This window comes from Frieseomelitta varia, unplaced genomic scaffold (assembly GCF_011392965.1).
Source record: "Frieseomelitta varia isolate USP_RPSP 00005682 unplaced genomic scaffold, Fvar_1.2 scaffold_621, whole genome shotgun sequence".
Taxonomy (NCBI): domain Eukaryota; kingdom Metazoa; phylum Arthropoda; class Insecta; order Hymenoptera; family Apidae; genus Frieseomelitta; species Frieseomelitta varia.
In genome coordinates, this window is record NW_025110392.1 from 112815 (window position 1) to 184903 (window position 72089).

A 72089-nucleotide genomic window follows, 5' to 3' on the forward strand; every position below is an offset into this window, starting at 1 on the left:
TCCTAAATTAATAATTTTTCGACATACGTGGGTTAGTGCTTTCAAAGAATGTCGAGCTGCGTCAATTAATGAATCAAAAAATATATCAATCCATTTAAAAATTTCAAGATCACCTTGATATCTTCGAAAATATAAAATATCCAAAAATCAAAACATATACATCTAAATGGAATAAAAACGGAATTTCATTTCAAACATTTTTTAAATAAAATCACTAGGAATAAAAAGTTTTATTTAAAGAAAAGACAATTTTAGTTTTGTGCCTTTCAACTTTCTTACACTATATAGCACTATCGTAAAAACTAGCGATTAACGCATACAATTTATTAATATTATCACTATTTTGTTTGTTTACTAGCATTAGCTAAGATTCGAAGATAAAAATTAAACGCGTTTGTTATATTTAATTATAAAAAACAAAAAAACGCTTAGGTAGATATTTTTCTACATGCGAAAAATACATTTATTGAATTGAGAAAGATTTTAATAAGCAAAAGTCAAATACAGTCAATACTTGCATGTAAAAATAACTACTTCGTACAAATAAATTATTAAGTTTGCATAACTGCAAAAATTCGTTTAGACAGTTTTCTTGCGTTTAAATCAACCGAAGATCAATTTGCTTTAATGTTAGTTATATCAACTAATTATAATGTTAATTATATCTAATAATATATGAAACTCTAGGATTACAATTAAAAGTACAACAATAATAATGAAATCTCGAAAAATATGACCTTTACTCAACAATTTTATCAACCATAAAAGTTTCACTCTTGAATAATGCAAGTACTATTCTTGTCCTACATATTCATTTCTATTGCTAATTCTTTCTTGAATACGAAAGTTGAAAGTAACAATTATCCGAGGGATAATTTTATTCCTTGAAAAACAGAATAAGAAATATGAGAAAAGATCAAATTTATACTATCGTTAACGACGATAGATCTAAGAAGCAACAATAAAAAAAAATTAACGAAAATTCGTGGAATTGAGCAAAAAATATCGAGCAAAGGAGAATAGTAACACACGTTCAAGAGGAATCGAGGCTAACATCCTGTTTTAATATATTTCCGGTAAGTTACAGCTATCAAATCACACGAGTTTGTGGTTTCGACGCTCTGCTGCATTTTATTATTACCGCGCTGCCATCATCGATGCGTTGCACAAAAAAACTTTGTATACAAAAGTTGCATGGTTTAAAGGGGTATACTATGTAGTGCATTTTTGTTTTTTATAGGTGGAGACATTTCGGAGATTTGAAGGTCAACTTTGTTTTTTTAAATGGAATACTATATTTTTTTTATATCAAAATATGAAAGAATATTGAATTCTGAGTAAAAAAGTATTGACCTCTATTAGCCCTAAGCCTAATAGCTAACGAATAATTTTACTTTATTTATTGAATATATATATGATATATTTGATTATATATATACACATACTTATGTAGAAAAAGATGTAGAAAAAGAAGATTTACTCGAGAGCGAAATATCTTGCTATGCAATGTCATTCGTGATAAGCTTTGAACAGGATAATTTGCAATGTAATGTTGTTCAAAATATACAGGTGGGCTATTTAAATGAAATTACCGAATAACCACGATCATAATACAACAGTAATGATTTTCTTGTAAGTGGGAAGATTTTGAAGATTTCAAGATCACCTTCACATTTTTAAATGTAATGATATATTTTTATATCCATTAATTAATAATTCGATTTTGTAGAACAATAACGTTTTCTTATTTTTAATCAAAGTTTCATCGCCAGTTAGCATTAAATGTATTAAAAAATGATCTTATTAATCTGAAATATCATCAATCTTTAAAGTTATAAAAAAACCTTGATGTTTGAGTAATTTACGACAGAAAATTTCAGATTTAAGATCGAGTAACTTGAATATCCATATACTAGAGCTCTATTTTGAATTGTTTCATATATCAGGAAATTAAAATTATCTGTTCATAAAAATATTTTTTTTCTATTTTACATTGTTACTCTCTTTCACATTTAGAAACTCAATTTCTCACGAATTCACATTTATTTGAATCGTGAGACGAGATATCTTGTGTTCTAATCAAAAGATATGTGAGATATTTCGTTTAAAACGTAACATGAACGACAAGGAGTTAATTCATATTATTTTCTTTCCTACTGCTGTTTCATTCATAGTATAAACCCTCATGAGGTTTAACAAAACGAAACTTTGGAATGCATCGCCATTCTCTCCTATACCATAAAACAGTTTAGCATTTTCCAACTTTCATATTTTATTTCTTACAACATTCTAGAACTCTGAACTATCCCTCAACAGCAATAATTTTGTGAACATATCGAACGTCGTTTTTATATTGCTTATAGTTCTTCCGAATTGAGCCTGTTTAGATTTCATTTTATTTTGAAGACGTTTTATAAGTTCATAGCTCCTCATAAAATTTATTGCTGCTGCACAGTTGAACCAACTTCATTCGAGGGTATTCTCTTAAAGTAATCATTAGTTTTAGATAATTGTTATTTTCACACTAATATAAGTTCACCATCTTTGTTACCAACTCAGTCGATCAGTGTAATTTAACCATCAACAGAAAAAATAAAATCATCAATTTCTCAACAAGAACAAACAGTCTCAACAGATGATTTTCTTTAATTACGCTTAGTCCTGCACTTCTAATGCCACACTTGCTGTTCGCGAGCTACTCAGGAAGTGTTGAACACTTCAGCGAGCTGCGATCAGGTTACAGCAAGTTCGCTTGTAACAACGGACAGTGTTGGTTGCACATCATGAAAGCGGTACATCAAAGAATCTGTTAACTCTAAGCGTATGTGTGTCGAAAACGCATTGAGAATCTTACTTTGATACTGCAAATACATACTAAGCGAACAAGCCTGAAACTATGCATTAGCGAGCTGCTCGCTAACAACAGTGAGTGTGATGCAGTTTTTGAATGTAGACCCAGCATAATAAAGTCAATATAAGTATAATTTCTTTCTGTGATCAACCTTAATCTCTTGCATTAGTAATTGGTTCACGGAACACAATACAATATACAATAATTCATCTTCATTTTGAACTCGTCGGTGTATCACTGGATAGAAATTATTGAAAAGTAATACATTTATTATTTGTTCTGCCTGAGTTATGTTTCAATATACTTAAAACTGAGAAAAATATTGCAATTTTGGGCCAAATATTCTCGACGTGCGTGATACGTCATTCCAGCGCAAGAGGTTAACCACTTGCGCTGGCAACTGATTGCGAACCATAACGAATGACCAAACCGTATACAATAATTCGTCGCTTTCATTTTGAACTCGTCGGTGTATCACTGGATAGAAATTATTAAAAAGTAATACATTTATTATTTGCTCTGCCTGGGTTATGTTTCAATATACTTAAAACTGAGAAAAATATTTGCAATTTTGGGCCAAATATTTTCGACGTGCGTGATATGTCATTCCAGTGTAAGAGGTTAACACCTGCGCTGGCAACTGATTGCGGACCATAACGAATGACCAAACCGTATACAATAATTCGTCGCTTTTATTTTGAACTCGTCGGTGTATCACTGGACAGAAATTATTGAAAAGTAATATTATTATTTGTTTTACCTGGGTTATATTTCACTATACTTAAAACTGAGAAAAATATTGCAATTTTGGACCAAATATTTTCGACGTGCGTAGCATGTCATTTCAGAGCAAGAGGTTAATACTCTCTTACCTTTCCAAACGAGCGTAAAAAGCTCGCAAAATCAAAACTTTGGAACCTTCGACGATGTTAGTAAATAGAATCACATCACATCGCGATGTTATGTCAAAGAATTGGTTATGTCGCTAATACTTTTATAACAAAAACAACATTAAGGTATGTTAAAATATTCGCAAAGCAATTTGTTGTCGAAAATATGGTACGAGACCGTTTACAAAACAAATGAAAGAAAATTGATCGCGAGTTTCCTTAGTAAAGACTCCTTGCCACAAGAAAAATTATTGTATTTCGCAGGGATAAAAGTTCCGCGGGGGTTGACGGCGCACGAAACAATTTCCCGGCGCAAAAAGTTCAAATATCTGCGTATGACTGGAACAGCGCGGCGCGTAACTTGTTTCACGAAACAACCGAGTAACTTTCTTTCCGGGGAGTCTTAACTCGTAAACTTTATTTTCCCATAGTTCGCCTTGAAACCGTTGTGTTTGACCAAACCTCCGCAGATGGCATCAGTTCTTAATTAAAATGCAAACTTCGTACAAATATCCGTTGAGCAGCAAGCTGTGTTTACTTAACAACCGAAATGGAAAAGGGCCGAACGAACAGAAAGCGCAAGATAGAAAAAAGGAAGATGGCCAGATATAGAAACGCATACTCGGAACAGTTGAATTTTACAGGAAAGAATGATTGTAACCGCTGATTTCGATTTCGAGTTGCGTCACGAGCATAGAACTCCGAGAAAAGGCTAGAGGTTATCATGACCAGCACGACAACAAACTGCGATTATAATAATCCTTTTCTTCGTATGGACAACAGAGCCGTTCTTTCATCTCCGTTCAAGATGCGGCTCTCCTTCGCTTTTCCGATGCTAATGAAACGAGAACAAGCCGAACGAGTCGAAACGATGTGAAAACGCCTGGGAATTTCGGTGCCTGATTTTCGCGATTTCTCTTTAATCATCCTACAACTGTGTAACATTGGAGAAGATAAGGGAGATGTGTATTCAAGCCAAACTCAAATATTAGGTTCCCCAATTAGAGTTTCGACGTTGCAGCTTTCGTGCAAGCGCCGGAAACGACGTCCTCCGCGAACGTTATCGTTGAAAAAATAGAGTTCTTCGGATAATAAAGCGGAATTATAATATAGAATTTCCAAAGTCTCTGTCGAGGTCGAAGAAAAAAAAGAAAAGAAAAATTGAAGAGTAATGATCAAGCTTCTCAACTGACGAGTGGCGTAAGTCCAAAATTAGCAAAGATGAGTTTATTATAGAAATAATAATTATTTCATTTATCAATTTGCTCTGTGTATATTTTGCTTTATGTAAATAAAAAATAAGAGTATATAAATAATGGCACTTGTTACTTTACTGTTATTTTACTATCGAAAGAAATATAGTTTTTTTTTTTTAAATACACTATTATAATTCTTTCGATTTATTTCTTTATAATAAAGCTACATTCTCCACTTAGTTTGTTATAAAGTATTACATCAAAGTCCAATTTTCATAACATTGAAAAAAGGGATTCAATTCACTTGGCAACTAAAGAGGATATAAAAACGGGACAAGTGGAGATTTTAATAAAATTGTACTTGTTGAAGTTTCATATATTGATTCGTACAATTGGTGCATTCAAGATTGATTAATGCAAGAATTAGACAATGTAAACAATAACACGAAACTAACATGTTTAATATATTTGCAACAATTTTTAGATTTATACAACGTGATTTTCAAATTCCCTTCCTTCAGAAATTTACTGTTTGCTTTTAACATGATTTGGGTAGATCCCTCATCAGTAAATAAACTGAAAATCAACGATCTAAAGCATCTGGTGAAGAAATACATATGTATCTATCGCGGATTAGCGGGGATAAATAAATAGTTTATATTGTACGTTGAAGTTCATACAACACAAGTCCATTGATTTTTGTGACTTTTTGTTCACATATTGGAAGTTTACGTTTGGAATAAATAGTTTCAATAAGCAAAAATTTAATTTCATTAAATATTGAAATTTATTTCAAATAAATAGATTTTTACCGTATTTAAGGAAGAATTTATAATAAAGCTTGTGAATTACATTCCTAATTTTATACTTTTATTTTCTAATGAAGATTTAATCCTGCAAATATTTCACTAGTTTCTAAGATTTTATTCGGGCAAAATCCAAAACAATTAGCTGCATTTTTCAAAAATATGAGAAGCATCAGTTTTTATATCTGTTGTCACACTAATGTGGATAAAACGTTGCTAAATTCAAAATATCAGTCATTGTTTAGAAAAACTGTATAATACAATTTTTCTCAATTTCCCATTATTGTCAAAACTTACACGATTTTTCCAGCGAGGCATTAATTGATTAAAAAATGATGCATTTAGATACTTTTCAACGTAATAGCCATTTAGCTGTGTTTCGTTACATATTGCAGTGGTTTATTTTGAATCATTTTCAGTTCACCGTACTATAAATAAAAGTATAAAAACATTAACGCGATTGATTTAAAAGAGCTATATATTTGAATGTTGAATTCAACATATTACAATGATTGTTTAAAAAAACAAATTTATAATTCTTGGTGAAATGGTAAAATCGAATTTCCAAAATCGAGGTGAAAAAGGAAAGAACGAAAAGAAAATTAAAGTCACGTATCTAATGAGTAATTGGAAACTTCGGTGTAAAAAATCGAACAGGTCTACTTTTCAGTACAGTCACGTTTACTGGAATTGGCGCCTTTCAATTTTCCACAAATGTTAAAATTGAAACTTAATCGTACACCAAAGCAGTTAAATTTTTAGGATTCCCTAGGAAGAGAAGATAATAAAACGTTCCGCGTAAAGCTGGGTCATAAATAATTGGTAGCTCGCGAAAAACCGAGCAATTGCGGTGGATTCGCGCGGGATGGGAGAGCGAAGTGTATAAATTATCGCGAGGGATACGCGTAATACGCGATTGAAAAAACGTTCTCCGCGCGACGAGGAATCGTCGAATAGCGTTGCGAGAATCGAATAGGAACGAGCGAAGCCTCGTTATCTCGGGTTCGCAATTAAAAGAATCGCTCCTCTCACCTTCTTTAAAAGTCAATAGCAGAGCAAATCCTGAACCGGCGTATAGAAACCTTTCGATCGGAGAAGCCTCTTTAGACGATAGACGGTTGGCCTTTCACGTTATTCTTCCGCCGCCGTCCTAGCTTTCGCAAATGACAAATTTCTTTGAATATTTGCCAACGGGGGAGAAGAAAAACTGTCCTATTATTATTATTATTATCGTCGTGCGTGGCCATTACGTTACGTGAAAAACGTTTTCGAGCAAACTCGAACGCACCGGAGGAAAACGAAATACGCAACAGGAAGAGAAAAAGGATAGAAGAAGAATCGACAGGGACGATCGAGACGAACAAAACTCTCCTCTCCCGTCTTGAAAAATCTCCCGTTTTCTGCGTGTGTTCGACGCTCGACGAAGTGCCACTCGACGTTCAATTTCACGTGAACACACCGCTGACGAGCGACTCTCTTCGCAGCGATAAACAGATTCCGTCGTAAAATCGCGAGCTCGCGCGGAGCAAGAAGTCTCGAATGGTATGCTGGAAAAGTGGCACGAGCCTTTCTTCCTTCGTCCTGCTTGCTACGACGACTGTTGCGGTGGCGGCGGCGATGGAAATCGGAGTCGAGACGAGTCACGTCTGTTGAGAGATTTTTCTTGCGCGGAAGTTCAGTTTCGGACTGAAGCTAATACCGATGACGACTGCGCTACTGTCACCGGGAGAAAGGAAGCGGCCGGGAGAAAGACGACAGAGAGAAAGAGAACAACGGATCTAAAGTGGCATTGGTGAACGGGAGAAAGAGGAAGGAGCTTGTGTGACTCGACGTTTATGTGGAGCATATATATAACTCGCGATCCAGCCATGTTCAATTAATTTCCATGTTTCGTTTTCTATTGGAAATCTCCGCTTCTGGCAAATCCTTTGTGACTTCTGCAACGTGACTTGTATTCGATAAACCGTTTTTCTCTCCTACGAGGAAAGTTTTGCTCGTAATGATTTAAACCGCTCTACGGCGTTTCCACGAAAAATAAATTATGAGTCAAATCGATCTGTCAAACAGTATAAAACTGAAACCGCCAAACATTCTACCTAGCGTACAACAAAAAACTCAATGCTCGGGAAAATTCTTCTTTTATACACACCTACTTCGTAATTCACCGAACAATCAAACAAAAAGGGAGACCAGAAAAACCAGAAAAAAGCGAGGAGAGAGGGAGAGAAAAAGAAAGGCAGACAGAGAAACACATGATAAAACAGAAAGAAACAAACGAGAACAAAGCAAGACTGCCGGTATCTGCGGGATAGCAATATTTAACACACACACACACATACTCACACAAGAAAGAAAAAAAAGAAAGAAGAGAAGAAGAGGAGGATCGTTTTTGGAAAAGGCGAGAATTGGATAAGGGTCGTTAGATAGGACACCCTGTATACCCGCGTAATACCGCAGAAAGTCTGTATCGTGTACAAAGCCAGGTCTGCGAGGAAGAGGAAGAGAGGATAGATGAAAAGAGAGTGAGGAGGAAAGGAGGAGGGGGAGGGGGGGGGCGGGCAAGCACGAAAGGGTAAGAGGAAGAGGTGAGAAAAAGGGAGAGAAAGAGAGAAACGCTGAGAACGATAGAACAGGATGGATAGCGATGGCGATGTCGATGGAGGAAAAGGGAAAAGAGAGAGCAGACTATGCCCGATAAAAAGCCCTGATTCCCACGAGCGTGGATAGCCTACGATGAAAACCTCTCAGCTCGCCGACCACGGCGCGGCATTAGAACGTCCACGAGTACCATGTCGGATTTTTCGTTCGCAGACACTATAGCCAACAGAACGTAGAACGAGGAAGATAGATACTGGCAATAGTTGCAGTAGCACCACCACCACCAGCGTCAAACATGTACGAACAAGCCGTTCTCACTGCACATATTTACTAGGCTACGATTATGAAAATCACTGACAGTTTCTGCAAGTTTGAGCATTGTTCGGGCAGTCATTGTCTCGCTCGAATATTTTTCCTTATTCTTTAACGCGTCTCGATGACGAAACGGGTGGTAAACGGAACTCGGGGCTTCCCCGTGAAATGACGCGAAACGCCAATTGTTCCACTCGGGACGAAATATTTACGATCGAAGATAGATTAAACGGATAAAAGACAGAGAAAAGAATTGTGTGGTTCACGTTGTATTTGTCTAACATTTTTATCGCCATGCGAATTTATAAGTTTTCTATAGGATAAAATAATAAGATTTAATAAATAATACAGGATAAAATAAAACTTATAAGTTTTCTATATAGGATAAAATATTCAATTTTTATAAAATATTATTTTAAATTATAATAAATAAATTACAATGAAGGCACATTTTTTATTTTAAATAAACGAATAGTCATTCTCCTTTTGTAACAAAATCTTTTGAAATCTACTTTTGTGTACTAAAAGATCATATAAAATATAGTATCCAAATGTTAAATGATATTCCAATGCGTAAAAAAATATATAAATATTATACGTTTGAACGCTATTTTTGAATCTGTCTTATCGAAAAGACGAAAGGAAATAGATGGAAAAAAATTCTGAATCACTTAATATTTGTGTGTAGGTTTTAATATATGTAGGTTTTCTGACATTTTCTTCCGAGGACAAAAATTGTTTCAAACCTTAATTTGTTACTAAATCCCACTGTTCCCGAAAAAACTATTGAAAATATTGTAGTTTATTTGTATACATATCTAGAAATATAAGGAAAAAATATCATTCACCAGTTTTTGATGGTTATCATGGCAATCAATATGTTAAACGAAAAGATATGAAATATTCTATTCGAAATTTTTACATATTTTACAGAAACAACGGGCTTCTCCAAAACTGAAGCTTGAATGTAAACGAAACCAGTTTGCGTGCAAAGTGTAAAAGATACACTTGCTCGAAAATAAAGGATATCATCGCGGACACGCGTTGTACCGTTGCAGACTACAGTTTCAGTCTAGAATTTCTCACTCGAGATGAAAAGTATTCTCAAAGCAAAAGAAGGCACTGGTCTGTCGATCAGATCCAGGTGGAATTAAGGAAACGAAACAAGAGAAGATTGAAAAAAAAAAAAAAATATCATTTCTCTGGAGTTTTATTCCAATTCCTCGAGTGCGTCTGTCGGTAATCACTACGCTGGATTTCTTTTGTAGAGTATTTTCTGCGAGAAAAAAAGAAAAAGAGGAAGATGCCTCTTTCTCTCTCTCTTATTGTCTTTTATATTCCCTCACTATCGTGTTACAATCAATCGCTTTGTCTCGTCGCAGTCTCTTTAAGCTGATGCTCGACTAACAATATATTCGACAGAGGGAACAGAATGCTCTTCCGTGAAATCGATGCACGCCAGTTTCTCGGTCCTAACGCCGGATAAAATAAAAGACGCCTTCGAATTCGAGCGTAGGATAATGCGACAAGGTGTGTGCGCCATCCCTCCGCGCGTTCAATTGAAAGCTTCACACAAGGATGCATATTCAGCGGGTGCGGTGTAAAATTGACACGCTTCGGAATCCCGTGACAACCTGTACCTCGAATTTATAAACGCTTCGGCGGAACGAATGGAGGGAAGGAAATTTGGATTCTATTGTGTTCCAAGGGAGAAATAATTTTCGGGATTTCCAACTTGGGCAAACTGTCGCGGCACTGTATTTCCAATTATCCGCTTTGGAATTTATGGCTCTTACGAGGTACGGACAAAAGGTTCATACAATGTATTTTTTCCCTTCGTACCGCGACAATATTGCGAGAATTTGCTGATGAAATTGGTATTCGCTTGTTAGTTTTATCTTCCTATTGTTCAAGTTTCAAAGCCGCGTGACGAATCGTTTATACGTAATACATGAACGCCGATTTTTTTTTAACGTATTGAACATCAAATTTCTCGCAAAATTTGGAGAAAGTAAATCAGAAATTATCAATATGACGAATATAGAGACTATCGTAAAGAAGGCGACTATTTTTAAATGATTAGATATGAAAAGATTGGTCTGTTACATCAGCGATGGAAACATTCACGAAAGCAACTTTAGAACAAGCACGAATGTATTAATGCTAATTATTTTAACCTCTTGCGCTAGTAACTGGTTGACGAACCATAACGAGTGACCAAACCGTACACAATAATTCGTCTTCTTTTCTATTTCATCGATATATCACTGGACAGAAATTACTAAGAAGTAATAAATTTATTACTTGTTCTGACTGGGTTATGTTTCAATATACTTAAAACTGAGAAAAATATTTGCAATTTTGGGCCAAATATTTTCGACGTGCGTCATTCCAGTGTAAAAGGTTAACCACTTGCGCTGGCAACTGATTGCGGACCATAACGAGTGACCAAACCGTATACAATAATTCGTCGCTTTCTTCTTGAACTCGTCGACATATCACTGGATAGAATTTATTGAAAAGTAATAAATTTATTATTTGTTTTGCCTGGGTTATATTTCAATATACTTAAAACTGAGAAAATATTGTAATTTTGGGTTATATTTCAATATACTTAAAGCTGAGAAAATATTGTAATTTTGGATTATATTTCAATATACTTAAAACTGAAAAAATATTGTAATTTTGGGTTATATTACAATATACTTAAAACTGAGAAAATATTGCAATTTTGAGTTATTTTTCAATATACTTAAAACTGAGAAAATATTGTAACTTTGGGTTATATTTCAATATACTTAAAACTGAGAAAATATTGTAATTTTGGGTTATATTACAATATACTTAAAACTGAGAAAATATTGCAATTTTGAGTTATTTTTCAATATACTTAAAACTGAGAAAATATTGTAACTTTGGGTTATATTTCAATATACTTAAAACTGAGAAAATATTGTAATTTTGGGTTATATTTCAATATACTTAAAACTGAGAAANATATTGTAATTTTGGGTTATATTTCAATATACTTAAAACTGAGAAACTATTGTAATTTTGGGTTATATTTCAATATACTTAAAACTGAGAAACTATTGTAATTTTGGGTTATATTTCAATATATTTAAAACTGAGAAAATATTGTAATTTTGGGTTATATTTCAATATACTTAAAACTGAGGAAATATTGTAATTTTGGGTTATATTACAATATACTTAAAACTGAGAAAATATCTCGACGTGCGTGGCATGTCATTCCAGCGCAAAAGGTTAAGAGCGATATTCTCAATGTAAATAAAAGTAAAAATTTAATTTTTAACAAAAATTGTCCATGAACTTTGTATAAGGTGTAGTACAATTAATTGCAGCCTGTTTTCCAAATTTTATAATCTATCGCGAAGAAAAGAGACAAATTTACGTAGAAACGCGAACGTTTGATGATTCGATGTTACAAGAATTACGAACACAAAATTGCATGGTATCACGCATTGCAAACAGTCACCAGACGCTGTGATCCGACGATGTTCGTTGGATTTTCAATCTCCAGAACCGCGGACCGTTAATACCCGCGTGTATTCCGCGAGCGTGTCTAGCGGTAATTGTCTAATCACTGTTATCCGTCTAATTGCATAGCGATTATGCGTTTCGTGCGCGCTTCGTGAATTCTGAGCGATTTCGCGGATTCGAAAGAAAGTGGGTTAACGTGTTGGTTCGATCCGGGCGCGAGATACCAACGAATCGTTGGAAAGATTGATAGAACTGAATCGTGAGTTTCGATAAGAGGAAAGTTCCGCATACGAGGAACAAGTAGAATGAATAGAAATAGGAATACCGGCGCTTTTATTATCTTTATCATTTCCACTGCTTCTTAGCATACTAAGTAAGGGAGATTACCCAGGGACCTCAATGCATATTTTTTTTTATGCGGTGAACAATAACTGCATGATCTCATATGCTGGAAGTTGATCTTAGAAATAGCTCTCGAACTATTACATAATCACGACGTATACTCCGTTTATTTGTTCTTGCGTACAGTTGTCACATACAGCGACGAGGACTTTCGAATATTAAATTTAAATGTTATCTTCATCGAGGAGTAAATAATAATAATGTTGGCGAAGGTAATATTAATACATAAACGCAGCCAATTTCTTTATTACTTCTTAGCATACTAATTGTGACTGAGGTTAAAGGCCTCAATATGTAATGTATTTTTTTTTCCTTTTATGTAATTAAACATTTTATTATCGCTAACGCTATTATAATATATTGTAATTTTTTAAATCTCACGCGAAATTAAGAAGAAAATACACATATACTTTTTAGTGTATTGTGACACACAACTTATAAGATAGATATTAGATGAGCTGAATATACAGGGAGTCTCGTAACGTGACGACATCAAATAACTCATAAAATATTTGTTGTACGAAAAAATGTTCGGACAGAGGTTGCATGACTTTCAGGGGGACATATTATAATCAGTTTTATGTTATTTTACTTTTTTATCAAGATATGAAGGTCACCTTCAATTTTAAAACGGAATAGTTAATATTTCTCCCCGAATTCGGATAAGGCGTTGGATTCTACATAAAAAAGTATTATACCAAATGGGGTCTAAAATACATAGTTATTGAGATATTACCAAAAATCTCAGTAACTATATATTTTAGACCCTATTGTAATACTTTTTTATGTAAAATTCAACGCCTTATCTGAATTCGGGAAGAAGTATTAACTGTTCGATTTAAAAAAATTGAAGATGAACTTTATATCTTGATAAAAAAGCAAAATAACATAAAAGTTTTTTATGTAAAATTCAACGCTTTATCCGAATAAAATTGCTTTATCCGAATTTATCCTACCCTTTGGGAAGAAATATTAATTATACCATTTAAAAAATTCAAGGTGATCATATCTTGATAAAAAAAGCAAAATAAAACTGACTACAATACTATATATCCCACTGGAAGCCATGCAACTTCATTTTTTCGTACAAATATTTTATGAGTTATTTGATGTCGTCACGTTACGAGACTCACTGTATATTCTTTTTCTATTGAAAATACTCACTTGATTCTTTTACGCTCCGATAAATAAAACACTTTTAGAAATTCGTCGTCGCAGCCAATGAAATAATTTTCTCGATACGATATATGAAAAGTTTCGTCTTACTCGATCAAAAAATTATAATCCCGTTACCACACCAATGTTATTAGATTCTTCGGAAAAGATACCCTAAAATTTGGTTCTATTGGTCGATAAAATCGAAATCAGATCTCGTATCGGTGAAACGACAAAAATCTGGTCAAGATCGATCCTCCTCCGATCCAAGGAGCCAAGTGTGTTCGACCACCTTAGCCGATGTTAAGGATTAAAGGTTCGATGGAAAGCAATCAATCGTAACGCAATGGGCAAGCAAGTACGAAAGAAACGGGGATAGAGGGAATGAGAGAGAGGGAGACAGAGAGAGAGAGGACGCGGCTGGCCGTCCAAGTTCCTCCATGGAAAGAAATCCGGTGCCGTGATTACCGGGCAGACACGATCGAGGAATTGGAATCACGCTTGAACACGGTAGGGCCGTTCTTTCTAATCCGCGACGAGACAAGAACCGGTCGATAAACGCGCTATATATCAGAGGCCTCGAGTGCGCCGACGGGATGAGAAAGCTGAAAGGGCTGCCGGTAGAAAAAAGAAAAAAGGAAAAAAAAAAGAAGGAAAGAAAGAAAGAAAGAAAAAACGAGCCGGGGAAAATCTGCAGGCGTTTGCCCTATTTAACCCTTTCGACAGAAATTTTTTCATATTTCGCACTACCGTCGTCCTATCTTTGCACGAAACGCATAGAATTCGAAGAGATCAACGGAAGCGGATTGGAGATGGAGGCTGGAAAGCTGGAACATCTGAAATTCGAATTGGAAAAAGGATCGAGCGCGAGCCGAGTCGAGTAGACTCTCGGTGTGTGTCGCTTCGTCATCCGTGCGGTACTCTTCCGGTAACTAGATTATCGGAGCAAGGTTCAAGAGGAATTTCATTCGGCGGAAGGAGAATAGCCCGACGTTGTGGTACTCGAAGAAATTGCCTATGCTCGATTCCGAGTACCTGGTTCAAAACGTTTTTCAATGTTTTATTCAGGTATCGGGCGATCGCGTGAAATCGTCGATTTGGAATTTGATATTTTGTCGAGGTACAAACGGGCTCCAATGAAATTCGATGCATTTGCATTTACATAAACTGCTTGGTAACTCCGGCGAGTATTAAATAACAATGAACACGCATGTGGGTGTTCGAATATATTCACATGCATTGATCAAGAAATTAAATTCAACTTTTTTACACGAACTTAACGTGTCCTTCGTTTGTTTTCTCTTTTGTCAAAACATTTTAACGAAATTTTAAATAATAATGGCAAAATTGTATCAACTATAGTCAGTCACGAAAGTCTACATACTTCTATTAAATGTCAAACATATAAAACAAAAAAAGGACGGTTTTAATCATTTCATGTATTTTATTAGCTAAACTTAGTTTCTTATATTTGTACGAAAGAATGTATAAACAAATCGAAAACATAAGATATTTTATGAAATATATAAATATTTATAATTTATAAATATTCCGTATACTACGAACCTTTATATTTAAATAAACCAAGATCTCTTCTAATAATAATTATAATTAGACTGTAAATGTTTATGTAAATTTAAATGTTTATCATTGAGATATAATGTTATATAATACTGTACTTTTGACATTTTGTATGTTTTTATATAGTACATATGTAACTATAAATCTATAATTATTGCAACTTTAAATTTGCCGCAAATGCATAAAAATCCGCAGTCCAATTTAAGTAATAATAAGAATACATTATGCAGATTTTAATGTATCGATGGTAATTGTATAATAGAATAAATTACTTGATTTTTCTTTTAGCAAATAAATCCTTCTGATTTATTTATTAGAAAAGTATAAAACACATCGTCATTTTTTCAGTACAACTAATAAATATTTTTCCCCAAATATTTGAAATTTCACGAATCTCGCTCAAAAGTCTCAAGACACTTCTTATTTTTAATATTCAGCGTTTATCGTTGATAATCACATTTTATAATATAATTAGTAATATATTCTTTGTTGCATAAACTACCATTTTATTGTATAATTTATTGAGGTAAATGTAATATTTGACCGGGGATGTATGTAAATTTCCCGCAGACTAATTGTAGAATCTCCTACAACAGCATCGAAAACTACAAACCTCTCTCAGAAAGCAGAACACTCTCTTAAATTTCACGGGAAACAAATGCATGGAAACAGCGTGGTCCGTTTCGATTTAAACATCAATCGGTTCGGTGGGGGAGGGGGGAGAAGGAAGGAAAAAAAGACGGATAGCAGAGATAGACTATAGTGAATGAACGGAACGGATTAAACGAGCCGAGAAATCAGGTGAAAGGTTGAGATACAAATGGATGCGTCTGAGAACAGCAGCCGGCAAGGCTGAAAGAGCCCAGGGCTCGTGACTGCTCTCGTGTTTTCACGAGAAAAAAAGATGCGAAACGGTTTATTCTCAGCTGGCGCGTATTTTCTTTTGGATCGAGACGCAGTAGCGTTCCTCCAGAGAGGATGCATTATTTCTCATTGCGACGATGCGGATCGATAATGTTCGTCTCGTTTATACAGAAGGCCCTGTGTGGCAGACACTCGTTCCGTGAACATTGTGATGCAACGCGTTGTGACTGATTGTCCTTCGTTCAACTGAAAAGCCTTTGTCACCGTACACGCTCTTTGCTGAATGCATCAGCTTCCGGAGACGTGCAATCTCAGGCGCGGTAAACCGAAAACGAAAGAGTAATCGACGCGCCCGTTCAATTTATACGTTCTGCTACAATTTCTGCTACTCGTTCCATAAATTATGATAATATATCATTCGTTCGTGGGTATGACTTAACCCTTTAACAAAATTCTGTAACTTTGAAGTTACATATGTATATAGTGCATATGTACTATATGTATAGTGTAATAATTATAATTTTTTTTTTAGTTATATATGTACTATATAGTGCAATAATTATAGATTTATAGTTACATATGTACTATATATAGTGCAATAATTATAGATTTATAGTTACATATGTACTATATATAGTGCAATAATTATAGATTTATAGTTACATATGTACTATATATAGTGCAATAATTATAGATTTATAGTTACATATGTACTATATATAGTGCAATAATTATAGATTTATAGTTACATATGTACTATACAGTGCAATAATTATAGATTTATAGTTACATATGTACTATATAATGCAATAATTACAGATTTATAGTTACATATATACTATATAGTGCAATAATTATAGATTTATAGTTACATATGTACTATTATAGTTACATATGTACTATATAGTGCAATAATTATAAATTTATAGTTACATATGTACTATATAGTGCAATAATTATAGATTTATAGTTACATATGTACTATATAGTGCAATAATTACAGATTTATAGTTACATATATACTATATAATGCAATAATTATAGATTTATAGTTACATATGTACTATTATAGTTACATATGTACTATATAGTGCAATAATTATAAATTTATAGTTACATATGTACTATATAGTGCAATAATTATAGATTTATAGTTACATATGTACTATATAGTGCAATAATTATAGATTTCACATAAATCTATATAATTCTTCATTGCCGTTAGTAAGATAAACAAAAACTACACGTGCAGAAACATTTTGTACAAGATTAATTTACAGAATGGTACAAAGTTATGAATGTTTTTTATTTGGCTGTAACAAGAAATATTCAGTTGATTCAGCTATGTTCTACGTCACATGACCAAAATTATGTCACCTATTATTACGTACAATTTAACGAACCATTTATTTATATGTATAACTTTGATGTTTCAACGAAATATGTATGCGAAAATGCCATCTTAAAAGAGACATTTAATAATTATTAATAATTCGAGTCGAAAAAATGGATTGTGAAAAACATTGTACAAAACTGTAATTATACAAAATATTTCTGTTATGTTCATTCTTTGTCCATCTTAATATTAATGGTAATAACAATTGATTTATACAAAATCTACGATTAGTGATATGCTTTTCTGCTCCATTGTATCTAAATTTTGAAAATACTTACTGCTTCATTAAATAGACTATTACAAAAATATCAGATATGTAAGAATAACAATTATTAATTCTTAATAATTAATGATATAATAATTTTCTCAGATTTTTAATAAGAGTAAATAGTTACAATTAACGAATGTAAGTAACAGAAATTCTGATTATAGATGGTTAAATTTTAAGAAATTTCTATCGGAGCCCTATTGAAAACATACTTGAGATATTTCGCCTTTTCTGTATTACAAGTATCTATTATTCAATTTCAAGATACAAAAATGCATAGAAAAATAAATGTCAAATATTCCAAACACGTATGATATTCTAAATATTATAACATGTAATAGTCCTATCATTTCAATTAATTTTATAAAAATACGAAATTACATAAACATTCCCTGTCTGTTTTCAAAAGCTTCAATTCCATTACCGAGTATTTTAGTTACCGTTGAAACTTATCGGTGATCAACCCCGAGTTAGTTGATTTTAATATCAAATTTGATAAGTCGATTTCTCAGACAAGAACTCTCTCTTCGTACAACGACGAGGTAAAGTAAACCAAGACTCTCCACCCAAAGAAGAGATACAATGACCCGTTTCGAAGACTGACCGAACTAGATTGTTGGAGTCTGCTGGCTCGCCGTAGAAAATCCAAGAATTACTGTTAACTGTAAGTGGAGTTACTGTCCAATGAATTTATAGGGGCTGGCTTAATTTCAAGCGTCAGCTTAACTCGCGGCGGAGGGTAAATTAGATAGAAGAAGACAGCTCTCTTCCATAATTTAAAGCGAAGAACTCTACGTTTACTCCGATGCTTTAATTTCAACCACTCGGCGCGCGTTCTTCGGCAAAGGAAGATTGAGAGTCCGTTGATCGAGATTACGGGCTAACCGTTGCCTCAAGTCTTCTGCTACTTTTCTATAGAAAAAAATGGCACGGATAAAGACGTGGAAAATCGCTGCTCTGTTCCACTTATTATACTTTTGTTTAACCCTTTGCACTGTATAAATAATCTTATAATCAATAATAAAATAACTGGTTTACTTATTGGAGGTTCAAAGAGAATAAAATAAATATTAGAATATATTAAATTAAATATATCAAAATGTATACGTTTAGAGATGACTGAATTTGTTATATGCTTCTTATCCAATATTAAACTTTTATATTTTTGATAATTTTAAAGCACTCAAAAAGTTAAAACAAAGGATGTTGATAATTCTCAGCAAAATTGAAGAAATTTTGTACAACGTATGTTTTAGAAGTAAATGAGATAATTATGTTAGATGCTGTGATACAGAAATGTAAACTCTCTTTCAGAAAAATAAAACTTATAAAAATAACAAAATGTAAGTAATTTTCTTGGAAAAATATATTATTTTATTTGAAATATGTTCTTTTTGCAGAAAAAAGATCGTACGTACAAAAAAAGCATCAGATAATGGAATGCCATTAAGGATCCATGTTATAGTTTTTTGAATGTATTATATGCTATCAAAACGCTTCCATTTATGGCTGTTTTGATTCTTAGAAATAAGAAATAACGGGCAAAGAATTCATATGATTAGTTCAGTTTTTCTGCGAAAAAAAAAAAAAAAAAAAAGAAAACAGTAACAGCGGACGGATAGTGTGAAATACATTTTATATGTATACAAAAACTAGAGTTAGCCTAAATGCTATTTCACCTTAAATTCTTCTCTTAATAATATCATTAAACAAGACAAATGAAGGCTATATTTCTCGATGATAAAATTTTATTATACATATTGCTATTAATTTCTTTATATTATAGATAAACTTTGAAGATGTTAGAATTTAAAAAAATAATAATAATAATCCTTAAATAAATGAACATTATTATTTATAAAGTATTAAAATTGTAATTGATTGTATTAGAATTAAAATTCGTAATTCCAACATATTCTTAATAGAACCTCCTATATCCATTAATAGAGAAACAAAAATGTTTCATTAGTGAAGTTTTCAAATACATAATAAAACAACCATTTTTCTGATATTAAATTGCATATATCCAGATCCAAAAAATTGTCAATTGAATTGTTAATTCAATATTTAAAAATCTTATATTCTTTGGACTGCTCAGTTACCTAATCTCTTTAATTGTAGAATTATACTTCTCAAAACAAATTAAAGTTCTCCTCTAAATGCCTTGAATGTTGTGGCATAAGAAGACACGTGGTTATCATTTTTGTTTACTGTTTCAGTTTGCGAAAAAGTTATGTCTAAAATATCTTTGTCAGTCATAAAATATCGATTTATCACAAAATTGAAAAAATTTCTTTTCTTTCAGTAAAATTTCGTACCTCATATTTAGCAAATTGTTTTGTAATTATAAAAAATATATGACAAAATACATAAAACAAATTATCACAAAAAAAAGCATCTATTACTAATAAATATACTGTTCGGACAGTAAAACATTCCAATGTTAAAATATTCAAATAATAGCGGTTCAAACAAATTTTTAAAATATACGAAAAAATTTATTTCATTCAAAAAAAGCAAACGATATTCAAAATTTCTAAACGATGATATACGCGCTAGTTTTTAATAGTCATAATTTTTTTGATTTGAGATACTTACCAAAATCTCCAATTACAGCGTTTTCGATCCATAATTTTTCCGATTGATATCTACAACAAAAATAAGATCACTTATGTTTATTATATTAATGCTAGCATAAAAAATAAAATTATTCGATTGAAAATTCCTTTTTATCTCTGCTACGAGTTTATTAATTGCTTCTGTTAATTGTTCTGATCAAAGAGCTTGGATACGAAAGATTCCTTTTGTACGAGTTTCATCATACTGGATATTTATTTATTCCTGAATGGATATTCATCGGGGAACCAATACTTTTATCGAATAAATAAATCATCTGTTAGAAGCAGTGTCAATATTTCAAATTAATATATTAATATATTATATAATATATTACATATTATATGTAATATTTATAATATATATTATTATATAACATTTATAATATATATTATAATTACATATAATAAAACATGTATATTTGATATATATTAATATATTAATATAGACCAAATATATATAATTTGGTATATATATAATTAATATATTATATATATTGTATATATATATAATTAATATATTAATTACCACACTATGCCTGTCGGAAGTAGAAGAAGAAAGAATAGTGGAAACATATGCCAATCATTCTTCTTAGTATGCGTACGAATTGCAAATACTAATACCCCCTTTCAAGATGTGCGCTCGTTAATTACGCTCGCAATCTCTTCAACTTTTTCAGGACGGTTGAAGTACATCTACAGTTGTTTGTGACGCCAAGTGACGTTTCTCAAAATGTTGATATTCTGATGCATACGCATATTTTTACAGTTATTAAAAGTTATTAACGAGGATAGGACGATCACTATCACTTATGAAGTACACATTATCAGTTTTTGTTCAAGTTCTTTTATTTGTAATTAGAAATATAAATATCATTTATTATTTATTATGTATCATAATAATAAAATAATAAAAGCAAATAAGTTTCCTAACAAATCTAATATGTTTTGTAAGTGTCAAATATTTTTTATGTGTGGAAACATGGATCTACGCAAAGTGCAACATTGCACTTTGTACACACATGTATAAAGATTTCCTTTTTCCTTTGCTTGTGCCCTAATGTTGTGACTGCATACATAACATCTGGAAAATGTTTCTCTATCAAATTCATAAAACTGGTTGAAAATGTCTCTTTATCAATTTCCAAGGATTATTAGAAGTTGGAATTTGGCTTTCATAATTTTAAGTTTGATGAAAATTTTCAATGAATTGATCGGAAATTTTCAAACATTTAATTGTATTTTATTTTTACTGCCAGTTCGTATATAGGATATAGATATCATAAATTGCGATATCCAAAAAATGAAAAAATAAATTTTTTTACTATTTTAGAATTTTTCGTATAACGCTTGCAAAACTGATTTTCACATTGATTATATCTATTGCTGCTCCCATTTATTTTTATTAAAGTACGTAATTTATTTATTCAAGTACGATTTTAAAATTTCTTCTCTTGCTTTTCGATTTAAAATTTATTTCACATGTTATGTGAAATGTTGTCAACATGCATATGTATCTTTCGTCATATTTTTTACTGCTGCATAATATATTTTCTGTGTTTGTTATTTCGCATTTTTCTTTATTCAATTTTCACTTTTACACAGTATTATTTCACTTTTTCACGTAGTATTATTGAAAGAAATGTGGATTAGTGTCTAGTGACCAATTGTCAACATAGAGAACATGATTTTTATCTAAATATGATATTTATAGAAATATAATTGACCCTTTATTCAATTCAGTTTCACATCGATAAAATTCAATTATTTTTATTCCGAATCTACTCTTTTTAGCGTAAACAAATTATTTAAAATCTAATTTCTCTTTCTACAACAATAAGCTTTCATCAATATCTTGAAACGAACCACAGAATTCTGTTTTCAAATGATATATTACTGGTTTTATTTTTTTTTAAAGCGATTAGCTTAATTTATATCATTTCTTGTATTATCTACAAAATATAAATTTATATTAAATTTAAAAATCTACTAAACACTCTTAAAAAAGAAGTTTCTATCATTCGTGAACCAATAATTTATCATTTCTTCTTTCAACAAATCCTATCAAAGTAGAAATTGAAAGAAATCTATGAAATATTTTTCTATTTGTGTTTTGCCAATTCGAATTACATTTCTTTTGCTCTTACATATGGATAGCATATTGATTTGTTTCTTTTTCTGTGAGATTTAACAAATTTTCTTCAAAATAAAATAAAAAATAATTGAGCTCGATAATATCTTCCTCCAAAGCACATGATTCGCAGTTAATATTGTCGAAAAAAATTTTTTTTGAAACAGAATATTATCATATTTCCATTTGAATTCAGAAACCACTTGTATATTTTTCCTTTATTGATTGCCAACTCATTTTCAGTTATAATACTGCTATTATTATTTTTATTTAAACTATTTTCTTCTTTGCTTGAAGAATAGTAATAAGTAATTTAATTAGAATCCTATGAATCTTCCACAATAGCAATCGTTAAAAAAGAATAAAAAATAAACTAGGATAACAATTCAAATTATAATTGACATAATTGTCAATTGTAAACAAGTTAATACCCATCTCATTTAAACAAAAATAATGCCCATCTTTAGATAAAGAATTCCCAAGAACATCAGTTAATATATGATTCGGTAAGTTTAATTTATTACGATAAGATTAGACATGATTAGATAGGATTAGAAATTCAAGAAATTTCTCCTTATCCTTGCGTGTGATGCAATTACTATTTAAGTACCTCCATGCACTGAATCCATGATTATCGTATATGCATTATTGGTCTCATTTGCATTATCATCTCCATATGCATTATCTATCTCTACAGAATCCAGATAAAATATCTCCTGCATTGAACTTGCACGTGATCTATTAGCATATTCTCTTTTTACATAACATTCAAAGGCCTTGGCTTGCCACAATGGAAACATTTTATTAATAACTTTTTTAATAATTAATAAAATTAATAATTAATAATTAATGCAACATTTTATTAATTATTTAATATTTACACTGTTGCCATGTTGATTATGATTCTTTCTTCTTCTTTCATTCTTTCATGTTCAATCGCCATTGTACCTGATTCATCATTACGCTTTTGCTTCCTCGCCACAAATTATTTTAAAATTTTTATCTTCAATGTCTCGAGATTAGGGAGCTCGTAGCGTATCTAAAATTCTTACATGTATTAGGTAGATTTAACAGCATTTGCAAATTTTTATGAATTGTTATATCCATTTCATTTAGTTTATCTATTATAGTTTATTATATTTATTTATATTTTAGTTTTTTATATTTAGTTTATTATAGTTTATTATATTTATTTATATTTTAGTTTTTTATATTTAGTTTATTATAGTTTATTATATTTACTTATATTTTAGTTTTTTATATTTAGTTTATTATAGTTTATTATATTTACTTATATTTTAGTTTTTTATGTTTAGTTTATTATAGTTTATTACATTTAGTTTATCTATAACTTCTATAAAAGTATTTGTATATTTATCGACTTTTGAGCAGCAACTTCTCATACTAGAGCTGCTTGTGGTTGTGTCAATTCCCAATGAAATCGTTTATTTTTATTTAGTAGAATCTTCTATCTGTATACTTCATGTATCACAATTATTAACAATCACATTTCTCAGACTCGCGCTCATCGTGCCATATGCTGATATTTAATCTCACATTTATTACACTTTTTATTATCTTTCGATCATTCTTTATATATACATATTTGCTTTTTGTTTATGTTTAATATTTGCTCTTATTTATGTATATTACTGTTAAATAAAGTGTCACAAATTAATATATTACTGTAGCAAGCGTTCGCACACCATATTCTCCCTACGCCTGCCGGACACAGAAGAACAAATAAGGAAATAGCAGAAACACATACAACGCGCGCGAATTGGAAACATCATCTTTCGTACAATTATGTTTTTAAACAGCACCCGGAATTGTATTCGCTATCAATAATTTCTTTGCATCAAAAGTGATAAACTACCATTTCGTAATGTTATTTAATTAACAACGAAAAAACGCACTTAATTTCAATTTAACAACGAATCTCGTGATTGTTGCATTATCTATTCAACGACAGGATTCATTAACGGGAGATGAATGACATCAACGATCCTTTATATTTAAATAATTTCGCACACCCGCTGAGATTTGTAACTACCTCATAAATATCAATGGGAGTGAAATCGTGTTCAAGTTCTATTAACGATGCTCGCGTGCAATTTTCATATCCAAAGAGTCTTATTGTCGATTTTATTAAATATTTTCATTAAACAGCATTAAAAGAAAACAAAGCTGGTCAAAACAACGCATACTTACTTGCCAATGTCAACGATGTCCCGTTACACTTAATCAATAATGCTGAAATATGTAATCCACAATCAAATATATTTGATTTTATTTCGTAAAAATTTTTTCAACGATCAACCATAGTTAATTCTGAATGATATCATTAAGAATTATCACAATTTGGAGTTAAATTATTTAACTTTGAAATTTTCAATTTAATCTTATTTTATTGCTAATTTCTATGAACAAATATAAAATGTAAAATACAAAATAAAATTAAATACTTCAAATTTTAGTTATTTACAAATTATGATATTTCTATAATTATGTATTACATTTTATATTTTGTTATTTTATGTTTTATTTTATATTATATTTTTATATTATTTATATTACATTTTTATTTTATTCTATATTATATTTTATATTTTAACTTACATCATACTTTATAATACATGTTATAGTTCTTGTATAATATACATAATATTACATATTAAAGTATTCAATGACACTATTTGAGTTAATTATTAATATTAATATTAATAATAACTTATGATTATCGATACAACTTTGATTTAACTCGTTTATTAATTGTTAACGTTAATTATAACAAAACACGATGTTAAAGAAAGAACAAAACAGTTCACAAGTATTAAGAGGAAAACGATCAAAACTTATCACTAACGTTATCGCTGTATATCTTTGTGAATTTAAATTGAATATAGCTCGTAACATAATGACATATGGGTAAATGATGATAGCTATGAAAAATGAAGATGTATGTACAGGCACTTGTGATTAATGACAACCTACTCTGTCTGTTTGCTTATCTATTCTTCAAATCTTTGGTAGAAAAAATATTCATAACGTGAACTCTTTCGAATTGGCTTTATCGTATGGTACTTCTAAGATTTACCAAGATGTCAAATCACAATTAGAACTAATGTTATACATAAATTTCGTAATATAGTAATACTTTATATATATATTTATATTAATACATTTGTGTTGGATCATTTGCAGTCAAATAAGTATTACGCGTGTAATCAGCAGATATTTTTCAAACGAAATATAAAGAAAAGTTGTGGGTACTTCGTTGCATAGATAATAATTTATTATCACTTACATACACTTTTTAACTTGTGATTGTCAGTGTCATTTTTAAACTGATAATTTAATCAGCAATTCACACAGGACATTCATATAATAAATTATAAATACACAATTAATTATACAATTTTAATTCATGTTTTTTAATTTTGTTTTATAATAAAATAAAATTTCAAGTTTCTTTCATTTGTCTTCATAAGTTTCTCAATAATGTAATCACTTTTCATATTTCTAAACACAATTGAAAGAATTGAATTCGTGCAATGATTTATATACATACATATATACATATATATATATATATATATATAACGAGGATTGAATATTTGATATAGTTTGCTTATCCATGATCTGTATTCCGTTTTCCGTATTTTTAAATTCCCCATGAATACATAAAAATTCACAATCTATATGCATACGAATTGTGTTATTTTGTTTCGTACAAATGTACAGTGTTACAATTTATATCTATTATTATCATCAAAAGTTACACAAGTCTGGTAAGGAAAGCGAAAAACTAAAATATGAGTCATCCGATGGAAATTTATTAATATTTAAGCAATCAAAATTATGTACGCGTGATATTCGCTGTAAATGTAATAATAATATCCAAACGTTATATTACTAGAATACAGTATCTATTAATAATTAAAAAATGATCTTTTATATTAGCAAATATGGTTTCGGTAATATTAACTCAAATAGCTAAACATAGAAAGCAGACCATATCCAAGTTTTCATTATAAGTATTTATTCTGAAATTAGTTGTCAGATACTAGATTAAAGATTCAGATACTAGATACCATGATTAAAATATAATGACAAAAATAAAAATATTTTATAATTACATTTTATATTGTATAAAATTTTATGTTATTTTATATTGTATTGCCTTGGGTCATTTTGTTGCCTGAGCAGGGATTATGATATCCAAACAATAAGTTATAAATAGTATAAATAGTATAATAATATAGGACAAGAATATAATTTTTTCATTTAAAGTTTTGAAAATCGAATTTGTAATTCTATCAAGTATATTTGAATTTAGCTAATTCTAGATTTAAAAGAATATTTAACAAGCTATTCTACGTCCAAAAACAAGCCACAAATATGGAGTAACATTTCTTTCATTTAAAGCTTCATTTTCAAGAAAATAAACTTTGAATATGGTTCGTTAAAAATCGTCTCGGCAATAACTTTTCAAACTCGATTTTCTCGAAAAGTTTCATACAACAAACTGTTATTCTATTTGACTTGTTTTTTCCACGTAAAATCATCTTTTGTTAAATATTTTCTTCTTTCTTGTCTAGAATTAGATAAATTTAAATATATTTAAAGAATTAGATTCAGTTTTCTCGAAGGCGAAGTCTTGAATAAAAAAAACTTTATTCTTTGCTTTCAATTTGTTTTTTTCTTTTTTTCTTTTTCATGCGGAGTCACTTATTTTCCGATTGCATGATCGAAAACAATTCTGTAGAAGAATAGAATAGTAAGTTAATATGCTACAAATTAAGATATCCGAATATAGAAATTTGGATGAAAGAGGCTCCACTGACTTTCTTAAAAATACGTCGTCACGAAGAATGACATACCGGCGATAGTAGACAAGTAAAATTCATTAGAAAGGAGACGGAGAAAATATTTATTCGTCAGATGGCGAGAGAATCAACAACAAGAAATAACATTTTCCTCGGTGACGGACGGTCTGGGAAAACAAACAAAACCGCGACACGCAGGCAAATTCCGGATATCACATGAGTACATATTTCATGTTTCGAGTTCTCGAGCGGAAACCTCTTCCTACAAATTCGATGCAGTTTGAGACAGTAGGAGATAACAGGAGGAATCCGCAAAGGTAAAGTCGGGCAAAACCAACCAAGAGAAAAATCCGGCTTTTCAATTTCCTGAATATATATAAGGAAAGAGAGAGTTTTCAGATGTATGCACGTACATTTTTCGATTGCATTCTCCGCGAATTTTTCGTCAATGGCTAAGTGTACGATCTGCTTTTCTTAATTTTTCACTCACTCCTAATTGTTTCGCTAACGATAGTTGTAAATGTTAGTCTCTCATTGGCAAACGTATCTTTTCACAGTTCGTTGATCAATTGGGTCGTTTAAACATAGAACACTGTTTTATTTTCAAGCGTACAGTTGCTCATGAAAGTACTCTAATCTTGATAGGAACTTCTTTTGAATATGTTGAGCGTGTGGCGTAAAACATTTTGAAATTTTCTTGATTATTATAATTATATTGGTCAAGCCGAAAATAAATACACTACGAGTTTTGAATCACTTATTTTTTTATTTATTTCAAAAAATAGATTTTACATTTATTTAATTCGAAGGAAGAAATGATTTTTTATTTTCTATATACTCGTAAATGAGGTATTGAAAATAATGATCATCATCAACAGTATTACAAATTTATAGAATGGACTGACAACGATCATTCGAACACTTTTCATAAGTAAAAAAAGGACACAAAATATATGAAAAATAAAGTTATTTCTCTATACCAATTTAAAAAAATCTATTTCTTGAAATAAAAAAAAACACAAGTGATTCATAGTGTATATAAAGTTTTTCATAATCTATCAGATATAGAAGTAAAATTATTTGATTTCCTTCTTGGACATCCTGAATAGGCTGTATCTAGAATTTTGTAACAAAGCGTTTACAGACGAACTTCATATAACACATTTTTCTTATTTTCATTTGTAGATTTATGTTCCTACAATTTCGTATGTTATTATAGTCTTAATATTGCATTATTACAAAATTACATTATAAGTTATAATGAAAATTATAAATGATTGGTTTCTCGTTTGATTCTGCATATTTAACTGTGTATTTACTACTATGATAATAATATTAATAATATTATAATTATTATGTATGCATATTATTGTACGTTGTAATACGCATGTAGCTAGTATTAAATACTAGTAGTCAGTTAATTGACTTTGTATCAATATGTTGCACGAGAGTAATCGGTTTCACGATAAATTATTTATAATTTTGTATTTTTGTAATAAAATTAAGATCTTGTAACAAATTTAGGATCCTATGTTTATATAATATTTTTCTCTTATTTTATAAAATATTTTATCACATTATAAATTATTTTATTATTTTGTAAAATATTATATTTTTATATATTTATAAAATATACTGATACCGTTTTGGCAAAATGAAAATAAAACACTGCGTGTCTATCTGTATTAAGTTTCTTTTGCCGTAAATGTCCGAATATTTTCCATGAATCACCGTAGAATCGCAAACAAACCGAGATAAAATATAAATATTATTGAACATTTTCGCAAAATTCTTTTTCTATTCTTTTCAGATATTTAAAAAGAAAAATAGTTAAAATTAGTTAAAATTTATTTTGAATTGTGTGCAAAAAAAGTCTTTATTTAGTGCAATTCTCTAACGTTTCTGGCGATCACAATCAGTGTATAGAAAATATAACTTGTTTTATTTAAAATAATTATACACATTCCATTATTTGCTCTAAATGTAAATTTAAGGTATATTTTACGTAAAAGTTCAAAACTTGAAATAATGCAAATATGTGAAATACATTTTTTTCTGCTATTTTTATCTTATATTTTATAATTATGGCACATGTTGCAGAAGAGCATATATGTAAATGTCTATTTATACATCTCCAAACGATGATTAAAACCCAAACAAATCCATAATATCGTATCCACGATTTTGACGATTTTTCTAAATAAAAACAAGAGATTCGAAAATAAAATTTTCTCTTAGCTTGCCGATTCTTCAAGTTTCAGCAGCGTAATAATAAATAACCTGAATAATTGGAGAGTAGAAAACGCGGAATTGAAAACATTCAAAATACATTTCACACGAAGAAAAGAGACGAATTCTCCGATTGGTGGCAATGTTCATATCGGCCTCGTAGATCAGTGTGGATCAAATTTCGATGAAAAAATTCACGAGGCAAGCGGAGACGAGAGGTCTATAGACGTACACGATGCTGCATACGAACGATTCAGTCTTATTGGTTTCGTATGTTAAACAAAATCGTATATAACAGCACGCAGCATTCGTAGATGAAATCGTTGGACGCACGTGGCCCTTTCTCGGACTCTATACGTACTGCTTCTTGTTATTTATGACATAACAAAGCCATGGCTGTCGCGAAGAAAGAAAGGGACAACAGTCAGTCACGGTAAGCGTACGACGACAGGGGTGGATGGAGAGAAAGAACATCGGCTTATGATAAAATCGAATTTCCTCCGTTCAGATGGAAGACAAACTAAAGTGAACAAAACAGAATATCTGTTCCCCGTGAGAGAAATAATTTTATATCGACTACATGTCATACCCGGCAGGCTCTTTGATTTCAATGCTTTTGAATTATTCACCGGCAACTGCTCGATTATGTTCTCGGCCATGTGATTCGTACTGTCACCTGTTGTCGGCCTAATCTTTGTAACCTGAATTTTGAGTTATTGGAAACGTATGACAAGACGTCATGTATAGTGGTATAGGAAAATTATTATTACATATTATATATATGTAAAGAAGTCTAAAAATGAAGAATAAAATTTCATTTAAGATTTCGTTTCCGAGAAAATTGTATTTGTTTTAAATACTTGAATTAAAATAATTTCAAATTCGACAAGAATAAATAATCGACAGGAGATTATGAATATGTACCTTTGGAATATATAGAATATAGTTTAAAAATATGTTATATAAAAATATAGAGTTTAACAATGGTACTAAAAGAATTGTATTAAATACAATAGAAATTATTAGCTTAATTTAAAAGCAAAGTAAGAAAGTATATAGCAAAAAATAGGGCACTTAATTTTTGAAAAAAAAAAGAAATAAATTTATAAGTTAAGTACACATTTATTAACTCAATTTATTAACTCAACTGAACATATTCTGTTTATTTTGTAATTCTACTTGAATTGTATTTAATAAATTTTTACACTCGATTTTTTCATAAATAAAGTTTTTAAATGGAAAATGTTATTTTCAACATATTTTTGCACCTAAATCTCTCTTGGATCTTTAGCTATGTGACATCAATATATGTCATTATAACAGATATTGACAAAAGAACGGTTTCATTACTTATAAATTGCGAATTTTTATGCATTTGTAAGAAATTGTAGAGTTCACATAATGCAGAATATAAAATACTTTGATATAAAATATTCAAAGTATAGTTTCTATAATAACATAAAATAACAAAATATAAAAAAATTTCTACATTTTTGATTATATTTTCAAAAATATGAATTTGCTTAAAAATTAAGTTTAAATTATTTGTTTTTGTCAAATGAATATATTTCAGCAATATTATAAATTTTAAAATGATATAATAACAGTACTATAAATAATTAGTTTTCAATAAGTACTATTTTGATATAGGAGAGATGCTACATTGCCAAGAAAAGATTAAAAGATAAATGTTTTTGAAACAAATAGAGATAGAGGCGAGAATGAACTTAATGCTTTTAAAGAATAATAGGTTCCTCCTTTTAGAAGAAGATATTTTTCTGTACCTACGAAAACATGACCTACATTCAGGGATAAAAGAGAAATACTTTGGCTCGATTGATAAAAGAGAAATACTTTGGCTCGAACTTGATTCTAAAATATCGTTTGATCTTCAGAATATGATCTTTAGATTATTTTTTTAGAGTAATTCAGTTACAATTACAACTGAAAGCTTCGTTTCTCGAGCTCTATTTCATTTAAATTTATAGATGAAATTTCATTTGTCAATTTTCTAATAATATAAGGCTTTAATCGACAATAAATAATACAATTATTGATCAGAAGAAAATGTATTTTCAAGCTTCTTAAAAATATGGGTAAAAATTTATTTCATCCAATCTTTATTAAGTTGCTCGTTCGATTTTCCTTTTATATTATTATGTATCATAGAGAGCGTAAGAAAAATTTTAGAAACAATTTTTAAATGACGTTTTATGTAATTTATAGTAATATGAATAAATTTTACATTTTTATAAATACGATACTTGCGTTTTTATGTAATATAAAAGAGCAAAATCGCGAATTTAAAACGCTTCTTTTGAATAACTTTGAGTCAGCAATGATATCTTCAGCTGCCCAATATCCTACTTGGAAATGATCGTTTTGCAAGAGCAATCATTCGTTGTGGTAGATTTGTACATGTACTAATAATTTACGTTTTTATACTTGAAGAGATATTAGTTTCATTTGATACACAACATCTTTTAGATGTCCCTACAAAAAATAGTCGAAAGTTAAGTCTCGTGGGTCAATTTATTGCTCCAATTGCTCTTGCAGTAAGACGATCACTTCCAAATGTAGCAATGTTCAGCAGCTGAAGGGTATCACTTCGAAAACTGTAAATAAAATAGAACATTCATCAGCTTCTCTAGTGTTGACTCAAGATTACTCAAAAGATGGGGAGATAATTTATAGGAAATTTTAAATTTCATATAATGTGCACACAAGAAAAATAAAAAAATCCAAAGTAGTTCTGTAATTTGATACGTAAAACAATTTTCTACTGAGATATTATTTTTTTCTATCATGTTCTAGAAAACATGAATTTGCATAAAAATCTACAATATCTATCAAATCTACAAATAACTAAATAATAGATTATAAAATAAAAAGTGCGTTTCCATTGCTGTTTTATTATAATATTTTACGAAAATTGAATATTCTTTGCTATAATAAATATACCTATGTTTCGTGTTAACATATGTGAAACCGGTTAAAATATTTTTCAAGCAAAAAAATATTTTTTTGAAATACTCTATTAAGTTTTGTATTTCATCTATTTCGTGTTCAGTTTATAAATCACACTTACATATTTAAAGTTTTCTGTGATTAAAATGATTGTTTGCACCTGGCCAATTTACAGACCAATTAAAGACATCTGTACACATGTGCGTATGGAGCAGTCCTATCAATTCTGCTCAACATCATTTACATGATATAACGAGATCTTCGTATTAGAAATGGCAATTGTGAAAGAAAACATCCGGTTGTACGTACAAAGTATACATAAGTATACGCAAATTAAGATGACACAATATGATATTTATGGAATATTCTTTCTATTCAATGCACATTTCATTATAAATAATCTATATTTTACGTAATATTTCAGGTAGTAATTAATTCTACTTTTTCATCACGTTGTGTATATTTAGATATTTTTCTTTCTTCAACAATACATTATAAAAATCGTAGACGATACAAAAATATATTATATACTATAAACAAATAAAATTGAAAATTATGTATACTTTTCTATCTTATTTTATTTTATCTGCCTCGTGTTTTCTGGTTTAAAAGGCTTCCTTAGGCTAACTTCTTGATAATAAAAATTAACAGAATCACTTATTCTAAATAATATCAAGAAGTGAATCTTCATCGTGACTCGTTGTTGATGAACGACGATTTTTCATTTATTAAAGTCACTTCATTTTCCAAATTCTAACGAAAAGAATTATAGTTCCAAGGGTTTCAAATATTGCATAAATAGGAATATCAATCGTATGAAAAATCTCAAGTTTTGGTGTGTCTCTTACGCGAGAATAATTACGTAACTCGGAAAATTTAGTTCGTATGATATATTTCGTCAAGAATGAAAATAACGAGAAATTGACGATAAATTGACTTTTTTGATTTTGATGCCAAACAGTATGGCGCGTAAAACGTTAATGTAAAAGATAACTACAATCTTTTCATGAACCGTTCTCAAAGTCAGTGAACTTGCTTGCATTCTTTTAATGAGCTCTTTTAAATTCAGGGCCTGCTGGCTGGTCCAGCGCCTGCATTATGAGACCAGGAGTTCGTTATTTTACAATTATATGTGAAATAATGTTTCTACCGTTCCATTTCTTTCCTTTTTCTCGTTGAATTTCATCGTAACTTCATTTTCATTTTAATACGTGTATCATTTATGATACATGCTGTCTTGCAACGAGACTTGTTATTTCATGCTTATTTCACTTTTCATTCTCTAAAATGACAATAATAAATTTTGTAACTTTTCAACGAAATAAACTTTGTTAGAAGAAAACCACTGCATTTGTATTTTTTTTTTTTTTTTACTCGTTTATTTAACCGCAGAAATATCTAGAAAGTTGATCTTTCAAATAAGATTTATTTGAATTTCAATAACAGAAAAGTATGTGAAAATCTGTTTCGTTTCTTCAAATTATAATACTGTAATTAAGTATATATTTTCTCTATTGTAAAATAATGTATCAGTTTGTAGTTAAATATTGTCTATCTTCTTGTAAAGTATGATACTATCTTAATTTTTTTAAGTCTTATTGTAGTATATTGTAGATACTTATATATCATAAATACAATATTAGTATTGTATTTATAATATTTATTATACAAAGTGATTCACACAACTTGTTCAGCCTAAATAACTTCAAAAGTACGTACATATATTCGTATTCTAGAATGTTTTATGAAATTGTATGGTATTTAGGGAAAATATGATACATATCGAAGTGAATTGATATTATTTTGCACAACATGAATAATGTTTTACAAATATCCAGTGAATTATAAATTAAGCTTAATATTTTTTTCATAGAAAATTTACTCTTACTTCAATACAGAAAGGTATGTATTTCTATATTTAAGATGACTTTGGTGATCTCGTGAATAAATTGATTATTTCAAAAAATTGCTTCGACAATATATTTCCCTTCAAATACCGTTCAGAATTTTTGCACAAAATATTTTTTTGCATAACTCACTTTATGTATAATACAGTATGTATTTTATACATTTTATACATTGTAGTCATTAATATTCATGTATGTACATGATGCGATCTTAAATAAATAAAAAGTCTAGATTGAAAAAATCGTATTTCGAAAACAAGTATTTCGAAAAATTCGTAAATTCATGTATGTCAGATCTTTTTAACACCAGACTGATATTCGTGTTTTTGAACGAAATTAGGAAAATATAAGCTAAATGAAGAGTAACTTCACCGACTGCTAGAAGCGGCCAGATAGTGATTCCACGCGCAAAAATAAATCACGAAGAAAGAATAACATTTTTTCATTTGAAGCTCTATTCCTAAAAAAATCCGTCAGTTATATAATACGTGTTTTCGTATTAAACATAATTTAACACAAAATGTATGTAATAATTTAATTAGATGAATAAAGCTGTGCATGCAACGTGGTCAACATTTTTAACGTTAATAAAATGATTTTATTTCTTAAAAAGTAATAAACTTGTCGCTTTACAAAATCATTCCGAAGTGAGCACAAAATAATAGAAAGTAATAATATAGATCGATATTGCAGACGTAACAGTAATGATAATAAACAAATCATATTGTCCTTGTTTATAAATCATAAATATCAACAGAAACGAAAAGAGAAGTCGGATTCCTTCAGAAACTTGCAATTAGTACACATATTTAAGTATAATCCAGGCAAAACAAATAATAAATTTATTACTTCTTAGTAATATACCGATGAATTCAAGAAAGAAGGCGAATTATTGTACGGTGTACGGTTTGGTCACTCGTTCTGGTCCGCAATCAGTTGTTAGCGAAAAAAATGTTTAAATGAAAAAAATGTTATTCTTCTTTTCGATTTGTTTTTGCATATAGAATCACCATTCAACTGCGTTGTATCATAATTTCAGCGATATTATAATATCTAGATAATATTTTAGTTGAAATTTAGTTGAAATATTTTATATATTTTTCACTCTATGTGCATTCAGATTTTCCACGAATGCAGTCTGGTCATAACAATAAAATTATTGACGAACATTTTTCAATTGCCACTGATACTTTTCGGTAAATGTCGATCGATTTGACGTTATTACTGCGGCCATTTAATTTCGCACGTTTTACGTCGCGACGCAGCAACAAAAGAAACCTATCTACCGGAATTAATCACAAGAATGCCTCTCGAATGTCGTATCGCGTCGCGCCGTGTTTTAAATCAGATTTTCCCAGGCTCCTGGCCGCGTCTTATCTTATATCGTCGACACAAAGGCGCGTTCACGAAGGAGTTTAAACAGGCAAGATTAAAACATCGTCTGTGGGAAGCACGAATATGTATTTTTCTCGTATTAACTGTAAAAGATGGCCGACACAAACGTGTTCGTTTCACTCGTAATTCATTTTGTATTTCCTCTGTGTTTTCTGTTAACTAGCACACGCGTCGCAACGTTACATAGCCTTGTTCCCTATCTCTGTCTCGTTCATACATAAAGGAGTACACACACACACACACACACACACACACAAACGTCGTAGCGAGTTCGTGATTCGCAAAAAACGTAACCGAATTTCCCTCGGCCCTTAATTTTTGCCTTTTTTCTGGACAATCTCTCGGCAACGAGCCGCTTTGCGGATTCACCTCGACTCTTTCCATTTCCGTACTGGAGAATCGGTTTTTTCTCTCTCTTTTCCTCCTTCTGTTTTATTTTGTCCCTTTCCTCCCATTTTCTTTCCTTCGTTTTTCACTTTATCATAGAATCACGGCATTCGAGATTACGGAGAAAAATTTTCGCGATGCGCAGCTTAGCGGCACGAGCACGAAATTGAGTTGATGAACGCCTGCACAAACTTAATTGAAGTTTCGGCTTAAACGGTGCTCGTGACGATTCGTATATTTTCTCTGTACGAAAAATGACTTGGATTTTTCAAGTAATTTAACCAGAGTAATCGAAACTAGATCCGGCTTAAATTACAGACAGCATCGATTATTATATTTGCAACATACATAGTGGATCAAATGACATTGGTACAGCTACTTTCTTTTAAATATCTTCATACGTATAATAATTTTATTATAAATTTAAATAATAACTTTCGAATTAAATCTTCACACAAGAAATAATAAGTAAATTGAATCAATTTGTTCTAGAAGTTCAGTAGTTGCTCAATATAAAAATTTTATGTATCTATTTACATAAAATATTTTAAACGTTTAAAGAATTAGAGTGCTTAAGAATAACGATAAAACAAGTATGCAGTGAAGAAAGGAACCGATAAGTTTTTGATAAGTTGTTTTCATAGAGATTATCAAATATATTTATGAAAACAAATATTTTGTGTCCAGTGGTTAATTTACATTCAATGGCAGAATATTATTACAAAATCAAATCATTAAAATCAAGATCTCTTCAAATCATTAAAAATAGTTTGCAAATACATGGTGGAGTTGTAGAAAAAAACTCGTCATTAATTATCAAAATTTAATTAAATTAACAAGAGCTATCTGCCATGTAATCGAATAGAATGCAAAATAATTCTTGTTTTATTGTTATATAACTTATTATTGAAAATTGCTATTGTGGACGTTACTTTTAATAAGGACGTTAATGTGGACGTTACGTATTAAATAAAATAAAATTAAATTAAATAAAAAGAAATTAGACGCATTCTGACCCATTCTGTAAATGCTAAGTTCTATTTAAAAATAACAAATAAAAAAAAAAAAACATTTGGGTTAATACGAACCAGGCTCGAGACGTCGACCATGTGTGGTAAATAAATAAAAAAAAAAAAAAAAAAGAAAAAAAGATGTGACGTAGGAAACGACTTCACTGTGTTCGATATGTGTCGGTGCCACCATTCTACATTGAATTCCCGATGGATAAAACGCTGAAGGAATGGATTGTACGCGAAGCGGCAGAGTCGCGTGGGCTCGTAGATTTTCCAGGATTTCGTAACTCAACAACGCAGTCTGGTTGCATGACGCAATCCTTGAGTGTAGGATGTGCTTTGGTGCGTGTTTAACCGCAAGAGCACGGACGTGCACGCGCGTGTGTATTCATGTATTTCCGCCCGCATCGGAGCCAGTCCGGAGCGCTCGCGTTCGCGCCAACTGAGACGAGGTGCGCCCCGAATAACGGCACCATTCTTGTATGTACGCTTGAAACACGCACGAGTATAAATAAGGTTTATGACGTCATCGTGCCAGCACCGCAGAGTCTCGAATCTGTTCCGTTGTTCCAGTTCCTTCCTCGTTTCTCTTTCGCTTCTTATTTCCTTTATTCCATCAACGTGGCGCGACCGTGTTCCTCTCCTGTTTTTATTGGATCGTCACGATAGGTAGAAGATAATCGCAGATAATAAAGATATTATATAATAATATAATAATAATAAAGATTATATAATAATAATATAGATTATAAAATAATAATATAATTATAAAATAATAATAAAGATTATATAATAATATATTAATGATAAAGATATTATATATATAAATTATAATAATAATAATAAAGATATTATATAATAATATAATAATAATAAAGATATTATACAATAATGATAAACGACGATTGTTATATACAATGATATACTTAATATTCGGACACTAAATATTGAAAATGTCATGATCTTGTAGAAAGAAATTGCACAATAATGAACTTGGGCTAATTTCAAATCTTGAAATTCCTAATCTCAAAGTACGTCATTCATTTTATTCTGAAATGTTTCTATATTCGTAGCAGATAAGTGAAGACACTTTTCTTCTCGAAAATGTTATGAATTAAAAGTACGTAGAAACATTGAAAAATTTTTTTCCATGACTGAATCTACGAAGGATTCGAAGAATGAAGCCTTCCCCTTTACAATGGCCGTCGAAAACTTGATGTATGATTTTTTTTCGTCATTTTATTGAATATTAGGCTTAGATGACGAAAATTCGAAAAATCGTAACATTTTTGTCGTTATATATCATTTGACATTTAAAGTTCAATAAATTGGCAAAAAAGAAAAAATTGTGTAACAAATTTTGAGGAGTCGTTATAAAGGAGAAGCTTTAATTTTTGAGCCCATTGTAAATTCAATCAAGAAAAAAAGTTTTTCAATTTTTGCATGCTCTAATAATTTATAGTATTTTGGCCATCTGTTACATAGTGTAAAAATATCCTAAAATAAAATGAATAATGCATTTTAAAAGTAGAGACTTCAAGCTTTGAAATGAATCCAGGTTTATTATTGTATTATTTGTTTTTAGAAAATTTTTACAGTTTCAATATTCAGTGTTCGAATATTTAAATGTCCGAATATTAATGGGACTCACTGTATGTATAATGTGGCCATATAGAAAACACAAAAGACAATATGGTTCGGTGTAGATCAAGCAACTTTCGTTAGATATAATTTGTCTTACAAGTATCCTTTTGTTGCTAAAATTCTGAGTCGACAGAACAATTTCGTCATTATAATATGATCATTAGGATATAATCAATATGTTATAACTAAGCTGTTCCATGGACTGAAGATTTTAATAAGAAAAATATGTTTGTACAGCAGAAGTTATTTTCAATGAAAAACTTCACTGATTGGCTTCTGAGTCCTCCATACGACTCCCCTTTAAAATGATATTTCAGGCTTTTACAATTATTTTTGTCCATTTATATCAAATGAAAAGAAAACGCATAATTGTACATTAAATGTAAGAAAGAAAATGTTCAGATTCTTTTCGACTAAAACACACATTAATATTTTACTATTAAAAGTTATTAAATTTTTTAATTAAACTAGTAATAAAACTAGTAATAACTTCATACAAAAAAAATTTTATTTCTAAATATAATTAACTTTTGCAAAGCCCTTAATTCTTTCGGTATCAATGTTAAATTCTATTTAAAAAATATAAATCAATGTTAAATTTTATCAGGAAGCTATCACTCAAGAGCTATCTCATGCAAACTAAAACTCCAAAACTTCTAAATAATTCACTCATGATTATTTAACACATTCGAGACTGAGGTTTTAAAATAAAAACAGTCTTTAGTACCCAACAACATTTTTGTAATAAAGAATAAGTGAAAGTGAAAAATAAGAAAAAGAAAAAAAAGAAAAAATAATAAGAAAAACGTGTTTTAGGAAATTTTTATCATTGTTATCATGATTCACCATATATGAAAATAGGAGAAACACTTTTAATTAGGTGACCAATGACTCACCGTTTAAGTCATAGTGTTGCAGAACAATTCTGCATGCAAAAATAAATCGAAAAGATAAAATAACATTTCTTTTATTTAAGACTTTAAAACATTGTTTCGGGGAAAATTGAGTTTGAAAATTTGTTGAAATTTGACTAATTTTGACTAAGAATGAATGAGCCAAAGAATGGATAAGTTGAATAAAACTTTTTCATTTCCAAGAAAGTGAACTTTGAATGTATTTCAATAAAAATTTGTAAACTTACTTTTTTCGAAAACAAAATGTTTTATAACAAAATTTTATTCTATATTTTTAATTTATTTCCACGTGTAAAATAATCCTCTGTCGATTATTCATTCTTATCCAATCTGACCTAACTTTTAAAGAACATAAGGTCAATTTTCTCGAAAGCGAGCATCATATGAAAAATTTCATTCCATATTTTCGTTTTATTTCTTCGTCTAAAATGACTTTTCGGCTACACTATAAAAAATATAATAAATATTCTACAAATAAATATAATGAATAATAAATATAATAAGTATTGTATGTATGGAGTGTTTCCCACTTTTTCCGCAAAATTATAAAAGCATAATCTACAGGTGAAAATAAGAAAACGATGTCATACGAAGTTTGTTTGTAAACGCTTTGATGCAAAGTTTTAAGCGAATATTGAACGTGGTCTGAATCGATTTGAAGTTTAATCATCTTATACCCCTTGATTTCTAGTTAGGACAAACTCTAAAATAAAAATATACGGTACAAAAGTAAATAGTCACGTAAATAATTAATTCAATGAATTAATAATTCAATTGCTAAGGTAAAGCAAACTTTTTAAGAAATTTAAAATATAATAAATTTCATACTACATTAATATGAAGCTTGCATTAATGCAAGAAATGGTGATTTTGAAATGAGGATTTAAAAATTCGCACACAGTAATATTTTTTATGTACAGATGTATTCAGGCTATGTTAAAAATTTGTCTACACTTTGTACTACAACTTTGTAAACTTCATATAATACTTTTTTTCTTAGTTTTGCTTATAAATTTTGCCAGAAAAGTAGGAAATACCCTGTACAAATATACTGATGAAAATGTCATAAAAATGTCATAAAAATATTGCTTTCAAGAAGCTGGAATGAGCTATTAGTGTTTGTATGTACAACACACGATAGTCTACAATCTCGTTCTAACAGTTCAAAATTTATATATTACATCATTTTCTAATAAATAAATTTATCTCTCATAACTTTATCAAATTATTCTATAGAATAAAAAAAAAAGAGTAAGAACAATATTGAAGATAATATTTAGAAGCAAATTTTTATTATGAAATCTATTAAATCTATATTTTCTTGATTCGTATCCTACTTTAGGATTAGACTATAACAGCTAACATTTTTAACACATATTTAAATATACCCAACGGATACTTACAAAAATCATTTTTATTGATTCTGAACTACCAAATGTTAATTCGAAATCACTGTGCAACATTTCGACAAACAATAAATAATCATACATTATTTAAATACATGCACAATAGAAGATATCATTGCTTTCAATGTAAAGCTAAGTAGGCTATAGTGAGCTAGCAGCGTCGCTGCAACGGTTCGATAAACAACAAATAATCACAAAGTGGTATAATAGCGGCCGTTTTGCATTCCACGGTTAATTGCATCGTGAACGGTAACCACGGCGCGAGGGTAGCTAGGTAAAATCGTGATTGTTATTTTTACCTTTGGCCGGTTGCTCGTTTCCACTTATTCGGCGCAATTACGCGAAATCTAATTTTCCACGGGACTCGACACGTGCGGTTAACCCACACCACCGAAACCAGTTCTCATTTTAGAAAAGTGTCGACCCGATTGTGAAGAGGAAAGAGGAGAATGATACGAAACGCGATCCAAAAAAAAAAAAAAAAAAAAAAAAAAAAAAAAAAAGAGAAGGAAAGTCCCGATAGAAGCCGGACGATCGTCGATTAGTTTGCCAGTTAGATAAACTCTTAATTAATGCTACAATTAAGATCAAAGGTTCGAGGAGCTACCGCGTTGGCAACAACTCGCCTATTTGCGCATTCAGTCGAGTGATTTACGAATTTATTCGTGTACTTTATGTAAATTTGCTCACGTCGGAACAATGTGCGGTTCCCACGAATGCGTTTGAAGCTGCTAAGAACTACGTGATGTATGAAACATTTCAAAATTTCATTAATATCGTAGCGAGATCAGCATCACGACTGCGAATTTTTATGTAAATTTATGCTTTTGACAATATAAATGAAACAGATAGTAGTAAATTGTTTTACTTATTAAACTTGAATATATTAGTTCTTTTACTTTGCCTTTATCTACCTTACTTTGAACATTTTATGAATGCACTGAATTATATGCAATTTTGCAGTTTCGAAAAAATTATAAAAATCCGCATGAGCAATCATGATTATATTACTCAAATTTGAAAAAAATAGATACAAAATAGAAAGTTCGAAATATTTAATAGAACTAGGTATATTTTCGTAGAGATCACACAAGTAATTAGGCAACTAATTATATGTTTATTATATATTATTACATTAAATGTTTATATAATTTGTATATATTTATATATGTTTATACAGTTTATATATATTTATATATGTTTATACAGTTTATACAGTTTATATATATTTATATATGTTTATACAATTTACATAGTTTATATATATTTATATATGTTTATACAGTTTATATAATTTATATATATTTATATATGTTTATACAGTTTATATAATTTATATATATTTATATATGTTTATACAGTTTATATAGTTTATATATATTTATATATGTTTATACAGTTTATATAGTTTATATATATTTATATATGTTTATACAGTTTATACAGTTTATACATATTTATATATGTTTATACAGTTTATATAATTTATATATATTTATTATTTATTCATGTTGTATATTAATTAATATCGTTACGATAATCGTAGTATTTAATATCGTTACGATAATCATAGTGTCAATACAATATCTTGTAACATCCATGTATAAAGTATCCCGTGACTCGTGATCATCCGATTGGAAGATGATTCAACAATGTAAAAGTGAGTCAAAATAATAAAACTTTTTCATTAAAGCTTTGATTTTTGAGAAAATCTTTCAAGTATATTTGAAATATACTTTCAGTTTGAAAATTTCTCAAGTATACTGAATTAGTTGAATTTGGCTAATTCCGTAGTAAACAGCTGCAAGTAATCGATGGAAAGACATTCTATGTGCAAAAATAAATAAAAAATATAGAATAAATTTTTTTTTTAAGAAAACAGGCTTTGAATATTATCTCGTTGAAAATTGCCTTAGCACACATGTGCTTGATAAATTTTCGAATTCGATTTTCTCGAAAACGAAACATTTTATAAAATATTGTTCTACATTCCTTACTTATTTTCACACGTAGAATAATATTTTGTTAATTATTCTTTCTGTTGTGTCTAGAATTGCCTAAATTTTAGTATACTTAATAAATTTTTACACTCGAAAATGAAGGCTTCAACGAAAAAACTTCATTCTTTTTTTTTCGACGCATTTTTAGACATAGAATCATCTCCCAATTGGTTGAGTCATGGAACGTATGCATATGTACACATATATTTTCAGATTGATTTCAAATTAATACGATCATAATAATAGTTTCTCATTACAATATTAACCTTCAAAATGTTTTATATACATATACGTATTTGTCACAGTAACTGTTCAAATTTACCTGGAACATTTTAATTTATCTGGCCTTTAATTAATAAATAATACGATCTTTATTTACAAATCACACACCTCGAATCAAAGTTAAATCTGTAATTCTTGTTTGAAATAATATGGAATGGTTTCACAGAAAGAAAAGAAAATTTCACGCCTCCGCAGAATCAGAAGCTGTTCCTCGTCTTTTTTTTTCCCCCCCTGTTGAACGCCAAGAAGATTAATCCCCGTGAATCGTTACTGCAGTGAGAAAAAAATATGGTGCCTGTCCGCGCATCACGGCCCGCTTTTTCTCTTCACACTTTCTGTCTCTTCTTCCAGCCTTCAAAATCAATTGAATTTTAATGACGAATCGTTAACAAAGAGCTGCCTGAATGCAGGTGCATCATCATTTCTACTGACATCAGATAGGAAGGCACGAAATTCACCGAGGAATTCTATTATTTGTTTCGTTCGTGGAACGATGAATACGCATGAAATAAGAGATAGAGAAAATACATAATATGTTCTCGTTAATGATCGACGTGTACCCTTTGAAAATTTATGGACAAACTGTGTACCGTTACTCATTGCAAACAGAATTGTATTAAAAAATTAATGAAAAACAGGATACGCGTTTTACGGCGCAAACGATGTATTGCCGGCTTCGTATGAAATTTTCGTTACAGCGAACATGCGAATAAATTTTAATAATACAATTAAGTATGTGCTAACAATATATTTTATGACCGTTTTATCTTCATTGTCAATGATAACATTACTTGCCATATTTTAACAGTTTTTTTTTTTTCTGTTTGTTTGCGTTTCATTCTAATTTCGTGTCTTGAATATAAACATGAAAATCATACTTTTCTGTTTTAAATTGAAAAACACAATTAATTTTGCAAGATATGAAGTATTGCAGTTATTATTCATACAATTATATTAACTTGCTTATTAGTTAATAATAAAAATAATAAATTAAAAAACAATACATTGTTACTATATTTTCAAACTTTTATACTCAAAGTATTTTATTTAATTTGTTACTTTCCTCATAGGATAATATACACACTTGCGATGAAAGTGACAAATTCAAGAAAGTATACTTCCCAAAAGAAGTGGAAAATAATTATTGAACATAATTAGACGTTATTTTATTAATCAACAAAACAATGCACGTCAAAACAAATTTTCGAATAAATACCTATACGTGTTAATCAAAGAAATAACACATTTCAAAATAACTTCTCACCTTATTAAACAGACATTTGTTTACGATGATAATTAGGATAGAACTTGTAATCGTGACACGTTTGCAGAATGTAGTAGAGTGTCACGCAAATCAGGAAGAGCAACATAATTGCTCTCTACCAACCCAATTACGAAGATAAATGAATAGAATTTTCATAATTGATGGAGAAATGTCTCTGCGAGATTCTTACAGTGATAACTTGAAAATTATGTTAATTTAAAACGTGTGATTTCGCCGCGAACGTGCGAGTAAACGTAACAGTGAAACAAACCGATTTAATTACATAAATGATGAAGGTATTTTTCAACAAGCTGCGAATAGAACATAAAACGATTGTTAAAGGGATTACTAACAGTATCTTAAGTCTCACGAGATTATTTGTAATTTTTCAAACAAAAACGAGACCTTTATTGGAAATTTCTTTCATGATTTCCACGAGAAAGAGATCTGCCTTATCGTTTATTCTAATTAAATTTTCTTTTAGATTTAAGCTGAATTGAAGAATATCCACAAAAATTGGTGCGTTTTTTGATGTTTTCTTCATTTTTATCATTATTTAAACATGTTTAGTAATCTTTAGAATATTACAAATGTATATTTACAGCGGAGTCTAACTATTTTCTACAAAAAACATTTGTGTAGTTTTCATAGTTAAAAGACAAGAACATGTTCAAAGATGAAAATTTACGATTCTTCTAAAAACTGAGAATAATAATAATAATAAAAAAACGATTTTTGTATTCATATTCATATTCAGCAAAACACTACAAGAATCACATATTACGGTATATAGCGTAATATTAGTGAACATTGTATTTATAAAGCAAAAATTTCATGGTAAAAAAAACTTTATCACAAATTTTACATCCATATACGTTATTACATTTTGAAAATTTTCATTGCTTCATTACTGAATTTCATCAATACATATCTCTATATTATTAAGAAAATATTAAATAATTTCAGATTATCCGTACCAATTTTGTAAATTAAATAGCTGGTAATACAGTTAAATAAATTAATTAAATGAATTATTTAATTAATAAATTACTTAAATAATAAATAATCAGTTCATTAATAATTAAAACAAATAGCTCCAATTAATTAATATCTTTTTTCCTTGCACGTAAACGAAGTTTCGATTATACAAGATTAATAAACAAACTTAAATTAACAAACAAACTAAAATTAATTGATAAATTAATAAATTAAATTAATTATTTAAATAATAAACAATCAGTTCCAATTAACCAACACTTCTCTCCTTGCATGTAAATGTGCAATGAATATTATAACGAAATTTATGTTATAGAAAGTTAATGAACAAACTTCGCAAAATTTCTCGATCGTTCCTTGTCTTCTTATTCCTTCTCAAAAAAAAAAAATAAAAAATTGGTTCTCCTTAATTTGCTTTATATCGATTGCCTATAAAAGTGGGAGGGGGGGGGGGGGAGGGGGAATAAATTGGCACGAGGTAATTTATTTTATTATCCTTGTTGAACGACACGACGTGCTAATTGAGTGGCGGTGCAATCTGTTGCGAGTTCGTCGACGATAATTATTGCTTTCTTCGCGTTGTAATCGATAGCGCTTGTTTTCGAACGCTCGACGAGTGAAAATTCAGTGCACGAGCTGTCGACGGTCATATCGTTGCGAACGACCTTGCAGGCTAAATTTTTAATTTCAAATTGATTTAATTACAGTTTAATTATAAATCAATTGCAGAATTCAATGCGGCAGCTCGCTCTCTAAATGTAATTGCAGGCCAGTTCTTTAAATTTCGATTGAAAATACAAATGGAATTTTTAAACGAGTGCTCGTCTGAATTGCAAACGAGAAACAAGTTACGTTGCTGACTCAGAAAGATAATTAAGTTGTAATTAATTCAGGAATAAAGCAAGATTTGTCGGCATGATAAATCTCTCTGAACGCGTTGGGTGTTATGCAGTCACATAAAGTTAGTCAAGGACGGAGTAACACGTAACAGTGTGACAATAATATAAAGCACATGTCGAAGGTTAAATTATCAACGCCAGATGCATTGATGACGAAATTGCGGATGATTCAACTTTGATATCGCGTAATTAATACGTGATAGTTTTTAGCAATGCCTAAGAATAATCGTAATTATCTGATTATTCTATCTATGTTATTATCTACGTTATTATCTATTTGTGTTTATATTATCTGTCTTTTTACCTACTTTTTATCTATTATTATATATTTATATTATTTGTTTTATCTATTTTTTATCTATTATTATAAATTTATATTATCTGTTTTTTTATCTATTTTTTTTATCTATTATTATATATTTATATTATCTGTTTTTTATTTGTTATTATATATTTATATTAATATATTTATACAAATAAAAAAAAGAAGAAAAGAAAGAAAACATTTTTCTACGATCCAGTTACCACAAGTAAATTCATTTGATCAGTCATCAGATTTCTGTTTTCGCACTTTTCAAGAATAACATGACTAGATTACTAAACCTTCCAATTGAGTTATTTATTGTTTAATTAAGATAATTTAATTTATTTAGTTCACTGATTTTGTGTATTTGCTAATTTTGTTCACTTTCAGTTATTTCTTCTACAATTCAATTCAATGTTCTGTATATTATACATCTTTGGGTTAATCTTCAAGGAATCATGATGGATGTTTTTTTTAATAATATAGTAGATTTCGACAAATTCAAAAGTAACATAAAAAGTCTGTAAAATTAACATTTTTAGCGTATAGTGGCTCACATTAATAATCAAATACTAAATATTGAAACTATATAATTTTGTAAAAAGAAATTATACAATAATAAACTCACTTGAAGCCTCTATTTTCAAAATGCATGTTCATTTTATTTTACAATATTTTAACGCTATGTGGCACAATTTCTTGAATTTTCGTTGTTCAGAGTTTAATAAAATGATGAAAAAGAAATCATATATCAAGTTTTAAGTCGTTATTGTAAATAAGAGACTTTAATCTTTCATCCAGATGTTATGAAAAAATTTTCAATAATGTGGCAACTAAAAATAGTATTTTCAAGAAGAAAAGTCTCTTTACTTGCCATTATATGATGTAAAAACAATTTAGAATAAAATGAACGATGCATTTCAAAAATAGAGGTTTCAGGTTTTAAAATGAATCCAGATTTATTATTGCACGACTTTTTTTCTTTTTTTTTTAAATTATAATACTGTCAATATTTAGTGTTCGAATGTTAATGTACGTGACAAATTAGTAGATACAACGTTATGTCGATTTCTGTTGATTTCTGTATATAATATAATCTTTCTGTATGTATATAATCTGATTAGTTTGCACAGATTCTATTGAAATAAGTAATATTTACGAGAAGGATTTGTGATAACTCAAAAATTGAAACCCAAAATATCTTTAATGTAATTATTCCGCGATGAATAAATAAAATATAGGATGGTCTGTGTAACCTGATCATCTCAAACATGCATTCTAAGGTATACGTTGTACAGAAAACTTTTTGGACAAAAATATACACGTATTTTTTTTTACAGGTGAAAACTTTTTATTTATTTCGAAGATCTCAAGATTGTTTTTAGTCGACGCAAATCGACAAAAAAGTATTCATCCACGTATGTTGAAAATATAAGTTAGTATATAATTATAAGTTAGTAAATATATTTAAAAAATTACACCACACAGTATGCCCTTCCAGAACACGTACAAAAAGCTTTTCATATCTGAGATCAAAAGAATGATTATCGAAAAGAAAATTTTTGGTCCCCTAAAGTAAGATTCAATCTCTGAATTCCATCTTTGAATCAAAACTGAACAAAAGTATGAAAGTGAATAAAATTAAAATTAGAAAAATTGTGAAAAAACAGAAGATGAAAGTGTGTTTGACGAATGAAGCTTTTAACGCATCGTGGCAAATGGCAGAGTTAGAAATTCCGATTCAGGAAACGAAATCATATTTTCCTCCCTGGCATTTTCTCTAACGACCAAATCGCTGCGCGCCGGCCAGATGCTGCGTGGTAAGCCAGTCTCGTAAATTATTCTTAAGTGCCAAACAACCTTGTGTATTAAGTAACGTACACAACCAGGCCGTTAATAAATACTCCTCTAATAAACAAACGTTTCGCGCATTCGAATTCCGCGAATTCGATACTCCGTGAATCAGCGCGCCAAGAATACTGAAATTTAAAATTTCACACGTACGTACCTGGAGGGAATTCAGGCTTCTAGAGAATTCTGACCCGCTTGAATATTTGATGCTCGAAGCGAACAAACGCTGTTCATTAACAGCCTCATTGCGACGGATTATTTCGCTTTGGAGGGTGTTATAGACGTTCGGCCACCAATGGCGTAAATTTTCCATGATTATTCCAATTCACAGTATTCGCAAAATAATCGCAAGCTTCCTGAAAAATACAAAAAGATATCATATTAGAAATATTAAGACACGTAGGCGTGCGAAAAATTTGAACAACGATATTTCGAGAGTATTTATAGCTTTTTATTGTTCCGTCAATTTTTTGACGTTCGGAATCTCCAAACTCGATAATATGAAATACGTACGTCTGCCATGCCGAAGAAAGAATTTTATATAGTTGTTCGTGAGCAGACGAATTTTCATGCATTTATAGAAAATTTATAGAAATTAAAAATTTAAAAATTTATTTATAGAAAATTTTTAAATAGAAAACTGTAGAGAATATATTTATTAGAAAAAAGTGTATAGAACATCCGTATACATAGTATGTGTTCAAGTATTCAGTATAGTTGAATCATACTATGTCATAATACTAGAAATAGAAAATAATTTTCTACCAAGGTTCTGCTTCTTCAATTTAATTCTTAAGTAGTATCACGAGGTTACAGATGACCATAGTAATTTGATTTAATAACGAACATAGCGAGTTTTCAAACTTCTCCTATATATAATATATACAAGCTTATACATAATATAATATATTTAAGGGTTAAAAATTCATGTTTCTACAAAAATGATATTTCTAAAAGTAGTCCTTTTACTGGACAAGATAATACTAGAAATACGTAGCGTAGTTTGTAGCTTATAAGATGGGTATTTAACTATAGAATGTATAATGTACAATGAAAAACAGTATTCGCTGAACATTATACATCATTTTTCGTCATGGTACTTGATTCCTCTACATTATAACAATGAAGAGATCTCGATTTCTTAAAAATAAGTTCAGTAGTAACTCGCATTACTGATGATAGTGATGATAATTATGTGATTTAATCTACAGCCATAAGTACACTATTGACATAACGAAATATTTCTGTTTAATAATTGCTCATTCACACAATTGTCATCATTTAAACATAAGCAAGAAAATACTCCCTTGATTCTCTTGAATATCTAATAGATCACCTAATAAATTAGTTTAATAATATTTCTGTAAGATTAAAATTAAAAAGGAAATGTAAACTTTTAAAGGGATCGAGCATTTGAATACAAAAATCCACCTTCTTACGAACTTCACTGGCCCGTTATTTTTTGCTCCGGCGATCAAAGAAATTCCACACGTTTAAATTTTACGCGGAAATAAAAGCCCTGTAAATCCGACTAGCTCTTTGCAAAATATCGCGTGCAATCTACATTTACAGCGCGCTACAAATTTAATCCGTAAATTTCATGCAACGCACGGAACTATATATGTATTTTGTTATTCAAAAATCGACAAACAAGAAAAAAAAAGGAAAAGACAAAAAAAAACAGCAAATAGAACAAAAAAAAGAAAACGAGACAAAAAGAAGAAGATACGCAGGATAACAGAATCAGATTCAACAAACAAACCATTCGACCTTCAGTGAAATTGTTAATCCGCCGATGGCGTGAATATTTTATTTACGCGTTTCTCGTACACTTTTTCATTCACTTTCTACTTTTTTTCTTTTTCTGTCGAACAAAGAGACAGCCATAAAAATTCGTATCGCGAATCAATTTCCATTTCATCTCCGTCGAACGAGGGATAACGATCGTCCGTTTTGCGCGGTTCACGACGAGATTATCGTCGTTTATGGCTGCGTGACCGACCTCTCTGATACGCGACGACGATCAATTACAACGTACGTTATAAGAAATGATTACCTAAGAAATCATTTCGTTATTATCTGGACTCGTTGATGCCCGATTATCCAGATTTATCGTGCAGTTCAATTAACAACGCTCAGCGAGAGTAATTAAATGAAATGACGAGACGGCAACTCATTGATGTCCTACCTCTTCTACTTTCCTCGCCGCGCATTAACCGCAGAAATTATTAAGGTAATTAAACAGATTGAATGCCAATTATCTTCTAATAATCAGTCCAGAGACTGTGGGAACCATCTTTGGAAATGAACGAAGCAGCTGTTCCTCCTGCATAAAAAATTCCACTCGAATGATTGCACGTGTCCTTAGTCCGGTGAATATTGTTGATAATGCTGTACGATTCGACGAGTTTATATATTTTAAATTGATATATATTTATAATATATATTTTATATAGTATAATATATATAAATATTATATATTTATATTATATTATATATAATATATAAATATTACATATTTATATATTATATATATTATATTTATATAATATTTATATAATATATAATATATATTTTATATATTTATAAACTGATAAAATTTAAATTTGACGTTTATCTAATGAATACCAGTCTGAACCTATATATCCAAATAATTTCTCTTTAATCTTGATATATGCTATTCCATGCGACGTGGAATATCTTTTAGGTATTAGGCTGCACGATTCGACGAGTTTATATATTTTAAATTAATATATATTTATAATATATATTTTATATAGTATAATATATATTATATATATAATATTATATAAATATTATATAATATATTATATATTTATATTATATTATATATATATATTATATAATATATTATATATAATATTATATATTATATATTTATATAATATATAATATATATTTTATAAATTTATAAACTGATAAAATTTAAATTTGACGTTTATTTAATGAATACCAGTCTGAATATATATATCCTATATATCCAAATAATTTCTCTTTGATCTTGATATATGCTATTCCATGCGACGTGGAATATCTTTTAGGTATCGTAGCATTCTTTTTGCTGTATTCCAATGTTCTTTGCCTGAGTTTTCATTGAGTATACTATGTTCGGCATCGTGCAGAGTGCTGCATACATAAGTGAATCTATCAGTGACCTTGATTCCTCAGGCTCATTCCCTCCAACTTTGCCTTTGGCTCTAATGGCGTTAAGACTGGTTGTGCGTCTTTAATCTCTTGCGCTGGAATGACGTGCCACGTATGTCGAGAATTTTTTGTCCAAAAATTGCAATATTTTCTCAGTTTTAAATATATTTAAGTATAATCCAAGCAAAATAAATAATAAATTTATTACTCCTCATTATTAATATTAATAATATTACTTCTCAATAATTCCCATCCAGTGATATCATACCGACGAGTTCAAAAAGAAAGCGACGTATTATTGTATACGGTTTGGTCACTCGTTATGGTCCGCAATCAGTTGCCAGCGCAAGCGATTAAAGCGCCGTAGGATGTTTTCGATATTCTACTTTTTCCAAAAAACAATATTGTTATTTATATCCTAAACAAATTGTATACCAAAACAGTATCGGAGCAGCCCCAGATCCTTCATTTTGAATTCTGTGCTCAATTCTTCTTTTAATTTTTTTAAAGTTGTCTACATGGTTCATGATGACGATCGTATATTTAAAGTTTATTACTACCAACAAGATGTCCTTGTGCAATATTATATAGTTGTCCGCGTTTATTAGTCTCAGTTCTGACGCTTTCAATTTTTCGTCCAGCTTCTTAACCTCTTGCGCTAGTAACTGGTTCACGGACCATAACGAGTGACCAAACCGTATACAATAATTCGTCTTCTTTTTATATCACTGGATAGAAATTACTAAGAAGTAATAAATTTATTATTTGTTTTGCCCGGGATATATTTCAATATACTTAAAACTGAGAGGATATTGCAATTTTGGACCAAATATTGGCATTCCAGCGCAAGAAGTTAAACCACTGTCTTCCCGATTACTTTAAGTTGTATAGAGTTTCTTTTTAACAAACAGACGGTGTGATTTCTTCTTCAAGATCTCTATTGATGTACGCCATTTCAATATCTAGTTGAAAAACTTATGTTCCACTCGACCATCAGTGCTAAAAATATTTCAATTGTGTTCATTCTGACCACGTGAACTAAATTTCGAGTCATTAAGAATAATCCTCTGCCCCTTTTCAAACAGCTCTTTTCAAGACATATGTATATCTTTTCCAACTCAATCCATGCAGCTCACATAATTTCGATGAATTTATCACAACAATATCAACTTTGACTTTTTATTCATTCTATATTCTCTCCCATGCAATCACTTTCTCAGCTTTATTTGTCGTTCGACTCGGTTTCTGTTTGGAACAAAACGGTCCACGTGAGTCATTTTTTTGTTAAAATTACTTCAAGTTGCACTCTCCAAATGTCGTAATTTTTCCTTATTAATTTCTCAATGTTAACACTGGCACCGATCGTTTTAAATGTTAGTTTTTCATTTGCAACTTTAACAGAAAAACTGGAACACGTGGCGACGTTAGACTTTTAAGTTACGTTGAACGTAATTACAAGTTTCTGTTTGTTTCACGATTTTTGCGCGTTGGAATCCTTCTGGACCGTAAAGTTTGAAGAGAATTAACGTTTATTTACTGAATAAAACTTGAGATCAAAACGATATACTTTGATTTTATCTCGGAGATTTTTATACATACTGCGTTTTCTATAAAGAATACATATACGCGGTGAATTCAAAAGTTTTCTAACATAAACACGCATTGAATTCATTTTTGAACAAAATGCTTCATTAGTTTCTTTTTATCAAAGCATGTTTTCTAAATTTCTAAATTTGTTGCATTTTTCAAAATTGTTAAGTACGAACTTTATAGTAAATTAGTCGCTGCAGTGATGTGCCTCCAAGTTTACGCATTCTTCAACTTCTTGCAATTGACACGAACAATTGGCTTTAATTTGTCGTTGAATTTCGCGTCCGTTTTCGTATCTAAAAAGCATCGCATTCAAATTACCGCAAATCGCGGTCGTCTGAACTGATCCATATAAAATAATGCATTGCTTCACCACAGTGCGGTACATAACTCTTCGTTCTCGGTCAACCAGTACGTGCATCCGTTTTGGTGGACCTAAACTCGCCGCCTAGTCAATTAGTAACTAAAATCTACGTTCTGCGTGAATTGCTTTGTATAAACCAATATTCTTACACACTAGCGCGGCAATTTCCTGCAAATTATTACTCATCTGCGCATGGGCCTTACGAAATTGAAAATTATTGAAGATTTTATTACGATTTACTTTTCTAAATTGTAAATTCGAGTCAGACATTATAAAGTACGATTCAATGTCTCTGATGAGCTAACAGAAGAGTATAATTCTAATTTCAATCAAACTGATATAGATCTTTATTTTGACGTATGCTTTTAACTTTTACAAACGGAAAATTTAATATTCCACTGATTTATATATTCCACTTAGAGTTTAAATATTAAAAATGCTCTTCTAGTAAACTAATAATTCTGGCTTATATGCCCGTCTCCGCCAGAAACTTTTTTTATACATTTTTCTTTTTTATTAAATATCTTTCATTTAAAAAAATATGATCTTTTTGTTTGGTGTAAAAAGGAGTTAGCTTTAAGTAAGAATTTATTAACACGAATATTAATTGATCATAAATTTATACCATGCTTGAAGTAGTAGTTGGCTTTTAATTGCTTTTTCATTGGCTTACTAACAATAAGACGAACTGAACCAATTATCTTTTAGTTAATCGTAAGTTAATTAAGAGTTAAGACTGTTTTCTTAATTCTGTGATTATGATACCTTTTTACTACACCAATTATAAGTTAATCATAAGTTAAGTTTTAGTTAATCATAAGTTAATTAAGAATTAAGACTGTTTTCTTAATTTTGTGATTATGATTTTAGGATGTGGATTATTGTATATTTCTGAGAATTTTGAGACTCTGAAAATCTATGCATTAATATGTAAAATGTATATTAATATGTAAAAATAAATGCATATTAATATGTAAAAAAATATAAAATATTACAATAAGCAGAGAACTTATTATAGTAACGTTTAATGGGTAAATTTCTATTAACAAATTTCTATTTAACCAGTTTCCTTTAATTATTCATCACAATATAAAGTTGCATAAACATCCACAATCTAATCACAATAAACCGAAGAATGAAAGAATGAAATCTACAGATGATTCTAGACACTGCTTGCAATTAGTTATGAGTTAATAAAAGAAACTAGAATTTCTTTATCATTTTCCATTACTATATCATTTTAATACTGTATTTTTAATATTACATTATTTTAATACTGTATTTTTAATACTATATTATTTTACTGTATTTTCTTCTAATACAATATTTTGTTTCTCATTTTCTTGAAATTTTTTCAAAATATTTGGATGATTTCATTGTGAATTAATTTTACTTACATTACCGCTCAAGTATTTTTAATACTATATTATTATTTTTTTAATACTTTATATTGTATTTTTTAATACTATATTATTTTAAAACTGTATTTTTAATACTATATTATTTCAATGTTGTACTCTTAATACTGTATTCTTAATACTATATTATTTTAATACTGTATTTTTAATACTATATTATTTTAATACTGTATTTTCTTCCAATACAATATTTTGTATCTCATTTTCTTTTTTTTTTTTAAATTTGGATAATTCACTGTGAATTAATTTTATGTACTTACATCACCGCTCAAGTATACGATCAATTTTACTCTCTGAACATTTCGTTTCGTTTCATTTGAATCGAAACTGCAGACGTTCGTCGTTTAATTCGACAATTAAAATTTCCTCCGGAATATTACGATAAATGGACTCCCTTACCCTAGACCAATATCGCTGATGCAGACCAAACAATTTGACTGATCGAACGCGTCATCTTTGCACGAATAAGCTCCACGATTCTCCATAAATCTTATGCAAATCTAAATAAATCTCGAGCGGATTCTAGCGATGGCCGGGGGCGAACAGAATCTAAGAAAAATGCAAATTTAGTAGTTCATTCAGCGGTGTTTGGCCGAGATGTTCCGTCGATCTGGCGGCTCGTTGCATAAAGAATGAAACGGGTGAAGTACGAAGCTGTAGGATCCGAAGTGTGGAACACGCGTTTCGTTGGTTTCGACGACGATGATAGGCGCGTCACGCGTGGGCGGCTCGTCAGTGTTTCCTCGACAAAGGGGAACATGGTTGTTGGTGGTTGACGTGTGATCGATCCGCCGGATCGCTGCTCGATCCTGATTTACGCCCCCATAAATAATGGGCCCCCTTTGCGCGCCTCTGTGCGATCCTGTCACGGGAATCTATATGCACACGAACGACGATCAGGGGTCGATCGACGTATATACGCTGCACGGTGCCGGGGTCATCGATCCGTCAAACTGTCGATTCCTCGCCTGGAGCAATGTTACGCGGGGAACAGAGTGGAGATGCGTGTCATAAGCAACCGGCGGACGCGCGGCGTGTAAATTGTTATCTTCCACGTTGAATGGCTCTCATCGGGAGAACATTAAGTAACGCAGGATCAGGACCACTCGAACTCGTTCTTTACCTTCTCCAAAAAATCGTGAAAATCGATAACCAGAGTTCTTGTACGTAAATGTATATTTTTGAAAATGTGATTGTGTGACCCTTAACTGATATCGCTGTACGTTGGAAATAGAGAAGGGATCAAGCATGTGCCAACTGTAATCGACACTATATGAACAATGTTCGAACTTCACAAATATATATATATATACTTGTGAAAACAGAATGTATTGAAATAATCGAATTCCTGTGGATAATATGTGAATTTTGTACTTGAATAAAATCATACTCAACGCTATATGAAATATATACGAATCTAATTACAAGTACATTTTTAAATGAATAAATGTATTACAATGAGTCGACTGTACCTAAGGAATGAGAAATTATTAAGTTAACATGTATATAATTACTAAAAATGATATAATAATATTACATTTTATAAAAATAATATATTGATAATATTACATGTATTTATTACATTATTAACATAACTATTCAAAATAAATAATTGAGTTACAATCTTTTCCTTCAATTCGTTTCTCTTTTTTGTCCATAATGTTTCTTGCCTTTGAGAATACTCTCTCAGAGCGTACCGATATTGTTATAACGTACAAATAATACGTTATAATTTTTAATAATATATGATATTTGGTAGTATTTCGAAACGAGAATGAAAATGATTGTATCCTATGATTTACATATTACAATTACTGATGAATTATGTACACTTCGAAAGTGTGATATTTCTATCAAAAGAGATTCAAAGCGAATTATTTATATCATATTCTTTCCTTTCGTATTGTAAAATATCGCTTCTATTTATAAATCTGTTGTCATTGGGAATATTAATGGCTGCTTTATTAGATATATACTTCCGCGTGCGAGACATGCATTCACTGTTATAGAAAAACCCAATATTTTAAACTGAGGATCTAGAAATGTAGCTATTAAATAGAATTTATCTTTTTCATCTCTTAAAACTCTCTTAAATACCATTCTGTATTTTTATTAGTATTTTTATATATTAGTATTTTAGTATTTTAGTATTTTAGTATTTTAGTATTTTAGTATTTTTATATTAGTATATCACAATTTTATAATTCTGTAGAATACTTTGTAAATTAAAAATCATTATTAGAATATTTCATTATTATATAATATTATTATATAATTATCATTATTATATAACAAAAGACACAATTATTTCTAAATTGATACTATTTACTATACAATTGGTATTACTACATGTATCACTATCGGTGGTATATCACTATTCGAATTCTCTAATGAGAAGTTCTCTACAGAATTTTAATTTCGAAAATTCGGAAATTACTGCTTGTAAAAATTTCAAATCTTATAAACATCGAACTACTCCTGAGTATGTTTTCTAAACCTGCTACAGATACTCGTTACAGGTTCGAAACCAACTTGTATAAAATGAATACATTGCAATTTTATTCATTTTACTTTCCAGCAGTATTCGAAATTTATTGAATTTGACTGGAATTTGTAAGTATACAGAATGTTCTCGGAGTTACTGTCTAGCGTGTTTTCTCGTAAACGATAGATGCTATGGAAAAATGAAAGAGGATAAATTTGTATAAAAATTTCGGACCTGAACCTATCCCTAATTGCAAGTTGTAACTATTTAGGCTTGCGTTACTTAATTTTTGAATCTTTAATTTGATTCAGTTTTATTATTAACTTCTATAGGGGAGAATATAAAATATAAAATAAAAGTAAATGATATAAATTTCAAACATAAATTGAGTTTAATAAAGTCAAACATAAATTGAGTTTATTATGGAGCAAATTCATTTTTGAAACAAACTTAATTTCGTGTTTTTAGCTTTTATTAAACATGAATTTGATTTACGATTCATGTTTAAATATCTATAATATTTTAGCGTAAATTGGTGTAAATTTGATTGGTAATTCAATACGTAAAATTATTTAGTACTATAAAAGTGGGACAACTTCATTTTCTAGAATATTTTTTTTATATTGATTAATTTGTCTGCTTGAAAGAAACTATCTCATAGTTTCGTTGTAAAGAACGTGTTTTTATTTCTTATTGATATTCTCAGAATCATATCTGTAAACAAATCATACTACTGAGAGTGCTATTGGAAGAAAATAAATGCCAATATCAAGATAAAACAAACAGAAAATATTGAGATCAATCGTATAAAACACAAAACTTTAAATATCTCATTAACGAAGAAAATTTTGTCCTGCATTTGTAATAAACGGCATAATCATATAGTCATAAACTACTGCAGATTGCTAAATTTAGGGCATGTGATTTTATTTTGTAGTTTACATATTCCGTAATAAAAAAATTAATTAAATTAAAAACTTTTAAACTATGTAATTTAATTTTTTATAACATTCATATGTAATTTTATTATTATTATATCTCAATTTTATTATTATACTACTTCTCAATGACCCAATAATACCAATTGAGAATTAAAAAATTCTCGAAAGAAAATTGTTTCACGGATCAAATGTTATTTGTGCGTATACATATTCCGTTATAAATATTATAGAAATAATTATAATGTTAATAAAATGTTAAAGCATTACAGAATGTGTATTTTCTCATATTGTGTACACATTTAGGTATTTCGTACAAGTAAATTTAGAAGATTATGCTTTTAAACAAAAGATATTTATATTATTAAATATTAAAGATATTTATATTTATATTATTAAATATTAAAGATATTTATATTTAGATATGTATAAATATAAAAATATATTTAGATATATATTTAGATATATATAAATATAAATATTTAATAAATAAATATAAAAATATATTTAGATATATATAAATATAAATATTATATATTTATAAAAAAAAAGTGAAACAATGAACGAGATGGAACGCACACGGGGGAAAAAGAAATGGCAAAGGGAAACCTAGATTCAGATGAATTGATATTTATTGCGTTCACTCATTCGATGAAACGTTCAATTGAATTACCTGATGAACGCGATTAATCACAATTTAACAGCGCATAATGACGTAATAATTTTGCAGAGCGTGCCCAACGATCGATCGTCGGTGACCATTACAACCGGTTCTACCATAATAAACGACGCCAATCTCCCAGGCAAGTAAGTACGTAAAACCGGAGATCGTTAAATCGTCCTCGAATAAAACTAAAATGAAAACGCAGCGGCACCGATGCGCGTGTTCTTTTTACGGCGTGTGCTTTCGTCCGATTTAATATTTAATGAACGTTCAAATAGGTAAATACGCGCCATTACACCTCGTCGCGTCGTTAACGAGCACGCTTGTTTACATAATAATTAGCAAATGAAGCTGCAATCTTCCCGAGCGAAGAAATTTGTCGACCAGCCAACCGGTTTCTGCGAAAATTGTAATGACCATTGAACTTATCATTAAAAATTATAATCTTCCAACAAATTAATAATTGATACGCGACACTAATTGTAAGACAGTGAAATCGATGATTAATAACGCGTTATTGGATCTTTCGTGGATCTTTCAAATTATTATTACAGACGAGATATTGTCTTGCATTAACTGGCGACGAGTTCTAGTGAATTATCATTAGACGGATTAGTGGATTTTTGCACATTTGTATATATGTAACATGCAAAATTATTTAAAAAAATTCAAAGTATATTTAAATATATTTAATATTTAAAGAATGAAACAAATCTCCACGTAGCTACGAAGAAATAGCCTAACTTGACCGGAATTGAAAACCTAACTTAATCCCTTTTAATACCGACGAGAAAAAAGCAATCCTGAAATACACCTAACCAAACTAATACATTTAGTTTGGGAAAAATAAAATAAACGTTTCATTTTGAGAGCTGAAAACAAGCTTGCAAACAGCCACTATTTGTTTCAAAAGACAAATAAATAATTATTCCATGATGTAATACTTGTATTGAGTCATCCACAATGATATATCGTTATTATCGGCGTTAAAAGGGTTAAGAAATAACTAAAAAAAAAAAAAAAAAAAAAAATGAAATCATCTACCGTTCGTTGTTTCGTTATTATCGTCCGCGAAGATCGTGGTATAATGCTCTCGTTAAAAATTTCATTGTGCGTCTTTAATCCCAAACGCCCCCCCTTTAACTTTATGCGCCACATAAAAGCACGATTGTGGCCCTTACGTAATCGTCGTGAGACGCTGAGCCAGCGAACTTGATCCATATCCGGCCATCTTGGCCTCCGTCGAAAACATTAATCAACCAGGTATTGCACCGGGCAAAATTTCATTCCCTCGTTTCCCAAACGTTTCTTCTCTCTGTTCGTTCATGAAACGAATAGTTAGATTGGACGATAAAACGGTACCTTCCTCGCCCTATCTTCTTTCTTCGTTCCTCGATCAACCAGACCAGACGGTCAGTTACAATCGTATCAGCTGTTCGGATTTTCAACCTCCTTTCTTCGTTCTCTGTTCTGGCTCTTTTTTTTTTTTTTTTATTGTAGCCTGCAGGATACGCTCCAACGAAATTTCAGCTGGTTCACACCTGTTCCTAACAGGTGACGAAGTTGATTTTGCAGACCACGTGTCCTAGTGGAAGAGCTCCTGAACAAGAAACGGCCTTTTCGTTTCGATTGTGGAACCACGAGAATCGTGGCCGAGGGCGGAAGAAAGAGCCACGTGCGTAGATATTTATCTAACCGCGTGTTTTTACATCCCTTAGGCTAGGATGTCAGTGACAGGCTTGGCGTATTTTATTTGGAATAAAATAAAGAATTTTTCCATCAATTTATTACATTTATTATTCTAGAAATAACATGGAAGAGGTAGCTTTATATACAGTTGGTTTAAAGATTCAAATGAATCATTTCTTCGTCGAGTTAATTCCGTTTATTCAAATAAAATAACATGTAATCTGATATATCACTTGTTGACAATATTGACGTACATGAATTGGAGTATTTGAGAAATTTAATAAACCTTTAAATATAAACTTTGATAAATTTGCGTTTAAAGTACAAGATGAAAAATAGTCAAACAGTTATTTGATAATCAATCTGGAGGAAAATTATTTTCGTTTTTCTAATAAAATGACGCGAAAGTATTTGAAATAAGATAATATCATTTCATCATTTTTTAAATATATTACTTGAATATTATCAAGTCTAGTTGCTATAACATGCCCATTACTGTGCTAAATATACTAATATCAAATTCATACTACTATAGAACACTTGAACATATAAAATGTTGATAAAAATAGCTATTCCTTATTAAAACATGTTCATACTATATTCTATATTATATGGTCATACTATATTCACATGAGTATCTTCTTTCAGATATGAAGTAAATGAAATTTTTGTGTTTAAAAATTGGAAAATCCTATTACACGTCAGATAGTTGAAGCTCTATAATGCCAAATTATACATTAATTCTTTTATTCTGGTAAATACGATTTCTGATAAACACACAGATACTAGCTGTGTCTGTATAATCAAAATATACGACGAAACTTTTGAAAAAGTAGGACCCAAAAGAACGATATTCTGTAATGAATGTCGCAAAATATGATTTAACTTTATGTTAAAATAAAGAAACTAGACGAATAAATTTATTTCAATTTTCAACTTTACAGAATATCGCATTGACATTAGAACATTTATATATAAAGGTTATATGTTAAGTTTCCATCGGTAGTTCATACATAATTTCCATCCCATTTATATATAATTTATATATAATTTATACATAATTTCCATCCCATTTATATATAAAGTTTCCATCGGTAAACAGGTAGAGCTGTTAGCGTCGATTAGTTTTCTATTGACGGCCGTTGAGATTGAAAACTTTGTTCGCGCAGCCGTTGCCATAAGCGAACTAAATACACACACACACACACACACACACAGAGCCAACAACCATGAAGTAACGATTGTAAATATCAGAAATCAGGCGAAACGGTTAATCGTGCGGACCGGTTACTGAAAACGTTGCTGTAGGTAAATACAGCGGGTAAAAAAAGAAAGACGAAGAAGAAGAAGAATAAGAAGAAGAAGAAGCAAAGTTCCGTGCATTTAAGCGAGAGTCGCACGAAAAGAAGATAATAAAAAGGAGACAGCATCGTGGAGTGCAAGCGTTCGTAACTCGACGTGGGTGTTGTCTGCAAGGACACACGGACGCGCCTCGTGTAATTCCACTCGGGTTCCATGGACAAGAGGAAGAGATCGAGGGGGCAGAGAGAGAGAGAAAGAGAAAGAGAGAGAGAGAGAGAGAGAGAGAAAGAGAAAAAAAATAGTATCTCGTATCGCGATATCTCGAGTGGAGGCGGACTGCGAGAGAAGTAAGAACTTCTGGATCTCGATTTACGGATACTTAAAGCACACCCACGAGTATAGTGTTCTCCATGGACATTAAAGAAAAGAAAAAGAAAAAAAAAAGAAGGAAAAAATCGTCCCGATATCGATTATGACTGACCTTGCGTTTCGTTACGCGACGAGCTATCGTCACGCGAGTTTTATTCAATCGACTTTCGAGAATTCTCTTGCCTCTTGCTCAACTATACTTGCTTTTCTTCTATTTACAATACCGCGCAAAAGTCATAAGAAACTTAATGTTGTACATTAATTTCCAAAAGCGTGCGGACGCTTGCTTATTTTTTTTTATAGAATGTAATTTCAAACTTCAAACAATGGAACTCGTTTTAGGAAATTAGAACAGAGAACATTGGATCAAGTAGATTTCTTGTTAATAATAAAATTAATGATGTAGTAACTTCGTTAGTAACAAAATGTAAATAAGGAACTTGGATCAGATGATTCAAGTATTGTACTACGAATCAAAAATTTTCAAGATTCATCAATTATAAATGAAATGATTGTACAAAAAGATTATTAAAAAGCGTGACTAGCAAAATAAGTAAATTATAAATTTAGCCATTATTAATTCATATTCCTGGACGTCTTAATTTTCAAATTAATAATCTTATTGAAGACTCGATTATATAGTAAAAATAAAGGCTCCTTTTCACAATTAATTTATATTATCATATTCTATTTCTTAATGTTACATTATCTTCATTAATATTATATTATTTCTATATTTTTTAAATATTATATTATCTCATTATTACTATTTTTTAATATTATATTACATTTTTTTAATATAATATCATATTCTATTTTTTAATATTGGGATTATGAAAGAAACTGCAAGGATTCAAATTAACATCAGTAACCGAGTTCTAAAGCTCTTTGAAATTTCAAGAAATTTAAATATTTATAATTTAAAACACGATATTTTTTTCGAATGTTCTCGTGTTAAGCAGCAGTCAGATGATGGAACAATTCGTGTGGCAGAAAATTATCTGCAGTTATAGACATTGCTATAACAACGCTAATCCTTTGTCAATAGTGCAGACTCTGTTTGACTTGATGTAACTTGCACCACGGTGAAATCGGCCGCCTCGAAACGATTAAGCAACCAAAGTGGTCACCTCAAACGAGAATAGTTAACGCGTTTAACTAGTTACCCACTGTTTCATTAAACACCTCAAAATGGGTCTATTTAACACCTGTTAAGCTCCACTACAGATTAACTTTGTCGATGTTTAACCTAATCGACGATACGCCTCTATGTACAACTTGAAATTGCTTCGCGAGCTGCCTTCAACTTGAATAACTAGACTGACACACCTTGATTGCTTTATTCGTCGTTTCAAAAAATCGTTTAATTCCTTGAACCATGGTGGATTAAAAAATGTCTCGCTCATCTCAATACTGATGTACATGATTATTTTTCAATCCACATTGAAAATTAAATTAATTGAAAATAGACGTATGTTATTATCGTACCTGCTCAAAATTTTCATTAATTCTTTGTAGTCCAGGAAAATACAAATCCAATTCAATTTGTTTTTAACTTTGTAATAGATATTATTGATAATCATATTTCTAATAAAATATATGTAATATTGTTATACACACTTGAGATGGTTATTTCTTGTAACCATTAGCTATCTATGACCAAATTTAATTTCACTATTTTTTTATATATCCCTTCAGTGATAGATTTATAAATCTCTAAAAAAATAAATTATATACATTTTGTATTATATATAATTTATATATATTTATATATATAAATATTTATATTTATATATATTTTGTATTATTTATAATTAAAATAAAATTTCATATTATATATATTTACAATTAAAATAAAATTTTGTGTTATATATATTTTAGAGATTTATAAATAAATAGAATTAGCAAGTATATCTGTATACGCCTGGAAATATCTTTCTCTCTTTCACTATAAAGATAAATAATTACAACAATATCATGTGTGATTTTTTACTGTACACTTCAAGAAAGAAAAGAAGGAATAGTAGAAAGGAAAGAATCAGAATGAAGCTACTGGGTCGGAAAGAGTGTATCTAGATTTTGAAAAGTATTAAAAATGGAAAGTATCTTCCGCGACGAAAGGAATTTCAATTTAAATTATCCGGATGGATATAAATATTACTGGTATGGTTTAAAAAAAAAAAGAAATTATCAATATGTCGTAATTTCTCGATGGTATTTCATTCATGATTTCTACTGCATTCAGAGCTAAAAAAAAAAGACAATAATTTGTCACAATCACAAGATGAATTTGAGAAATACACGGAATTCTTGGAAATGATTTTCATGCTATTTACACGATTTACCAGTATGACAACGCCGCCATTCATAAATTGAAATGCACGAAAAAGAATGCGAAATTATGTTTTCCCAATTTGAACTGTATTGAAAATTTTTGGGAAATAATTACAAGGAATTTCATTATGAAATTATTAAAAAAAACGTGAGCGTCAATCGTAAAGAACTAAACTTTTTACATTATTCTAAGAAATAGCAGTTATTAATATAGAGTTAGAATATTATTAACATCAATAATAATAGTTATTAATACAGAGACAGAGGACAAACTACTCTTAATTTTGATTTTATTTATTTAAAAATGCGTACGACTTTATGGAAATTTCTGGCAGTATGTTCAGTTTTTTCATTAGAAATTTCCACAACGGACGTTATTAATGTATTTTTTAAATTTTCATTGCCTTGTACCTTGTACCGTGTTATATGTTTAATAACTGAAATAATGAACAATTTGGTATTTTTTTTTATTATAAAAATTTATGCGAATAATTAAAATTCAACAGGCAGAGAGAAAATATATAATACATACGACGCTAAGCATCAATTTTTGTGCAACCTGGGATTTTCTTTTATTACAAAAAGTGCTTCAAAGAGCAATGTAGAAATTTACATGCAACTTTCGTTTCTCGATAAATGAAATTATTACAGAAGCAAAATATTCAAAGTAAAACAACAAAGAAACATTGCGTAATAAAGTAAATTAAAAACTCGTTATCGGACATTTGTAAGCTCATAAGCTTTGTGTTACGTGGCAGTAATTGGTATAAAAGAGAGAAATCGCACAGGTTGTTCGAGATGAAATCGTAATTGCATTCAACGCGATTTAATTAACGTGAAGTTTGCGAAAGGAAAAATGAAGTGGAGCGACACAGCGAATAGAATGTTCGAGATAAGCGAGGACGAAAGCGCAAGAAAAGAAATTATTCTCGAAAGACTGTGTTTTGTGTAAACGGGTTTCAAGTTCTCGATAACGTCATAATTTTTAGTAATTTCCCAGGATAAAATTGCGAATGGGATCAAAGATTAAGTCGTGCTCGTTATTTCAATGTTTCTCTGGACGCACTTTATTTTTAACAGATTCACATCGGTACTTGTATTTGTTTTATCCACCTTGCAAAATTTTTTATAATAATAATACTTAGACATAATTGTAACATTGTTTATACAATATTATAAAAAAATTGTACTAATTTGTACATATTATACATGCAAGTAATTACATTTTTAAAAAAGAAAAATTAAAGATGGATGAGAACAAACTGAAGAAACTTGAAATTTTATTTTACTATGAAACGAAATTAAAAAATATATGTATAAAAAATATATATATATAAAATATATAAGTACAATAATAATAGAAGTATTATATATTATACATATTATTATATTATATTATAACATATTGTACTATATATAATATTATACGTATTATTATTATATATACATATTTTTATAAATAGTACGAGACTCTGATTAAAATATCAGATTTTTAAATTTAAATTTAAAAATACAAAGTTTGAAAAATACAAAATAATCTAATTGAAAAATAACTATTGATAAGAGTGTCTTTAAAAGATAAAGTAAAGTCCGGACGCAAATGTATTAAGCAAAATTTCTAATTATTAAGATTAATTTATTGACACCTGAGTAGTCAAAATGACCAATTCTTTCGTAAAAGTTTCTCATAGAAATTTTATAAATTTACAACAGTTTTTAACCCTCAAACAGACGATTTATCAAATTGGTGTTAACTTTTATTCATCCCTATTTCCTTTTCTGCATTATTTTATATTTTTATTTGATATTCTTCAATAGATGATCTATTGTTCAATTAAACTTTACATTTATTATTATTATTCCGCAAACCAAAATTTTTAGAAAAATACAAGTAACTGCATTATTTTATTCGAAATACACTCTTTCTATAATGACACCGGCCTAGTAAATGTGATATATTATCAAAACATTCAACAAGGTTTCCTTTCATGGATATTTTGATTCTTGGAAATAAGAAATAACCGCAAGGAATCAAATTTAGAGAATACAGTGAATGGTGCAAATGTACTCTAGTTCTTTTTTCTCAAAAAATGAAATAGCAGGCACACATTGTAAATTTTTATGTTATATATATTATAAAATTTTATTTGATTATTATACTGTATAGTAGGTATACAGATTATCACATGTATAAGGAATAGAGTCACTCTAAATGTTATTAATTTCTAATAACCATATTAAATTTAGACACAAAACAAATAAAGATTATATACCTTTTGATGACAAAATTTATATGTGAGGCTTTCTCATGTAAGAAATTCGGTAATTTTCGAAACAAATCTTGTATTATAACATTATGTATACATTAATTTCTTCAAGTTTTGTAAAACTGTAAAATCTAGGTAGTAGAAATTGAAACGAACAAAATATTAAACAAACCGGTAGAATTATATTTTATAGCTACGATATTGAAAATAAAAATGACTGATAAAAATTGCAAATGAAATGTCGATTTAAATGATTTTAAAATACGCAAACAAAAATCTGTAATCTTTACAGTATTATAAATTTTATCCCACTCCTATTCTAATTTCTTTGATAGAGATTTTATACTTGTTGGTAATTTTAATTCTGTTGCTCTTTCATCTAACTACAAGTTTGAGAAAAACATGAAACAATTACTTTTAATATGCACGATTTTGCCACTTTATACTAAAATATTTCTTACATATAGAGTGTTAAGGTTTTGTGCATATATCCTACCTTATTAATCTAATTAATCTATTTTATAGTATAAAATAGATAGAAAAGAAATAAGAGGCAACTAAGTGAATTAAAAAGGAAAACGAAATGTAAATAATAATGTAAATACTGAGGTCTATTTCTAGGCCAAAAGGCTGAAATAAAGATTCATTCATTCATTCGTGCATACTAAAATATTTCTTAATATATTAATCCGTTACTGAAAAAACAGTGAAATGAATGAGATTGGAACATAATTTCTTTAATACAAATTTTACTTATATATATATATATATAATGAAATAAAAAAAATTGAAATAATATTTATATATATAATACTATATACTATAAATATATAGTATAAACAAGAACGTTTGGAATGTATAAAGGAAAATTATAAAATTTCTATCAAGGTTACTTAAAAAGTACTTAAGTTCACATTATGTAAAATAGTTTGTGTGCATTGCTGCTTATGAAACATTGTATATAAAAACCAATATAAATTAAACGATAAAAGAATTTTCCATTATTCGCAAATTATCTATCAATTCAAAAACGGGGAACCTTTCTCATCAAAAGAACCATTCAACTTCCTATCTATCTGTCCAACATACATCATCGAAATGCAAACATTTATTTATCGTCTTTTATCTCTTTCTTTCGTTCCATTGCCTTTTATCGGAATTCCTGCCGGCTCGCGGAGAAATATTTGCACGTGTCAACCGCACAAAGTTTTCATCGGAAATATTCGCCACCTTTATATACCCACGAATCGTGCGTATTATTCGAAGTAAACGACGTTCAAGAGTTAACAAGCGAAGAAAAAATGAAGTATGAATGAAAAGAAAAAGTCTGTGGATCACTCAATAAAGCCAGATCAAAGCATGCACACGCGTTTCGATTTGACAATTATATCTCGGAGAAAAACGCGCCCCTTTTTTTATTTATCTTTGTTCTTCTTCATTCTCTTTACCATTATACCAACTTTACCATTATGCACGTACCGCGAAACACAAAGGAATAGAGACGTAATTTCCAGAACTCTGCAGTTTGTATAAGGTATCCTAGAATGTGTGGGCAGGAGATAATTTAATCATGTAAAAATAAAGAAAAAAACCGCGGAATAAAATTGCAAAAATTTCGTTTGAATTTCTTCGTCTGCTTTCAAGCAAATAGGTGTCGACAGTCACGCTAAACTCGTTTCATTGAGAATTGGCAAACGATAAACCTTTATCGATTTTTTCTAAACTTTAGTCAATCGTTTTGATTTATTTTCACAAGTATGCTGACGAAAAGAAAATGACAAATAGTTTCAAATGGACTATATATTTACGATTATATTCTTTTCACAGCTGCAAACATATTTTGCAGTTTTTTCTTTTTTACTATTTTTTTAAAATAGAGATCTTTCTTTACAAAAGTGGAAGCCTCTTATCATTCTGCATAAAACAGTATTAACCTTCGATATTCTATTATTTTTTATTTCTTTAAGTACTTTATATTTAATTAAGATAAATAACTTTAAGATAATACAGTCAATAGTTGATCAGTTTGAAATATATTAATTCAATTTTGTAAAATCTTAATTATCTTAACACAAGACACCAATGCAACAAGTTTTTTAAATTTTATTAAATTTTATTAAATTAAATTAAAATTTATCAATCTTCAGCCAACACTTTTACGTAGAATGATGATATATACGAAAGGAAGAAACGTTTTCATCTTAAGGAACAGAAAAAAAGCAAGATTGTAAATAAATAGTTCAGCTTGAACCATTTATCTTTTTCCTTTGACATTATTTTCCAACTTGAATCACCCTGTATACGATCTTCGGCTACAAGTCGTGCCGTTTTCAATGGCAGACACCGTGGACGCGTTCCTTTTTTTAACTAACGACAGTCAAATGCAATTACGTCGAGTCCCATGCCCTTGCCGGAAGCGCCCACATAAACGAGCTCTCGTATCCGCCCGCCTCGTCGTAAGACTGCGCGCTGCATACCTGACGCATGACGCCAGGTTTTTGAAATATGCTCGTACCAGCCGACAATAATTTCTGACCAGCCAACAGAGACGTACAATGTAACGACAATTAACCCATTTGCATCTCCAACGCGTTCGATTTCCCTAATGCTTATCACCGAAACGTATGTGTATGTACATAAGTGTACGTTTTTAGGAACACGTTTTATCATTGTGTTGAGTATCAACTATCTATAAAGGTTTCTAACAGTATATATACGATTTCGCGCAAAACTTGAGAAATTACAAGATACTTGTTGTTGCAAGCATAAATTCAAAAATTCACCACATAAAGTGAATAACGATCCATCTGGATCGTTTACGTCAAATTTAAAACTTCACCCTTGACTTTCTTCGACGTGAATTTTCACTTTCGCTGATTATTCGTCCAAATGTTTGATTTAAGAATCGATTGTGCGTTAAAAGTGGAAACTTCAACAAGTACCTTGGAATTTTTTCAGATTTTTCACAAATCTAAAAACTAATTAGTCGTGGTTGAACGATCAAGAATTCCAGCGAAAGCCAAGATTTTTATTGTACATTTACTACTGATTATAGTTTACAGTTACTAAACTATAAAAAAAGGGATACTTATTGAAGTTTCTGAATGATTCCACTTACACAATTAATATGCTAGAGATTAAGTAAAGAGTAAAACGTGCGTTTGCAATCAAAAAAACGAATACTGATACACACATATGTATTTTTCGTCTTCTTTTCTTTAACCTCTTGCGCTGGAATGACGTGCCGTGGAAAATTGCAATATTCTCTCAGTTTTAAGTATATTGATATATAACCCAGGCAAAACAAATAATAAATTTATTGTATATTATTTTTTTATATAATAAATAGTATAATAAATATAATAATATATAATTTTAATAATATATAAATATAATAATATATAATTTTTTTATATAATAAATAGTATAATAAATATAATAATATATAATTTTAATAATATATAAATATAATAATACATAATTTTTTTATATAATAAATAGTATAATAAATATAATAATATATAATTTTTTTATATAATAAATAGTATAATAAATAATATATAATAAATAGTTACTAGAAATTGTAATTTCTATCCAGTAATATACCTATGAATTCAAAAAAGAAGGCGAATCATTGTTATACGGTTTGGTAACTCGTTATGGTCCGTGAACCAGTTACTAGCGCAAGAGGTTAACAAAGTTAATGACCTCGATGTTGGATGCGTTAGATAATAGTGGAAAAGAAAAAAAAAAAAAAAGAGAGACGTTTGCCCATTTTTTTCCTATGATGCAAATGGGTTCGGTTGAATTTCACGGTCCGCCAGCTCGTCGATAGCATTGTGCGCCGGCTAGCTTCGGTATTGTGCGGCTGGACTTGGTTTCGCTGTGAACGCGAGCACGGTTCCTTAGAAAGATTCTTTTTAGAGGCCTCGAGGAGAACGTTGGATACAATTGATCAACTCGATGCTAAAATAAGCAACGTGTTTGTTATTCGCCTCGACGGGGTTTATACAGAAGCGAAGGAATGAATGACGCGAGTATGAAACCGGAGCGCATGTGCGCGCGCGAGCCGCTATGCTTGATTGAATGGCCGTAGGCCTTGGAAGAAGTTCTGGAATTAAAATTTCTGGTAATACGTTTCAACGAATGCTACGGCCACGAAGGCTACGGTTGTGTGTAGTAATAATAATTCGAAAAGGGAGGAACATTATTGTCATAATCCCCATAACAGACGATATTAGTGTCGAGACTGCTATGATTCAAAGTTAAAGTCGTTTCGCAACTTTATTAGCGAGCGGAAATTTTCATTTCGAAATTCGCTCTTGGAGGCAAATTTACTCGGTGACTAATCGGCAAGTTCAGAAATAGAGGTGTCATAGTAAAAGGCGTGAAATTCGATAAAGAATTCAACGAACAATTGCGCAAAATTGTGTAAAACAAACCGATAGAAGTTATGTAAAAATTTTTCTACCATGCACGCAAAACGTTCATCCTTGCATGCCGTTTCTAAATTAGAATGGAAAGTGTAGTTTATGTTTTGTTGCTTGCGACTACGTTTAATAACATTATGTAACAAATTCCAACTTTTTCTTTGTTTTATGGAATAACCGATTTCTGTAGAGTTTTGCGTGTTAAATGCGAATAATTG

General features: G+C 29.9%; 1 long non-coding RNA gene across 1 annotated transcript; it reads right to left on the reverse strand.

Moving 5' to 3' along the window:
* Positions 1–18172: 18172 nt before the first annotated feature.
* On the reverse strand, positions 18173–49208 carry LOC122534658. The gene is made up of 3 exons (XR_006307962.1): positions 49014–49208; positions 20422–20471; positions 18173–18735 (listed from the first exon to the last, which is right to left on the reverse strand). It is a non-coding gene; the product is annotated as an uncharacterized LOC122534658 (long non-coding RNA).
* Between the last annotated feature and the right edge of the window lie 22881 nt (positions 49209–72089).